Source organism: Cheilinus undulatus, linkage group 4, assembly GCF_018320785.1.
Source record: "Cheilinus undulatus linkage group 4, ASM1832078v1, whole genome shotgun sequence".
In the NCBI taxonomy this organism is placed as follows: domain Eukaryota; kingdom Metazoa; phylum Chordata; class Actinopteri; order Labriformes; family Labridae; genus Cheilinus; species Cheilinus undulatus.
In genome coordinates this window covers 21956847-22028262 of record NC_054868.1, presented here as the reverse complement: position 1 = coordinate 22028262, position 71416 = coordinate 21956847, and the positions used below count along the sequence as shown (strand labels likewise).

General features: G+C 38.4%; 4 protein-coding genes and 1 long non-coding RNA gene across 6 annotated transcripts; 3 read left to right on the top strand and 2 right to left on the bottom strand.

Annotated features, from left to right (window-relative positions):
• The first annotated feature begins 3340 nt into the window (after nucleotides 1-3340).
• Nucleotides 3341-26223, top strand: slc24a2 (solute carrier family 24 member 2). Its single transcript, XM_041785934.1, has 10 exons — nucleotides 3341-4270; nucleotides 16313-16345; nucleotides 18630-18741; nucleotides 19406-19489; nucleotides 20327-20365; nucleotides 20485-20564; nucleotides 20644-20781; nucleotides 23488-23577; nucleotides 25704-25870; nucleotides 25974-26223. The coding sequence occupies exons 1-10, from the start codon at nucleotides 3341-3343 to the stop codon at nucleotides 26221-26223; spliced, it is 1923 nt and encodes a 640-aa protein (XP_041641868.1).
• Nucleotides 26224-35208: 8985 nt separating this feature from the next.
• xpa (xeroderma pigmentosum, complementation group A) lies at nucleotides 35209-40273 on the top strand. 2 transcript variants are annotated; one of them, XM_041784330.1, is made up of 5 exons: nucleotides 35209-35596; nucleotides 35675-35780; nucleotides 38155-38320; nucleotides 39160-39277; nucleotides 39386-40273. In XM_041784330.1, exons 1-5 carry the CDS (start codon nucleotides 35314-35316, stop codon nucleotides 39538-39540), a joined length of 828 nt encoding a protein of 275 aa, XP_041640264.1. In that variant the 5' UTR covers nucleotides 35209-35313; the 3' UTR covers nucleotides 39541-40273. The 2 variants fall into 2 exon arrangements, with proteins under 2 accessions (XP_041640264.1, XP_041640265.1); XM_041784331.1 differs by having other exon boundaries at nucleotides 39147-39277; nucleotides 39386-39526.
• A 746-nt stretch (nucleotides 40274-41019) lies between these two features.
• Nucleotides 41020-47309, bottom strand: LOC121508603 (NAD(P)(+)--arginine ADP-ribosyltransferase 2-like). The gene is made up of 3 exons (XM_041785560.1): nucleotides 47259-47309; nucleotides 45538-45623; nucleotides 41020-42419 (listed from the first exon to the last, which is right to left on the bottom strand). The coding sequence occupies exons 2-3, from the start codon at nucleotides 45616-45618 to the stop codon at nucleotides 41580-41582; spliced, it is 921 nt and encodes a 306-aa protein (XP_041641494.1). The 5' UTR covers nucleotides 45619-45623; nucleotides 47259-47309; the 3' UTR covers nucleotides 41020-41579.
• Nucleotides 47310-48086: 777 nt separating this feature from the next.
• On the bottom strand, nucleotides 48087-55157 carry kpna7 (karyopherin alpha 7 (importin alpha 8)). The gene is made up of 12 exons (XM_041785559.1): nucleotides 54997-55157; nucleotides 54773-54916; nucleotides 54618-54703; nucleotides 54044-54212; nucleotides 52910-53009; nucleotides 52560-52642; nucleotides 51360-51446; nucleotides 51096-51272; nucleotides 49785-50018; nucleotides 48627-48809; nucleotides 48351-48497; nucleotides 48087-48225 (listed from the first exon to the last, which is right to left on the bottom strand). The coding sequence occupies exons 1-12, from the start codon at nucleotides 55060-55062 to the stop codon at nucleotides 48139-48141; spliced, it is 1563 nt and encodes a 520-aa protein (XP_041641493.1). The 5' UTR covers nucleotides 55063-55157; the 3' UTR covers nucleotides 48087-48138.
• Nucleotides 55158-55294: 137 nt separating this feature from the next.
• LOC121508604 lies at nucleotides 55295-69581 on the top strand. The gene is made up of 4 exons (XR_005991807.1): nucleotides 55295-55509; nucleotides 55928-56051; nucleotides 69271-69401; nucleotides 69555-69581. It is a non-coding gene; the product is annotated as an uncharacterized LOC121508604 (long non-coding RNA).
• Nucleotides 69582-71416: the final 1835 nt, after the last annotated feature.

Here is a 71416-nt window from a genome sequence, read left to right as displayed (position 1 = left end):
AAAGTCTGAGTAAAATTACCCGCAATTGGACCAAATTTGTCAGAATGAAAACGTGCAAGACAAAAGAAGATTTTCAAAAAGTGTATTTTTCTGCAGTTTCTGTTATCTGCTTTTGCATATTATGTTCCAAGTTCTTTATTACTGCAAAAATCATGCAGACTATGCTCTAACCTGTGCTACTGTATGTTACATCACAGTGTAATAGGGATACTTTTCAAGAGCTTTAAGGGCAGCACTATGATCTGATGGCACAGCAGGTGTCAGCCCATCAACCTGTAAGCTCCTTGTGTAAGGACCAGAGAAATAATATAAGTTCATGGGGGAGGGGAATCAGGAGTGAAGGTGGTGGGAGAAGGGTCATCAGGGAAGGACGCTGACCAGAGATAGACAGTGCTGATCCTTATTCTTGGACATAAAAAGAGAAGACAAGGAGGGGAAAGGTGGAGGGGATGAAACTTTGAGACAAGGAGGCATACAGTGTCAAAAGGGGGAGGAGGCTTGGGGAAGAGGGAGGAGCCCTCTGTTCTCGGCTCCTGTCCTGCTGTCTTGGATCTCCACTTTGGCTGAGGGAGGAAAATCTCACTGAGGATTTACTGTTGGGACCTTTAGTCTGCCGGACCCTTCCTATTGTGGATTCAATTTACTGGAATATTCGCTCCGAGACTCTGGACCTGTTGCCTGCTGGAGTCCTTCCTGCTGAGGGGGAGATTTCCAAGTGTGGTATGAGGATCTCAATTTATTAGTGTGCTTTTTGTGTAGCCATAGTGTGTCTTTAACATCCTAGTATAGTTCTGTTAACTTTTGATTTCTCAAGACAGTTGTGTTTTTTGAATTGCAATGAGAACAATTTGCATTCGAACCATTAAGATGTGTTGTTTTATAGCAGGTTTCAAAAAGATTAAAATTGCTAAGGACTGGTAACATGTTTCAAGACTGCAGATAAACCTTGTAAAGCACTGAAATTAATGATGATGCTTTATCTTTTTTTTCATGTTTGTTTCTTTAATTCACTTCTTATTTGGGTTGGTGTCTACTTTTTGACTTTGTGCAGTGGCATCAGTGTGCAGGGCCCAAGGCTTATCTAAGTATATCTTCTCAGGGATTAAATAGCTTCCTAATGAGCTTTCACTAATGTCTTAGCTTCACTTAAAGGAGAGATGTCACTGCAGGTTCTCAGCACAATGTCAAGAAGGCTAGCCTTTTCACTGATTGGTATTTATAGATTTACACTGGACATGTACAAAAGTAAGGTTTTGCACCTAAATACTGTCTGCACTGGCTCTTAAACTAGTCTCTTGATCTTAATGTGGAGGGAATAAATCTCAGGGTTATGAAATATGCATGAAGAAATTCAAGAAAAAGATATGTTAGGACACCAAATAAAAGAGTTTGAACTGTTTTTGGAAGGTGTTGGGTATAAATTACAATGGATAGGTTAACAGTTAATTCTTCAACCTATAAATAGATTTCTCCTCGATGAAATGTGAGACAAAGCCACAGTGGTGAATTCAAGATGCTTGGGGTCAGGTGCCAAAATGACTAAAAAAAAGGGCTCCTGCTGTGTGTGGTGGGGCACAGAAACTGGTTAAGATTAAACACTTTTTTGTTATGTGATAAAAATGACAATGTCACTGTAGTTAAACAGGTGAGGAATTATCTACTAATTAATCTTTTTTTTTTTTTTTTTTTTTTTTTACAATCGGGAATGTCAGTAGAAATGAACTGAAGGAGCTTATGAAACTTTACTGCATTTTCTCTGCTACTGGACATGTGCTGAAGATAGTGGAATTTTGTCCATTTAGAGGACATCAGAGAAGACACAGTGTCTAATTTTCATAATTTAAATGGCATCAAAGAAAGTACTGTGTTTCATTTTTTCAATTTAGAGAGCATTATATTGAGGATTTTGTCAAATTTTGTCCATTTAGTGCGCACCAAGGGGGGGGCAACTTGGTCTACTTGCAATACCCAAGAGGACATCTCATTATAGTTAATCTACCGTAATGGCATCGAAAAGGGCACTTTCCCTGTTTTTCATCAAACATTAGTGTGACAAAGGGGACTATCACCTCTCCTACCCCCCTCTAGGTCCACCAATGCAAAGCTATGTGACAAGATGATAAGGTTAGGTGAAGATATCAGGGCTGCCAAACTGTTAAAATTTTCACTCACAGTTGATCTAAAGAATTCTGTAGTTAATTTCAATTAATCTCCTCCTATTAAAGTTTCACTATTTTGCACTTAACAATTTTTGTTTCTTTTTTTTTCTCAAACTGAGGGTAAATGACTTCCCGTCTCATACAGGGCTGCTTTTATTTTGAAAGAAAATAAGGAACTCTGAGTATATAAAAGATCACGACATGAACTTAACCACAGAGAAAGGAACTTGTCATGGATTGAAAAGGAAATAAGGGAATGGTAAATAAGTTAAATGATTGGTAACACAAGGTACAGGTGACTTTTGACTTGTCCTCTGAGCTGTCTGTGAGATTTTTTCAAAGTAAAAGTGCACTGATAGCAGTGACAGTCTTGTTTTTCAAATATATAGCAATAGGGACATGTAGTGGCTTAACCAAGGTCTGCTGAAAAAGCTTATAAAGTATGCAATTAACTGTGATTAAAACAATAAATGCACTAAATATAAACCTGAATTAACTGTGATTAATGCATTAATGCTGCCAGTCCAAGTTGAAAAATAAAAATAAAGGTCTTAAAGTGATTTGAAATCATATTCAATAATGTGCTAGGAGCAATCACAGACAGTAGCAGTTACAGTTTAATGTAGATTTTAAAATTTCTGGAAGACAAATTGTCCCAAGTCAATTATCATATTATTATAAGTTTGGAAAAGCCTAAGAGCTAGTAACTCAAATTTTCTCAGGGATAATTAACTATTATAGTTCAGGTTACATACATACACTGGACCAAAGTTCAGTTTAGAAGGCAACAGGACATGGCAATACTTGACTTATCAATCCATCCATTTGTTTGCCCAATGTATTTTTTTTTTCATCAAACCTACTCATTGATATTGTCTGCTGCCAACCATGCCTTGGAGTGATATTTCAGCTGAGTTAGAGAAGCTTTGCCAACATGTATGGCCTCTTCCATTAAAAATGACTTGGCTTTTTCTTCTCTGTCTTCCAGGGAGTAATATGAGGAAGCCTTTGAATGGGCTAGATCCTGGAATCAGACCGGGGGGCTTCCAATATGTTTAGATCGGGGAACAGCATGCAAAAAAAACGGTGAACAAAAACCCCCGTCCTTGTAGCCAACAGAACCACCAACCCGAATTTGGGGGGGATTCTTCCTCTCTGCCTGAAAACCTGCGCCAAACACCATGGATTTCATGCTACCCATAAGAAGTCTAGGCGAGATGGCTCCCTTCAGCTCTGAACCTCTTCTGGGCCATCACAGAGGCTGCACCAGACAAAACTACCCGGCCATCAAAAGAAAGCTGCGGCCTGGACGGATTCTGGGGTTTGTTGTCAGCTTGGTGGTGGCCTGCACAGTCTGCTCATGGAGTGCCTTGTCGCTGGTCACAACGGTGGCCACACAGCTGGAAATGGCTGATGAGGGCTCAGCAGAGGTAGCAGAGGTAGCAGTGCCCCAAAGAACACTTCTTCAGCTCCACAATATTACAAACACAACACAGGACACACCAGTAGCCATGCACTCATCTGATATAGAGATGAATCATGGCGACTACCCAACGGACTTCTTCAGTGTGGAGGAGAGACGCCAGGGCTATGTGGTGCTTCATATGTTTGGCATGATATACATGTTCATAGCCTTAGCTATTGTCTGCGATGAGTTCTTTGTTCCTGCTCTCACAGTCATCACAGAGAAGCTGGAGATCTCTGATGATGTAGCAGGAGCCACCTTCATGGCTGCAGGTGGCTCGGCCCCTGAACTCTTCACTTCTGTCATAGGAGTTTTCATCTCCCACAGTAACGTAGGTATTGGTACCATTGTGGGCTCTGCCGTCTTCAACATCCTGTTTGTGATTGGGATGTGCGCTCTTTTCTCCAAAGAGGTGTTGAACCTCACCTGGTGGCCTCTGTTCAGAGATGTCTCCTTCTATATCATTGGCTTACTCATGCTCATTTATTTCTTTCTGGATAATGAAATCTCGTTGGGAGAAAGTATTGGCCTGCTGATGTGCTACACCTGCTATGTGACATTCATGAAGTTCAATGCCAAAGTAGAACTTGTCATCAAGAGGCTGCTGGGAAGCAACCAGGTGGATGAGCTGGAAACTGCACCAAGGGTGAGCTTGATTGTGTCCATCCATCCATTAATCCATACTTCAGTCCATCCAATAAATCCAGCTATCCATTTGTTTATTCATTTATCCACCAACCCATAACTCCATCCACTGATCTATCCACCAGTCCAGTCATCCATTCACCTGTCCATCTATTTGTCTTAAGCTTCCTATCCATCTATTGATGCACCAGTTAGTTTATCAGTCAACCAATCCATGCATTTATTGTTCTATCAGCCCACCCATCTATCAGTCTATTTGTCCATTCACCTGTCCACCAATCCATTAAAACAACTGTCCATAACTCCACTCAGCCAACTTTATCCACATACCCATCAATTCTTAACTCCATCCCAATGATCTATCCATCCACCAACTGGTCTATCCACCTGTCCAACCATTAGTTTCTCCTTTAGCTCGCCCATCTATCAATGCACCTGTTAGATTATTAATCAGTCAACCAATTTTTGTATTTATTGTTCCTTTAATCCACCCATCCATCTGTCCATCCAGCCATCTGTTACTTCTCATTTAATTCCCACTATACTCCAGGCACTTCTTTATTACCAGAAGAGGATCTTTACATTTATCCATCCCAGTATATTTCCAAAAGATCCAGTGTTTCCCATTAGAAAATCCATCCAAAGGTTGCCTATGCTTTGAGAGGTTCTGCAGCATGCCAGATAGCTGGAAATATAAGGGAATAAGACCATTTATGACTCTTAGCATGCGCTTCTGTGGTGGATGGAATAACTCTTTTGTTCCAGCTTGGTAAAACCCAATAAATACCATCATAAGCTGAACCTGTCATTGTTTCTGACTCTGACAATAGCTGTGCCCCTGTCTGGGTTCTGAAAGGTGAGACACAGATAGGGTGTTAAAACAGTGCTGAACAGACAGACCTCTGACAGGCAGCCAAACCCTGCCAAATTCTCCTCTGGAAGGATATAGAGATTTGTCTTAATTTGCCACCTGCGTTGCTTGGACAGTGCCAGACACAGAGCAAGACTGTGGCGTCCTGGTGCTGACTAAGTCTGGGGACAGGCCTTGTCTTTGGTCCTTCCTTTTAGTTACCACACCAGGATCTGGCGAGGCTCACAGACAGGAAGTATTTCACAGTTTCCAAACTGCTTATAAGTCAGTCAGAGCACTAGAGCTACAAATGAAAAAAAGATATCAAAATAGTCTTCAAAAGCATTCTTTTAGCAGTGTTCAGATGGCATTCAGCACATCCTGAGGTTTCTTGAACAAAAATGATAAACAGTGCCTCATTAGCCAGCTTCTAAGTGCCTCTTGTCTTTGACATGACAGTGGGAAAAGTGGCCTCTTGACTGGTTGAGGCCTCTTGAGTCAGATGATTGTTCATCCAAAGTGTTTTTCCTCTATTTCAACTGACTTTTATGGTTGTTCATTCTTACATTGACATATTTTTACCCTAAGAACATCCAGTCAAATATTAGACAGCCTTTGTCATTCTTGTCATTTTATTCACAGTGTTTTTCTGACAACTAATAGGATGCTAATGACAGCACTCTATCAAATGAAAAATCACCACACCAATTTATAATTACATTGAGAAAAGATTAAAGGAACTTTCCAGATTGGCTTGGAGAGCTCATTGTGCTGCTCTGGCTGCTTTTATGAATATCCCACATACAACATGATGCTGCGCAGAGACATGGCATCCAGTGTACATGGTTCAACAAACACATCCACACCAAGAAGGAAGTTTGTTTTTCAAATTTGTCCCTCTGTTTCTCTCATGTCCTGTCTGTGTGTGCAGTTGGAGTCAGATGTGTTGCTCTCTGATGTTGTAATCACATACGGCTCTCAGGTGACCAATGCTAAAACAACTATAGGCTGATCTTAGAGCAGCTTGCCCGTAGCCTAGAGTGACATCACCCATTACCAGGTCTTCAGGGGCGTATACAGTGCTTTTATAGAAACATTACTGAAACATAATGATTTAAAGAGTTCTTGTAGCGTTTACTGAACAGATTCTTTTGGTCTGGTAGTATCTATTTTACAGCTGATTGTGACTCAGGCCAGTTGAGGTTCTCACGTTTGGTCAGTAACAGATGAGCTCATAATCAGTGGCCTTAAAAGTGGTTGTAAAGCTCCATCCCTTAAAGGCATAGATATCAAATAGTCTCCTTCAAAACTGTATTTCTACTCTATCTAAATATGTTAAATAATCCTTTACTGACACCACACCCAAACTGAAATGTATTGCTGTCCAAAATCATGTCTGCTTTTGATTAGAAGCACACAGTATGTCTGAGCGCAGAACACTTTCAGTGTTTTTGCAGGTCTGTTGACATAGCTGCCCTTCTGGGAATCAGCTATATATCAGGCTGCCTCATCTCAACCCAGGAACAGCTTTTCTCTTTCTCCCGTCCAGCACTTGATGTCCAACTGCCTTGCCCTCATGTGTCGGTAGCTGCCAAATAATCCCTAGGGTTAATGCTCTCCAATCCCATTAGAGACACTAATAATAGTCAGATGCTCTCTGGGGGAGCAGGAATCAGCAGATCACCTGGAGAAAAAGACTGCATCCTTCCTCAGCCTGCGGTCCTGCTTGTGACAAGGTGCAGCTTTCCCTTTGTGTGTTTTTGGGGATGTTTGGGATGTTTGCACAGCCCATTTGGTGCACGGAGTATTCATGTAAAAAGAGAGAAATCTTTTGGTTTGCTTGCTGATGGTGCTAAAGACGACAATCCTCTCTGATCCCCTTATCAACTGCTTACCTGCAGTGACGACAGCAAACATACAGCCAAGCACACTGTCACCCAGTCTCTGCAGAGCTCTTACAAAATGACTAAATTCTCCTTGCAGCCATTAATATCAAGCCTGGATTACAATGCAGCAGTTACATGCAACTGCGACCTCATGAGTTATTTAACTCTTGTCTCTTCTCTTTAGCATCCTGCTAAAGAAAAAGGGTTTAGTATTTGCATGTCATATGTTAGAAATGAGACTTCTGCTGTTGCCCATTAATGATCTTCATGAACCAGAGTGCAGGTTTTCATTGCTTTTGGGATGCATTTTTCAGACTGAGTACACTAAATGTGATTAAACCTCTCCAATCAAAGGGACACTTTTCCTGATACTGTTCCTGGATTTGTCTATTGTAGGATCAGCTCTTGTCTTATATTACAAACTTTCGAGCCAAAGCTAGCCTTTTTTCAGCTTATTTGAAGCCCCTCCTTGTTTTACATATCAGTGCAATCATGATATAAGTTTGCAGCTTAAAAATGCTGCACCTGTTAATGAATCAAACCCAGTGTACCATTGAGAGTCCTCTGTAGTAATATGCTTGTATTAAGCAGTTAAATAAGCATAAATAAGGCTGATTGATACTTGCAGATGAGTAAATGATGGGCATCATGGTGACCTGTAAAGGTTGCTGTAGGACTTCACACGCAGGCTTGAACATCACCAGTCTAAAAGTGGTGATCTCTGCTGATTAATCCTGGCTAAGTCCCACAGCTCGGATAGTCAGGTGGACACTGCAGAGAGATGCACACACAGAAAGGTGATGTGACTGTACCTTAGTGGTGGTTATTATTGAGATGAAGGGAAAGTTTGGTGTAAATAAAATATTTCATGATTTGGGAGTTTTCCCATGCGTCCTTGGCCTGAAAGGGGGAAGAGAAGCCAGTAAAGTGGAGCAGCAGACCAGTTAGAAATGGTCAAATCTGTCTGTGGAGCTTCTCCAAAACAGATCAGATTAAGGTGTCTATAGTCTGTTCTATAAGTCTTTTCCCAAGAAACTCCTGAGCTCCCACAAAATAATTATACTACTCATCACCATCCAAGTTAAATGTCCAGTTTGAAAGAGATTTCTTTTATTGTAGAAAGAATCTTATTTTGAATTCTGTGTCTTACTTTAGATATTGTAATCATGATAACGGCATAAAAAGGCCTGAATAGTGATGTGCTTTTTCACAGAATGATTGGATAATGGAATTTTTCAGTTAAAACTCTGACTAAAAATGTAGTTGACTACCTTCTTCCATGAGGAAGATTAGACCAAGACTGGCTATAAATAGATCTTTGGTGATGAAGACTCTTACTAAAAGTAAATTTAGCTTTCACTACAGAGAGAGAAAAATGTTAGTGTTGGATTATTGGAAATTAAAAATCATATTTCTCCACTGTGCATACAAGGAGTGTCATTATATTCATCAATTCATTTTTAAATTGATCTAAGTACCAACTGTGTATTAATACGAGTGTTTTACATTTCAGTTAATTTAACATTTTAGCAAACCAAATTAGCTCAAAGAAAATGACTAAACCAAACTAAGACCATAAAAGTTAAAATGACTAAAATGTTACTAAAACTGAAAACATTTTTAAGATTAAGATTAGATTTAAAGTAGCTGCAGAAATCATCTCTGTTTCCAAAATCTATTTCTATTTAGCATTTTAAGTATTTAAAGTTTTACAGATGGTTTTTGTGTAACACATGTGAAAGTAAGCCTCATATTTGCTTTAGTGTAACAAGCATTTAAATTAAATGTGACTTCAGAAATGATTTTAAGTGTTACTCTATGAGTAAAAAAACATGCATTCATCCTCTAATGATTTTTCTGTTTTCAATTCTTATTATAAATATGAAAGCAAAAAAAAAACACCTAACATCCTAAGGATGTATCTTAGATAATATTGTGCTCCATAGAAGTAAATGACAAACTTGATTCTTATGAAGCTTATTACTGAAACGTCAGACTAGTATTGGTTTATTTTTGTAGTTGTAGGATGTAAAAAAAAAAAGATGTCCTGTCTTTTATGTTGATATAAAAGATTGGACTGGCTGGAACTGATTGTTCCAGCCAAATGATTTGTGCTGATTGGTGAGAGGATGCAGCTCCGACAGCGGACTGACAGAACCTCACACGTGCGGCAGAGCGGAGGTGAGCGCTGAGTGAAATAAGGGCAAAGATTAGTAGTGTTTCGTAGTTAGTCATGGTGATGTCATGCAGCCACGAGCATGTTACAAAACTCAGCTTTATCCGTGTACATCGTGGAAAAAGGCTCAGGTTTGTAGCAGGAAAACAGGTATTTGTAAACTGTTTTAGAGGGTTTCATAAGTGTAGAAGGCTAAAGGCCTTTCTTAGATTTGTTGGCAGAACTGATTGGAAGTTGGTTTTTGACACACAGGATGCAGTCACTGGTATCCAGTCTCCAGTCTTGGTTGATTGATCAGCAGGTTAAAGGTGTCCTTAGTGGGGCCATGTGAGCATTAACCAACATGAACTAATGCCAAGTTGGCCTCTGCTATTAGAAGCCATGCTGTTCAGCCATCACATGGATGCTACAGTTCATGCAGGTGACCCTGCTTCCTCATTGTCATTACTCATACACTCTAAACTAAAAATAAATTCTCTTTCATTTTTATCAAATGAGATGGAATTTAGTTTAAATAGCAGCATGAAGCACCACCTTCCCCAAGAGAAAATAGAGCTTTTTTTAAATGATATCCTGCTCATTATCCTATTTTGATCAATCAATGTTAATGTAGATGACAAACAACCATAAGTATCTGATAGACACATAACTCATCTGTGGAAATGAGACCTATTTATAAACAAAAACAAAAAGCCAAGCTTTAGCCTTCTCTAGCTGCCACAAAGCAGCAACAGGTGTCTTGTCAGATGCATGCTAAAGGGATTATCTGCTAAAACTCTAAGGCCTTCATCATGAAAACGTGTCAACAACAAACCCTCCACCCAACTCTGAGTTTTTGTCAATATGATGTTCTGTTGCTGTCTTTTTGGGAAGTTTCTACCCACAGAAAGAAACGTTCTGCATGTCTTTGCTGATAATCTGATCATCTGTTCAATAACTTTAATATGACCCAGGGATTGCACTCATCAGTTAATCGTGTGAATACAAGGTTATCACTTTGTTCCCAGGGATATGAGTCACACTATGCAAAGGATAGTCTTTGTGTGTTTTGATTGATCTATTTCAATAATACAGAATACTGATTCTGATCATTAGACAACTGTTCAGTAGATCAGATGTAACTGTTTTCACCCCTTTTTTTAAGTTAATGCATGAAAGATTTTTTTTTAACGCACCTTACAGGACACCCTCTGTTTGTCCCTAAATCTCATCTTTTGACTTAGACTGATCATGCCTTTGCTTTTTGGGCCAAAAAAGCATTGAACTCCTCAGGGTTCCATTGAACTCTGAGGTAAAAGCCTTCTTTTACCTCAGAGTCTCCTCTGAACCATCGGGTTTTTTTGTTCAATCTTATACAGTTCATTCATATTTTTCAGTAGTGCTATTTCTTTATATCTCGTCTTTTTAACATTTTGTGAATATCTCTGCATTTATTCTCCCTATATTAACTTATAACTCTGGTTTTGAAAGGCACATTATAAATAATCTTTGAGTTATAATGTGCTAGATACTTATCAGTGTCTGAAATTAGTTTGTATAACTTGAAGGGCCCAGTAAGCCTCAACCACCAATTTACACGACACAATAAGAAGAAAGCCCTAAACGACAGTGATGAGGGAAATAAACACTGATTTATTTGATCTATTTGGAAATTATGATGATTCAACTGGAAGTAGCTGAAGTAGACGGACACAATAAAAGGGGACACCAGCTAGTCTGTCACTATACACACCCTGCCAAGTTGTATTGATTTTTGGAACACATGCATCATGTATTAACTTACAAATATGCTAGCATACATCAGGTTTTTGGCTAATGCATGCTAAGCCTAACCTCACACAGCAGATAGACTGTTTCTTATCCATTGCATGGCTATATTTCACGTACTTCTAGGAAACATCCAGTACTAAGCGTTTGGAAATGACTTTTTAAAAAAATTGTTGGAAAGTGATTGGACAAATGTTCTGTCAGTCTCATTCATACCAGGCCAATCAGAGGGAAGAGACACAATGCGGTAGCAGGCATGTGCTGCGACGATAGTAACCTGAGCTCGACAGACATGTGCTGCTTATTCTGAAGCAGTCTGAGAGAAGATTAAAGACATCTTTTCTGCCATGAAAAGTTTGCAGTGCTGTTTCTTGCTTTTTATTTCATAAAGAAATGCAGTCCAGTTCTGATAACGCTGTCACTATATAAGAGCTACATCCAAGCTAACTGCTACACAGCCGCTGAGACTCTCTCCCAGTAAAAGTAAACCCTACCCATAGCTGCCGCCTCGTTCTCCTCAAATGATGCTGACTGATCTGGTCCGTTTTTAGACCAGGCACAATCGATTCAGACTAAAGCTTTGCGGGATGGATCAGCCTGATGACAGACATGGAATCTGGCCAATCCTTATGCTCTGCAAGTGTCACATAAGTAGATCTAAAATATCTTACCTAACCACAACCTAGAGCACAGTGTTCATTTTGGCACCTGTTTTAAATTTAATCTTATTAGTATTTTTTAGGAGAATCCTTTTTAGTTTCAGTGACATTTTAGTCATTTGCACTCGTGAAAGTTTTTGTTTAGATTAAGTCAATGAAAACTCAAAATATATTTTTGTCAAGTTTTATTGAATGAAAAAGTACCCAGTCATTACTTTAAACTAGTTTAATCAGCCAATAGCCAAAACTAATACAAATGGAAACACTCATACTAATACACTATCAATACTTCAATTACCCGGAAATACTGACAAACCCTGAATGCTCTCATTTCATCTGTTTGTGTCTGGACAGATTAAACACACAGTGAAAAAATATCATGGATTCTGAACTTCCAAAAGTCCAGCACTGACATTTTGGTCTCATTTTAGGCTCCTTGATTAACCCTTCAAAGCCTGATACCCAAAATAGCCAGAAAATTCTGATTTATTTAAACAGATATGTTTATTAACCCTTCTACTGAAATCTTTTACAAAGAAAATGCCATAAATTTCACATAAATGTGTTATGTATCACATTTGATGTATTAGGCATTTCTGACAATTGATAATCCACTGGAGGGCTTTTTAATCGTTTATAAGATTGTTTTCAAAAGATTTTTGAGGACGTTATTGCTCATGTTGTTTGGACAAAGGTCCCATAAAACCATATATGAAGTATGATACAATAGGCTTTGAAGGGTTAAAGATAAACTTCCTTTTCGACAGAGTTTTTTAATCACCAAAGATGAATTTTTAGCTATCCTCAGTCTAATCTTCCTCATGGAGAAAAAAAAGTGGATGTATATTTTTTGGTCGACAAAATAAAAAGTGCTGGAGTGAAGCTGACTAGTCACTGAGTCACTGTATTTACCTGAGTTGTTAACACAATCAACCTTATTACTGGAACAGTATGGGATTGAAATGAGTCTTCCAGGTAATAGTCAAACCCTCAGGTGTAAATAGGAGAGGAGTAAAGTGGAAGCAAAAGTCCACACTTGTATTGTGTGGAAATGTTTCTGCTTAGATTCCTGAGAAGGAACCCTCTTGTGGTGTGCTTTAAGGATATCTGTCACTCTCATGAAAACAGTGTTTTCCTGCATTCTTGTACAGTCTGAGCAAGATCAATTTTCAGTGTGATTCAGTGAAGGAGGGATGAGCACTGTAGACTGGCAGATTGTTGATTTTTTTTCCCTCCCCACTTAATCTTTCTTCAGTTCTTACAGAAGTTTTCCTGAACACTTTATCATGCCTAAAACCTTGGAACAGTAGCTGAATCAAAAGTGATGGATGTCAAATTATCCACCAGATTATCGACTGGATACTTAATTAGTCCAGGGGAAATTCAAGCATCCAGGAGCATCTTCCAAGACACATGACATAAACATCAGGTTCAAATATCTACAACCCTACATGGTCATATTTATTCACACAGAAACTCTTGCAAGAATTGAAATTAGACAAACATTTGAACAAGACATGTGCAGAAACAAAATGATAATTTATCTACAATTTAAATCAACTAGAATAATTTGAACTGTGTATCATTTAGAGGCAGAGTACTGCAGTGACTGTATGGAGGTAGAGCAGATTCAGCATTAGCCCACCCAGTCTTTTATTTTATTTGTCCAAAATTTGTCCAGCAGTGATTTGTTAAAGTTTCAAAAGACTAAACACTGTACTTGAAACAGCTTGCTTTTGTCCAGGATAATGACTATGTGTCAACCCTAACCCTATAACACAGAGGTGCAGTAAAGCCAAGGTGTAATACAAGTGTGAGGGACAAAACAGCGTCTTAGTCTGACTGTGATTCACTGTTTGGAAAATGAAAAGTTGTAAACTTACATTACATGATTCTTAACCTTTTAGACTTTCAACTGGACTTACTTGCAGAAAAACATTAGAGCAAATTTGAATTCGGTTTCAAGTCAGGTTTTTTTCAAAGTGGGAGACCCATTGTGGCTCAGTAAGTGGAGTAAATGGTCTCTCACCTTGAAGGTCTTGGCTTTGATCCTCAGTTGCTACAGTCACATATGAGTTCTTGGGCAACCCAATTTCCTCCCTCTGCCACTTCAGTGCCATATGAATGTGGATGGATGCAGATGAATGGAGTATTTAATACTGATGACTGCTCACATCAACCTTCGCCATCAGTTTGTTAATGGGTGTAAATGGTTTAGAGTGACCTGCAGTTTAAAAGCACTTTGAGTGACCGGATGACTAAAAAAGTGCTGCACAAGCAAATAAACCAACACATATATTAGGTTAGTCAAACAATGACAATTAACCTCAGAATTTCTGTTGTTGATCACAATTAAGACACCTTTTTGTCATGTTTTGAAATTCCACAATTTTGCATTTTAAGAGTCTTGTTTCATTTTGGATTTTTGTACTGTCCCAAACTGAGGGAAATAACTTCCTGTACAGACCTGCTTTTATTTTGAAAGACGATGATGAACATCAGATGGATCTGGGATTTGAGATGAATTATTAAACCACAGAAAAAGGAATTTGTAATGGAATGAAATAGAAAAAACAGGAACAGTAAAAGGTAAATGTTTGATTTCACAGGCAGCAGATAACTTTTGACACGTCCACTTTGCTGTCTGGCAATTTTTGTTTCATTATGGCTTTTCTTTGTAACATCTTAAACTAAGGGTAAATGACTTCCTCCTTCCAGGATTAAAAACAAGTAATGCATTATTTAAGGACCTTCATTATCACAAGTAATGCATCGATGCTGACATCAGTAATATATCTACATTTATTGTACCTGAGGGATTTCATTTAAAATAACTCAAAGCACACGTTTCATCACATCTTCATAGTCATTTTAGGAACTGTACCAAAACTAATGTGAAAAAGTGGCCCCACTTTTGAAATACCATTCAGTTAATCCTAGAAAATGTTTCAACTCTGATTGACTAGAACATTCATTGTACATTCAGTATGTCTTTTCAGATGTAACAGATCACTGCTTATTGATAAACTTCTTTTTTTCAGTGTATGAAAAAATTTCAGTTAAAACAAGAAACTGCTGAATGTAGTGATGGGACAACAAAAGAAAAGGACAAAACTTCTAAAAGACTGCTTGCCAAAAAAGAATAAATAGAATAAACAGATTGAAAAAGAAGATTTTTAAGTGCTAATAAAACGAGGACACATTTTTCTGAGTTGTTTTATGTGATTTGGTCATAGGCATCTGAGTGATTATCTCATGCTTTTTTTCCTCTTTCAGCACACTTTAGTTAAGCCACTGCAGCGTCTCCTAAAAGACATTGTGATGTAGAATAAGTCCACCACTGCTCCTTAATGTCTCATTTCACTTTAACCCCTTAAAGCCTGAAAACACAAATAATAGCCAGAAAATTCTAATTTATTGGAAGTGAAATGTTCATTTAACTTTCTACTGTAATTTTAAAAAATCCCAATTTTTATAAAATTTAACAATTATATTTTTAGTATCTCATTTTATTCATTAGATGTTTTTGGTAACTGATAATCCACTTGAGGGCATTTTTATCATTTATCAGATTGTATTCAGAAGGGTTTTTTTGAGTAATTTGTTGAGCATATTGGTGTGCATATTGGTGACAACAGGTGTTAAGGGGTTAAAAACAAAACTCATAGACAGCTCAGTGGACAAGTCATAGTTCATCTCCTGTCAGCACCCTGTGAAAACAAATGTTAATTCCTTTTCAATCAATTTCAAGTTCCTTCTCCACAGTTTAATTGATGTCACAATCCTCACTTGGCTTGAAGTTCCTCGTTTTCTTTTTTCTTTGCTTCTTTTTCCTTTCAAAATAAAAGGTCTGTATCCAAACAGGAAGTCAGTACCCTTAGTTTAAGACAGAATCCAAGATGAAAACAAACTATTTTAAATGCAACATAGTGGAATTTAACATTTTATCAAACAAGGGTATTAATCAGGATTCCCCATATAATTGCTGCGATTACTCAGGATTTATATAGTTAATTATTTGACTGCCCTAATAAATTATTGGTACTTGTGAATGTATGAGGGTAGAAATTATTTTAAAGAGGTGGGTCCCAATCAGAGGTTTAAGTGATATGGGGGTCCTACAGAGAGTAATTAAAAATAGCCTCCTTGCTGCATTTTGCCCCTTTAGAAAAACGTGAATGAGCAAAGCTTCACAGGGCCATCACTTTCATCCTGATTAAAGCCACGGTAACTTGGATGTATCAACAAAACTCAATAGAAAAAGGCATTTTTTTTTCAAATACCTTCTTCCCACCCCAAACCTCCCCCTTCACTGACATGTAGCTCCTGTGTATCTACACAGACCACCACCACACTCTCTACCTGTCCCAGATGCTGGGTGCTGCGTGTTTGTGTGCATTTGTCTTCGTGGTGACACTGCTGTGCTGTATATGTCCTCTGAGGAAATGGCCGGGTTTTAGGTTTGTCATCCCTGTGTGTGTGTGTAGGATCCTAGTCTTCATGTTGGAACAAGACCAAGGAGCTTTTGAAGAGGAAAAGAAGGAAACAGGAAAGGGACAGAGTCTGTGAATAACGTTTTTTATATGCAGTGTTTAGACTGCAGGTCTACTGATAGAGCATGTGTTTGTGTTAATCTGTCCTCTATGTATGATGAGAAAAACAATTATAAATGTAATTTTTGCCTTCTCTCTTTTTTGTCATGAAGGTAAACGCTCCTGATGATGAGAACAAGCTAACGGTGAGTTTGTATGTTGTTCTTTTTCATATCCTTGTTAGGAACATGATTTTAGAACAAAAACAACTTTAAAATAACAGTAGACAATATACACCTGAAGAACACTGACGCTCACATTTAATACAAAGCAAACAATACCTGTTCATAAAGGTATGTGATGACTTTTACACTGCTATAATACCACAACACAAATCTACCCAATGTCAACATAACAGAAAAAGACATTAACATGTTAAAGACACAATATGTAGATTTTTTTGCATTGAAATATCTATATTTATTTTAAACCTGACCATTTCTTTCTATACAGTGCAGACCCCCTTTACTTTTTAATTTATAATGTTTCAGCCTGATGCTACAGTTAAAAAAAAAAACATTTTAGTCTCATTAGTCTACACTCAGTACCACATCATGTCAAAGTGAAAACAGAATTTGAGAAATGTTTGCAAATCTATTTACATAAAATCATGAAATGTCACATTAACATAAGTAATCAGACCCTTTGACATGATTTGCAAAGGCACACACCTCTTTTTAGAAGGCCTCACAGCTGATAACACAGAGCAAAAAACAAGTCATGAGAGACAGGGTTGTTGCACAGATCTGGGAAGGCTACAAAAACAATCTGCTGCTCCATAATCTTTAACTGGAAGACATTTGGCACAAGCAGGACTCTTCAGAGAGCTGGTTGTCTGAGCAATCTGGAGTAGGGCCTTAGTAAGAGAGGTGGCCAAGAACATGATGGTCACTCTGAATGAGCTCCAGAGATTCTGTATGGAGATGGGACAAAGTAACAGAAGGACAACCCTCACTGCATCCCTCCACTGATCTCGGCTTGATGTGGCTAGATTGAAGCCTCTACTCAGTGCAAAACACATGAAAGCCTGCTTGGCTCTCACATGGAGTGTTTTGCAAACTCCACGCGGGCATTTCCTTTCACCTCATGGCTTGGTTTATGCTCTGATATGCATTGTCAGCTGTGAGACCTTCTATAGAGAGATGTGTGCCTTTCAAAATCCCATTCAATCAATTTAATTTACCACAGGTGGACTCCAGTCAAGGTGTAGAAACATCTCAGCAATGACTGAGAGAAATAAGAAGCACCAAATCTTCATTTCAAGTGTTGTTTCAAAGGGTCTGAATCTTTATGTCAATGTGATATTTCAGTTTTCAATTTTGGAGAAATCTGCAAAAGTCTCAAATTATGTTTTTATTTTGTCATGCTGGGGTAATGAGTGTAGATTAATGAGAATATTTTTATTTTTTTTTTTTACTGTAGCATCCGGCTACATCATAAGAAAATGCAGAAAATAGTTGAAGGGGGTCTGAATACTTTCTGAATTCACTGTAGCTTGCCTTGCAGTTTGCAGCAGGTTGATAAGCCTGAACTATCTTTATATCTTAAAACATTTGTAAAATGTGAGTTAAACAGACTGTAATTTAACATCCTCTATCAGGGATCATCACCATCACTTGAAGAAATCTGCCTGTAAATAACACGTTTGTCTATATGCTTTATGGTGGAGTTTGTTTTGCTATGTTTTCTCCTTCACTATATAAAAGTCTGTTAAATTACCTACGTTAAGTTTGTGATTGGACATGTGGCCACCAGCTTATAGAGGAGTGAGAGACGTGATGCGATAAAAGGAGGAAAGTTGAGACAGCGTGGAGGGAGTGAAATGAGGAACAACGTAATGATCAACATCATCTGCGTGTGTATATGTACTTTTTTAACACCGTATTCCTCTCACTGTGACTTCGTACAGGTATTAAGCAGCAGAAGATTAATAACGCAGCATGATGATTTATTTTCTTTAGTTGGTGGGTAACGTGTGGCTTGAACCATCTCCAGTGTGTGGAGCGGGGTTGTCAGCAGTGATTCAAACAGGTCATGGAGTATCAGCTGTGCTCCGTTTTTTACATCTGCCACACAAACGATCTTAAAGTGTCAGAGCACTTTCCACTTCAACTGGACTACTTCATAGCAGCTGCTGCAGTCTATTTCTCTCACAGGCATTTTTCACCTCAATGAGAAACCTTGTGACGTTTTAGTCTCGCGAGATCTCGTAACAGCCCTACTTTTGTCTGACGTAAAGGAATCAAATTCTGCATTCACAAAAGAAACAGAAGCAGTAGATGACGTGATCTGATCTGTCTGCATAGATTTGGTATTCATCAGGGTGTTTTTTCCTTCCACTCTTCTACTTGCAGTATTTTAGTGTTTTCACTTATGTATAAAAAGGTTAAGCACGCAAACATTTTACTTAACTGTGTATGTGTTTTTTAGGCCAAACCCAGGTTGCAGAGGGAAGGCAGCTGTGCATCTCTTCACAACTCACTAATGAGAAACAGCATCTTCCAGCTCATGATACACACACTTGACCCTCTCAGCGATGAAGGTATGAGAGAGAAAACGCACAACAGTCAAATGTAAGCTCTCTTCTGCAAACATGGTAAAAAAATGTTCAAAATCCTGTTCACCAAAGTGCTAGTGCTGCCTCAGTTTGTAGAACATGCGCCAAGATTTACTGGTTTTTGTGGAAAGGCCTTGACTCTCTGCTGGTTGGTCCTAATCCAGATGATGTTTGGAGCTCGCCATCCCACCCTCTCTCCCCTCATTTCCTGCTCCTCTACACAATTTATCTGGAAAAGGGAAATCCCCCAAAAAGATCATAAAAACCTGTTTTAAATGACAATTTCTTCTTTAAATATGTATACTTTTTCACACATTGGCAAAGTCTCCCTTAAGAAAACTGCACCAGACATTGGTTTAGCTCAGTTGGCAAAGCAAGTGTCCATTTACAGAGGCAAGAGCCTTCAAAACGCAGTATCAATACCCGATCCCAGTGCAGATTGGTGGATACCTTACCCAACTCTTACTCTCCATATCTTCTGTCTCTCCTCTGATGTTTTTACAAAAAAAAAAAAGAGAGAGCATCCATGTCTTTTGACTATAGCTTTTTTTCTCCTGTGAGTGGTCTTGATTTTTCAGGGTAAGGATTTTATACTACCATGTGATAATGGGTTACGTTGTCATAGCTTCCTGTCCTCCATTTTCTGCAGGGCGTTTTAAAGAAAAGGCATCCATCCTCCACAAAATGGCCAAGCAGAAATGTAAAGATGAGGCTGCTAATGCCAACGGTGTAGGTGAGTAACACAGATGTGCTAGACTATGGAAGTCCATTCATCCCATCCCAATTTAAAGATGAAATGGTAAAAAAGTGATCAAAAATGCTCCTTTAAAAATGTAACAAGGATAGAATAAAATAGAGATTTATAATACAATGACACATTTGAAGAAACTTCAGTTACTCCTTAATAGTAGATAAGAAATTGTTTTGTGATTTTAAAAGTTCCCCTATATTTAACAGTTTTTATCACTTCTTATGCCATCACAGAGTATCAGATTTTTGTCAATCGATTACTTTTGGATTATTTGTGAAGCAGCTGTGAATTAAGGTGTCTTTTTTATTTGTTCAGTGTATTTCCCCAGCTGTGACGCTTTTGTACTGGCAGCTCCCACAACCTTCACTACTCAGCAGCATTTAAAATTGACTTCTGCTTTTCTCTGTAGTATCCATAACATCATTTCTAAATAGCTGCAAATAAATATTTTCATTTTTAAAGGAAAAAAGGTGTCATAGTTCCCCCCCCCCTTCTTGATTTTGATTAACATTAATGAGCATAATGCCGCTTGAAATTTTCAACTATGCAAAAACAGCTGATGCCACATGCTTTTCCCACCCAGTGCGCTGAGTGCTAAACCAGCTGGACTATATTTGCTTTGTATTGAAAATGTGTGCTGCCAGTGCAGATAGACAGCAGCTGTCACCTCAGACCCTTTGAGTTTTATCGAACACTATTCGTCACTCCAACCATCATTTGATCAGTTCCTCATGAGAGGGCACTCAGGGACTTCCATATGGTTCTCTCTCACATCTGTCTGATGGATAAATAACAAACATATTTTGTGTCTCAACATAGGAGCCCCTTCGCAGACACAACTTTCAAGAAAAGCAAACTGTACTAAGTTTCAGTCTTCTATCAATGTCATTAGACCAGAACCTTTCAATACAAATGGACAACCAACCTTTGTTTCTGTATTTAGTCTCTCTCTTTTTTCTTTTTTGTCTCTCCTGCAGCTGATAAAAACATCCCAAACAGTTCAAATGTCGCTGTGGAAGTCACGCCGCCCATGAACGGTGTAGTAGGAGGAGATGGGGTATGCACTCTCCAGGCTTTATAAACAACAGTATTTGTTGGTGTGGGTGTATAGTTAATGTGAAGTAACTCCTCTTTAGGGTGGTGATGAAGAAGAAGACGAAGACCAGCCTCTGAGCCTGGCCTGGCCCGACACCTGGAGAAAACGGATAACCTACCTCATCATCCTGCCCATCGTCTTCCCTCTGTGGCTGTCATTGCCTGATGTCAGGAGAGAGGTGACGAAACAAACACAGACAGCAGAATCAGATACTGTCGAGGTGGTTTCACATAAAAAAGAGTATCAAAGTGAAGCTGATGCTTCTACTGTCAGGGGACTTACAGTAACTATATCTAGATTTTTTCAGTATTTGGTAAAAATATGGGATTGGCATCGTACTCAATCGTATTATGATTGCGTTCATGATATAAGACATAAATGGTATCACGAGTCTACTTGCTTGGTTATCAGGAAAATAATAATGATAGTTTTGAAGCGTGTATTCCTCAACTCAAAACATACAAGTGCTGAGTAGCATGAAAGTATAAAACCTTAAGTTTCTGCAGTACTGCTTTCAAAATAACTAACAGAAAGGTTTATTATGCTCCTTTTGTAAACCCAGGTTCTTCCATACAGTCGATAGTGGTATTGTTGTAAACCGGGAGTGCAACTTTGAACTGCTTTTCTCACTCTTTGTGGGAAAGAAATGAAACAGTGCTTTACTGTTAAGTAAATTATGGAGTGCATGTTATCTTTGTTCAAAATGAGAAGTAAGCAGCAGAGACAGTCGCCGCATGTTTTGATGCAAAGGGGCAGGTTTCAGTTAAAGGCCAAACAATTTAAACATACTCAAAACATGTGCCAAACCTGATTGAATCAAAGTTTTTAAGTAGCGGGAATATATATTTGAGTAGACTCATGTTAAAATGTATAATTACGCTGCCCTCCTGATGAGTAAATAGAACTCATGAGAGGGTAACTGCTTACATAAAAATTATAAGTAACTGAAAAAACTGCATTTGTTTGGTAGCAGGTACTTAGCCATTTTGAGTTATATCAACCCAGTTTTACTCGTACATTTATGGTGGGTTAACATTTTTCAGTTAAACTACACTGTGGATATTTTCCTACAATAAACATTATGTTTAAATTCAACTCAAAACAATTTTTTATGGAGCTTTATGTTCATCACTTATAATTTTGCCTTAGTCCTATCATATACTTTAATCTTGGACATCTATGGACTAGGAAGCAGTGTACACCTTTGCAAGTGTGCAAATCACGTTCAGTACATGATGGAACAGTTCATGTTATTGTGATTGCTCCCCACAGTTAAGACTTCTCTGACTGAGTCAGTAACTTCACTCATGCTGGTGCAAAAGTGTTGAGTGCCTAAGGGATTCTGGGAAAATTCTGCAGATTAAGGAATGATTGTTGAATTATTCAAATGCAGTTGCAAAAAAAAAAAAATACTTTAAGTAATTGAGTACTGTCCATTTAAAACTAAAAATTCACCATATAATTTCAGAAAAATAGGACTGGATTAGTTGTTTTGGATTTTTTTAAACATCCTCTAAATGTTCAGTCTTACAGTGAGAGACTGACAGGTAAGCTTTGCCCAGAACGCTTCAGTTATTTTTTCTTGTCATGTTGAGGATGATCGCCACAGTCAGGACTTCCCTAACTGAGTCAATAACTTCACACATGATGCAAAAGTGTCAGAAGCCCAAAGGCATTCTGGGAAAACTATGCAGATTAATGGATGATTGTCAAAAAGTTTGAGTACAATGAAAAAATTCTTTGAATGATAGAAGGCTGTTTAACTAAAACTAAAATGTGTTTAGTTAATTTGGAAAAACAGAGCTGAAAAAGCTTTATTAGATTTTTAAGTTTTCACACCTCCTTTTTAATAAACAACCTTCTACTGTTCAGTCTTACAGTGCAGTTCGCTGAAACGAATAAAGTAAAGAGTACAAGCAGTAGGATGCTCACTTTTTCTGACTTTAGACATGGATATAAATGTTGCAATCATGGATTAAAACTTTTTTGGCTTAGACAAACAGAATGTTTAAACCACTGAAGACATTCTGATGTGTTTACACAGCTACATACAGCACTCAGCATTTATTGACAATACAGCAGCTTAGCATTGATGAACTTAGTAATTGGATTTTTTTGTCAATATCCTAATTTTGTTAAATATTTTTTCTAGTGTATATCTGTAATTGTATAGTCTTTTCCATCTTTGTCGTACATTAGTTTAGTTTAATAGTGATTAAGTCCCATCTCATATTGATGCCTGTCCCAAATAAAGAAAGGGTCATTTTGAGAGATTTTAGTGAATGAAAGCCTTGGCTATGAATTGAAGTAAATAGAGAAGTTCAATCTGCACTCATAAGTCTAATAACTTACACAAATAAAACTTGAATGTTTACAGTTGTCACATTCCTAATTGTGAGCTTTTATTATTTAGTATTGAAAGATTCTGAATAAAAATGCAGTAACTTAGAAAAGAGACAAGATGTTTGGTTCTGGATCTGCAGAGAGCAATAAGGCATTACTCATTTGGCTGTTTTTAATATTAGCAACCATCTAATGCCAATTTAAGCATTTTTTGGACAGCATTAAAAATCAAACATTGAACTTAAACAAACCAGCCTGCACAGGACAAGTGTTCAATGAGAACGATTGTAATGAATGCTGAAATAAAAAGAATGATAGATATGTGTTTATGTAAAAGAAAGATAGTTACATCAATATCATTAACACTTGTCATTAGAAGCTCTATTTTTGAGTGTCAATGGGAGAAAGGACCAAAGACTGAAAATGTAGAATAACTATTTCGAGGAGCTGAGGTCTGTAGTCAAGTTTAGCTGATTTTGCCTGAAAGTGATCTATGAGCTTCTTGTTCATCCTTTACTTTTTGTTTCTTTTGTGTTTTCAGTCCTCAGCAAAGTTCTTCCCCATCACTTTCCTCGGCGCCATATGCTGGATTGCTTTCTTCTCCTACCTGATGGTGTGGTGGGCTCACCAGGTAAACAAACCTCTCTGGCTCCCTCTCTACCTTGCTGTCCATTCTCTTCTATTTCTGGGGCCTTTCTTATGAGGTTGCAGCAGTCAGGGTGTTGAATGTGTGACCACAGCAGCTAATCCCGACTAATCTGCCCTGATCCACGGCCAGATCAACCTGTAAAGCTCTTGTTTTAGCAGTGCAAATAAAGCAAGAGGTCATGTTTGCAAGGACGGTGGGGAGGGGCGCCTTGCTTTTTTGGTTCCCATAGGTGCTGAGCACTGCACGCTGAAGTGGGAGAATGCCTGTGTGTAGTCAAGAGTGTGTTGTTAATAAACATGATACAAAAAATAAATCTGAACAATTAATCTGACTGGGACAGAGTTATCCAGTGAGGACTGATTAACTTTTTAACATCACTAAGACTTTGGATTTATTTTATTAACTATCAACAAACCTTAAAGTTTGTTTCATAATCATTAAGATTGCAGCACATGGACTTTGTTTTTAGTGATCAGGCATCCAGCGTTGATTAACATAGGCAACCAAATCAATAAACAGATTCTCATTTCAGTCATGATAAAAGGCTTTTTTTTTCGATATCTCCTACTTATTTGAGATGAGAAGACCAGTTAAGTAAAATTGCTTAACATTGTAGCTCAACAACAAGTTTTTCAAATAGATTGATGTAAAGTCACTTATGAGGACAGTGGGTCTATTTTACAGTATACACAGTAAGACAACATTGTGTTACACAATATTGGCAATTCAACCAAAGTGGTGCAAAAACAGGGGTGGAAATTTCCTGTGAAAATAAGGTTATTTTAACCCTATTTTTTATTTTATTGTTTTTGTAAATTCTCATTTCTAGCAATCAAGGTACACAATTCAACAACTTTTCCACTTAAACTTTGCTTTCTATTTTCATAGTTTCTTGATATTTTTTGTCTTCCAAATTTTTCACTACTGACAAAATGTTTTAATGAGGAAAAAAATCTTAAAAAGGTTTTTAGATTATGTTTCAATCTACATACAAAATATATATATTGAAAAAATATTTTCAGATTTTGCCATATTTTCATTTAATATTTTTATTTTGTTTTTTTTACATTCTTGTATTTGTAAAAATATTTTTTGTTGTACAACACATACATTTATTTAACAAAAAATATTTTAAACACTGCTTTATCATGTATCGTATACACAAGACCTCTCCATTCATTGCACATGACAACATGTTATCATTGGTCTTATTGATGTGGTTTATCTCCGACTCTTTTACCAACAGCCTAGCAACATAACTCAAAAAGTCATCGATGGATTTTGACGAAATTTTCAGGAAATGAGGAAGGAAGGAAGAATTAATTAGGTTTTGTGAGTGATCTGGATCACCGTCTGGATCCATGAACTTTTTAAAGGATTCCTTACTATTGGGAGATAGGGCTAATGGTGGAGTCTGTGCTCTCCGAGTGCTTTTCTAGTTAATTTAGGAATACACTCTATTTTTTTTTATTATCTTTTTATTATATATATATATATATATATATATATATATATATATATATATATATATATAGTGAAACATCTGATTGGATATATTTCAGCTGAATTATTTTTTAGTCGAATGTAATGTCAGATTTGACACTTTGCTAAAGGATTTAAATTCAATTCATGGTAAAAGTGAAAAAATAAAACTCTTTTAAAACAAAGTATGTTGAACGTAAGTTTATGATGTAACTTTGTTTGGCACACAAGTGTACTTGTTAAAGTGAAAAAAGAATAAATAACAAAGCCTGATTTTTTTTAATGTAGGCCTAAGCAAAAGGGATGTCTTATGTCGTTGCTCACTAAATATTAACCCCTCATAACCCCAGATTTGCAGAAAATCATAAAAATAAAAAATTGTTTTAAATCAACACATGAAGAATTATTGGTTATATGGTTATCAGGAAAAAGTAATTTTTTTATCGACTCCCCAAAAAAACGTATCATGCATCACTTATTATTATCTTTACAATATCAAAAGCTTGGGCTTAACTGCTTCCTGTTGATTATTTTACGTGTAAAATGACAAACTTACAGGCTACAGCAGTCCTTTAAAAACCAACAATAACGATAAAAGCATTTAAGCACCATTTTCTTCCTTCCAGGTTGGAGAAACTTTCTGGATCACAGAGGAGATCATGGGTCTCACCATTCTAGCTGCCGGCACCTCCATCCCTGACCTGATCACCAGTGTGATTGTGGCTCGGAAAGGCCTGGGTGACATGGCTGTGTCCAGCTCAGTGGGCTCCAACATCTTTGACATCACTGTGGGGTGAGACCAGCACACAACAATGAACACACAAAAAATTCAAATGTTGACCTTTCAACAGTTGGTAATAATCAGACTCCTAACCTGACCCTTCATCTATCTGTAGCCTGCCATTCCCCTGGCTCATCTACAACATCATCAACGACTTCAAACCAGTGGAGGTGAGCAGCAACGGCCTGTTCTGCGCCATCGTTCTCCTCTTCCTTATGCTCCTCTTCGTCATCATGTCCATCGCTGCATGCAAGTGGAGAATGAGCAAGTTTCTGGGCTTTCTCATGTTTCTGCTCTACTTCGTCTTCCTTGTGGTCAGTGTCATGCTGGAAGATAAAATCATCGTCTGTCCGGTCAGCGTCTGAGAGCGAGCTCTGCTTGTTGATATCCAGACAGCAGAAACAAAGCAGAAACACGCCCACATGTACCATGGTTATCTATAGGAGAGGACAAATATGCTGCACAGACACAAACTGTCGCTTACCTGTCTCACATACACTCACACAAGAACCCCCACCCTTATTACCAGATAAAGGAGAAAACTGCACACTCATATGCACGCATATGCAAGGTGTGAATTCCAGTTAGACCGAGGCACAACACGGGTGACTTCAATCACTGCTGTGCATTCAGACCAGTGACTCAGCAGTGTTGTGCAGCAGAGGCTTTCAAGCCTGTATATCAATAACAGACTCCACGCCACCCAACTGGAAGGACTCCTCAATCTGTGTACCATGTGATGACACTCAGCAGACTCTCTTGTTTAAAAAGTGCTGTAAGCAACTGATGGACAGGTCATGGTATTGCCACCAGAGAGGAACATTTTAACAGAAAATCACCAGAGATTGTTTTGTTTTGTTTTGTTTTTTTCAGTCAAAGGACTGTGTGGCAGTATACAATGAACCTCCACTATTCATGCAGAGGTTTTTGGAGGCACAAAAAGACTTTATTTTTTTGTTTTAAGAGGAATCCCATATTTTATGGGGACAAAAGTGCAAGGGAAAGGGCAACACATGAGTTTGATAGCTGTTTTATATACATTTAAATTCGAACTGCTTTAATTCCACCATCTCTGCATTTAGAGACACAATCTGCAGGCAAGGGACGTGATTATTTTTTGATGTCAGAGCCATTCTGGTTTTTGTCTCTAGTCTGATAAATACTGACCACCATAGTCTCTGCAGGCTGTAGGAAAAAAAGGGCAAAACAGGTGCTATCACCAGTCATCTTGGACTAATAAACTACAACATGGAAAAGGAAATCTTGGCCTGTTGTCCTTTACCGTACCTAGAGGTACATCAGAAGCCCCAGAAAGCTGCCCGGCACTCACAGAGGCTATACCGTGGTCAGGCTATAGCAAATGGGTTCTCCCCAAAGAAGATAACACAAGAGATTCAACACAATGAATTTGGGAACACATTTGGAAGTGAAGCTTAGTTTATATCCCTCCCTCACATATCTTTGTTAGAATAAAATGCTAAATAGTTCAAGTAGAGTGCTCAGAGATAGAATGAACCAAAAGTGAACTGGCAAAGCTTGTGCATATATCTCAAGTAGATCCTCATATACCAAGCCTGTGAGCATGACTTTTTCTGATGTGTTTGCCTTTAAATGCACCATTTTACACAGAGATTGCATAGATATCATGACTCAAACTTGGGTGATTTGTGTACTTTGAAATGATAGTCATTCATGCTGGACAACACATGGTGGACTTGGGACTAGTCATCTTCATTGTGTTTCACTTTTTTTTTCTTTTCCTAATTTATTAAAAGGAGTGCTCAATATCAACAACTTCTGTAATGTTTTGATGTTATACACACCATATGCAGTATGATACGCTAGAAACATAGACCAAATTCAGACTACAGGATTGTTTAAACGCCTCTCCTGAACTGTCTCAGAGATAGAAGTCTTTGAAGTACTGGTATTATCAAATAAACCACATGCTGCTCTTCACTGTCTTGAAAATATATCAGTGAATAACATGCTTAATGATTACTGTATATTTGGAGTAAAGCTAACTGGAGCAAAATCCCATGTTGTGCAAGCATCCTTGGCCAATAAAGCCGATTCTGAATCTGAAAACATTATCATATTTAAAACAGGACTGCATCAGCCAGAGAGCTGGAGTTTACAACAAGACAGCATTGTTGAATGTTTTTGCGCTGGTCCTTACTTATCATATCACTTTAATGCTTCATATTCTATCATCTCCATGGCTGTGTTTGTTGTGCTTCCTCCTTCAGTCAGCTTGCTGCCTGGTTGGCTATTGCTCCATTAGATGTAACATTTCTGCTCCGTTGTCGTCAGTGTTCCCCCCACCCAACAGGATTTCTGACCATATATAATGAACATGTTTAATATTTATGTTGACTTACAGATGGCATTTGAGTAGAGATGCCCTCTCGAGGATTCTAGAGCTTCACAGGATCCCATGTGCGCTCATCCGGGTGATGTCAGCCCTATATTCTGGAACAGAGAGCACTGCAAAGTGTGGTGCTCCATCAGTTGATTCTGGGGTGAGGCAGGGATGCGTCTTAGCTCCTATGCTCTTCAGTATGGACTGGATAATTGGGGGGGTAACGGGTGCATTTGGTAATGTCCAGATTACTGATCTGGACTTGCAATTGCAGACGTGCATATGTGGCGACAGGTTCACTGAGTAAGACAGAGTGGCGTTCTCCGTATCTGAGCATGCAGAGGAAAGTCAGAGTCTTTTGGTTCTTTGTCGTTGCGGACTTACTCTACTCTTGTGAGGCCTGAACATGATTGACAGCCAGAGGCCCCAACTGGACTATTTTGTGACAACTTCTCTTCAGTGCATCTTTGGGTGTCGTTGGTGAGACTGTGTGTCTTAGGAGAGCGAGATGTGAAAGGTCAGCGGCTTGACACTGTTCCTGGGCCTGATCCAGCTCACTGCATACTGGGACCCAGGACTCTGTGGGCTCGTCTGCATGTGTCATGGAGGGGGCAGCTGGGAGGATACCAGGAGGGATGGGGCATGGGCCTTGCGCAGGCTTGGACAATAATGATCAGGAGATCAGAGCAGTACAGGACCAAGGTTGATGCGGCAAAGTGCCAAACTGGCATATGCTCCCATACCTGACCTTAATATTTACGTCTTGAGTCAGAACAGCTCTGATCGTCTTCTGAACAGATTGAAGAGAGAAAAGTGGGAATCAGACCAAAAATCTGTGCTATTGTATTGTGTGTGCTCAGCTTATTGCATGTGGAAACCAGATTTCAAGCCTCCTGTAGTCTGAGCCAGTCTTAAGGGTAGCAACTTAGGATGACACCTTACAAAGTTGTCCCATATTCTTATCCTTAAAAAGTAACTGAACTGCACAGTTTCAGCTGAGGTGCATCTATCTTGGAATTTTAAAAAAAATGCCTTCAGAAGTTCATGAACAGGAAAGAGAGGGAAGCTGGATAAGACCACCCCCTCAACCCCAGAATTTAAATGGTCAAAATGTTGAGGCGTGGACCCTAACGGATAAGCTGTACCACTTGATACCCATATATGTAGATTTAACTGGAGCTAATATTTAAAGAAATTCTTTATCTATTCATTTTCTAGCACCCTGTTGTAGATTTTTTCTTTCCAAATTTCGTATCATTTTTAATGCTTGTAAAGGTGTGTTTTCATCAACTCATTCACGCAAATAAATTGATGGATTTAAAGGGACTATAGTAGAAAGAATAAGACAGTAAAGAAGCCCGTCACTGATAAAATGGTACGTTTCTATACTGTAACTGCATTTTCACTCTGCTTTTGCAAAATTAGGCTTTTTTTTATGTAAAGGTGCTTTCACTTTTTTTATGAGCAAATTCAATCTGTAATCAAAATAAGGCAGAAAGAAATATTTTAGGTACAAGACAGATGTTTTAGTGTCTCATGTAGGTCTGCATGGTCCAACCAACTACTAAAGTTTAATGTTGTCCTGCTGGTTTTCATCATATAAACACCCTGATATATGACCACATGCATGTCATATAAGCTACAGCGCACAAACTCATCTCTTGGTTATTTTCCAAATGTTAACATCTCTTTTTGTCTAGTGGGATTTAACATTTTCTCAACAATGGAGACATCACTGTTTTTTACTTAATGTTGCAACTTTTTTAAGCGTTACACAAAAACCTTGTGGCAACAGAAAAAGAAACGGGCTTATGTTTATTCATGTGGGCTTCACATGCAATATTTGCTTCGCAACCACCTATTCTTACTTAGGTATGATTTAATTTATTTTTTCTGTCTGGAAATACTCCTTTTATAACAAACTGATCAGATTTTCCTGTTAAAATGGTAATATCTGTACAAAACCCATCAAAGGGTTACAAATCCTACTTTTGCTTGAGCAAATTTTCTCACATCCAGTTTTAAAATATCAATGTCAACATTTTATGTCCTAAATAAAATACTAAGGATGATCTTGTTTGAATTATTATGATCCACCCAAACCATTTCCCCATCTTGCAATGTTTGAAACAATTGTTTTATTTTGCTTTTTTTTTGGGTAAAAAGATTTGTACTGTATATAAACTCTGTTATGTAATCAAATTCAACACATACAGTAGATTACAAGCCACAATGTTTCTTCAGACTCCAGTGTAGCCTGTCTATGCAGTGTCATTTCTAAATCTGTCTCTCTGTGATGGATCCTCTGAGTGTGAGAAATGTGTGCATGAGTGAGTGCATTTAGAAATATTTATCAAAATCCATCCTTGATCCGTTTGAATACCAAGACTGATGGTAAAATGCTTTTTGTATTTCCCTTGTATGTTATGCAAGTATGGAATCATATTCATGTGCTACTTGAATTGTGTATTATACTGTAAAAACATGTATTATTCAACTCTGTATAAAATGGTTATATGATCAAATAATTAAAAAATGAAATTTTCCCTCTTGAGTTTTGATGGTCTTAGGCAGACGGACTCCAACACGTCAAAACCCACCCCTACTGGGCAGCAGGGAGGGAAATTAGCCCCCACCACCAGCCACATGTGGGGATTTTTTGAACAGTGTCAGGTGTTTTTGCTCAATCTATCAGCCACCAGGACAGATAAATAAAAGCAGCAAAATCGATTAATAATTTGATCTGGAACAAACTGATTATGGAATCAAAATAACATTTTTGCTTTAACAAAGTTGGATAAACAAGATCATTTTATAATAATCTAAGTTTATTTTGAGTTTATTTATAAAAGAGACTTAACCCTGGCCTTCTGTGCTAAAACTCTGAAATTATGTTTCAGAAAGGTTTCATCACACATATGCCCAGGTGTCTTACTTTGACAATTAGTTGGGAAATGAGTTTTTACTGGTACATGTTGGTTCTTCTATACTTGTAACTTCCTTGGCATTATTCATCCTGAAAACATTAACAACTAAATATCAAATTTACCCAATAAGCACGAATTAAAACAAGTGCGGTTAATCGATTGAAAAAATTAATCAAGTTAATCACATCACTATGCTGTGATTAATCATGATTAATTACAGCATATTTATCTATAGTTTAAGTTTATTTTATGATTTCAGATTTTTAAAGGTTGTTACTGTCAATTGTTTTATTTTCATTGTTTAAATTCTATTTACCACAAATTGAAAGTTTTTTATGAAAAAAAAATTATTATTTATAAATCACACATTTAAAATATCACCATTTACTTGCATTTTTGTCTGAGATAGAAAAAAGTAAAAGTATGGTATTTAAAAAAAGAAACAAAAACTATAGTTTTTGAATTTTATTTAACATCTCAGCTTTGTTGTTATGGTTTGTAAATTATGACGTCTTAATTCTCTGAGCAGTAATATTTATAAACTGTAAACAAGCCCAGCAGACAAACACATCAGGTATAAAATACTTTATACTGTAAAGTGAATAATCAGGTGTGCTGTTACCTCAAGGTAGCTGTGGTTGCTGACTGATGCCCAGTCGTCTCCTGTCAGTATAATACATGTAGCTTAGGCCAGCTGCTCCACTTTTGTTGCCTTTTTGCTGCCATACAGTTCGTGAATTCTTGTGATTCTACAGAAGCAGTCCAAGGATGCTGATGTGCCCTAGCGTCACTTCCAGCACACAGGCGATCATGAGACTGCTTTCAGTGCAAACCCAGAAGTTCTGTTTGGTAAATACGTCTTTTGACTGCCATTTTTATGAACATCGTCCTCAATTTAAACCACGACGTACGCAGACAGTGAAGATGGGCAACACAGGTCTGTACTAGTCACGTTGTGTTATTGTTTTGGTTGAGAGCTCCCAGTGGTGGAATTCTACACACTGTGCATTTAAGTCACGGTCAGGCTATAGTTTCAATGACCTTGAAATTCGATGGATTGGCCATATTCTTCTATCATCAGGTCCATCTTTCACAGCTTTGATTTAAAACATTTGTCCCCTGTCAGAGAATGAACAGACCAATCAGCATCATTCAAGGAGAACAAGGCAGTAGTTATGGGCATGGTTTATTTGTACTGCAAACCTGTTAACAATGGCAACTGGTTAAGAGGTTAGCTCAGATGTGGCTACAGTGGTAGTTTTTTATAAGAACTCAGATGAGATCTTCACAAGAGATAAATAAAAACTAAAAAACATTTTTCAAACATTGAAAAGTGGAATTAAAAGTGAAACAAAATACTGATGGTGTTGAACTTTGCTTTTTTAGGAACAAAATATCTTATACAGTTAGAGTGGCTGCATCATGTTGAAAGTTAAATTTGAATTTGTTACAACTATTACAAAAGTACTTATGTAGTTTTGATATGTAATTTGTAAGAAACACAGCTTTCACAATCCAACAATCGACTTAAGAAGTCAGCCCCCCTCACCTCTTGGGCTGGAACACAGCACCAATCAGATTTGCAGTGTCATGTATCAGGACATGATCTGCTTTACTTCAACACAAGCCTCTTAGATAAGCAGCATGCATGGCACGCTGCCACGATCAGTGTGATGCAACAGGTATTCACAGGATGCCAGGGGTATTAAATGACGTGCTCACCTGTCTCACCTTCAGTACACATTTCTTCTATATATACAGACACCTCCAGGTTCTGGATCACTTCACTTCAGCACAGTATAGTGCACTATTCCACACTTCACAAAACTACACAAAACTACACTAGCACACTGAACTTCTCTACAGTCCAGTACTATACATTTCAAAGCAGTGCAGTATACACCACAGAGTCTACATTAATCTTCACTCTTTATTGTACATGCACTGTCATGATGTAAAAATGTAGATGTAGAGTATGTAGAATATTAATCAATCCCATTCAAATGCATTCATACACATCTAAATGTCACTGACTCAGACTTGTATAAGGTACTTGGCAATAGTAGTGCCATTAGCCTCTAGTGATTTAAGTGTGCATATTTGCTTTTTAAAGATGGCACTGCATCATTATTGCCCAACAATGTATTCTTTAGTTGGTGTTACAAAACTAGATATGTATTCAAGATTGCTCCAAAATAGTGCATATAGCCGTGCTGAGTAAAACCTTACTGGGGAAGCATACCCCAGGACCTTCCTTATTTTGGTTTAGCCCCTGATATCAAATGCGTCTTGTTCCGCCCCTTAAACACAGCCAGTCAAAACTGAAAACACTTGTCTCTTATACTGGGGAACCAGCTTAGCCTTAACCTGACACGTCAGATGGACTTGTTTCACACATCCATCTGGAAAATCTTCGATATACAGCATTTGGGAAAGGGCAGATCCTTTGCAAAAAAACTCGGAGGGTGATTGGATGAACGCATTGTCTGTCACATCTTTATGGGCCAATCAGAGCAACAAAACGTGACCTCATCACAGCTACTGAGGAATAAACTCCATATAGAACTGCATAACATGAACCATGGCGACTGTAGACATGTCAGTACATGACTTGTTGTTTTTGAAAAGAAAACAACTCAGTACTGAAAAAATGTCAAGTTCTGATAAAACTGGCGCTTTGGCAGCACCCACACTAATGTCTTCCGCCATAACAGCACTGGCCTCTTGTTGCTAATTGCCTACGTCACAACTCCACCGCTCCCAAACATACTGCCCCTTGTCACTGATTGGTCCTGTCACTTTCTAATCAGGCCCAAATGGTTCAGACGGGAGCTGTGCAAGATGGATTCGCCAGTGAGAAACAAGGAAATGGGCAGATCCATCTGCTTTGCAAGGTTAGTTTAGACTAGTTCAGAGAGCAAAAGAGAGCTAAATTTGATGCCAAAGATGGATGGGGACAATCAGAGAGTCTGAGGAGGAGAATGTGAGAGGACTTTGAGCAGGAGGAAGAGAGGGACGATCAGCAAATAGTACATAAAGTGTTTTTCTTTATTTATCATTCTTTACACTTTACAAAGTGCATTTTAAGGACTAAAATTTGTTCATTTGTGTGCACTAAGGACTGACGTTTTAGATCTGAACACACTGGTATTGATATCGGTAGTAGCTATAATAACATTGTGAATCTGGGGTGCAAATGGCCTAGTGGTTTAAGGTGCACCCCATGCATGTGGCCTGGGTTTGAATCCAGCCATTCTCCCTTTTTTATTCTGCATGTCTTTCCCCAATTCTCTCATCCCTGTTTTTTATTCTCTTCACTGTCCTCATATCAGTCAAGGCAAAAAAACAAATAAATCTTTCAGAAATAACATTTTTGTAATTATTAGCATATTGGATATCGGCAAAATCCAATATTGTGCATCCCTAGACATTTCAGATGAGATTTTAAGTAGTTCTGAAAGATGACATTTTTTTCTCATAGAATGACTGGATGAAAAACGTCCACTGCTATGAAAACTGTAATCTTTGACTGGCTTATAAAAATCTATTTTGTTTGATTTTGACTAGAATCAGAGATAATGAGAAAATGGATTTAAAACTGGGATTTGTGTTTAGTGTTTCAAAAAAGGGGAGAAAGAGTTTGAGAAGTGTGTCTTTCTCAAAGCCAAATTAGAAGAGTTTTAAAAAATCCCCCACCATACAGTGTGTGCCCGTGAAGATATTAACCATTTTATTTTGACCTCCCCCTTTTTCAAACAAGACTGTAAAAATGTTAATTCTGCAGTAAAATTTTAACATGGGGTGCTATTACTTCAGGTGCTTCTCCAGCCAGCCTCAATTGGACACTCGAGGAACTGCAGTTTTTCACTCTTCTTAATTTCTGAACCATGGAGGTTGCAGCGAAGATGTGAAAAGTATAATGATTTTAATTACCTTTGAAACCGGGGGTAAAGTTTCTTTGCTTTCCTACAGTCGGGTAAAGCCACTGTTACTTCCGAGACAGCAGGTGGCAGCATTGTAGCTTAAAGTTTAAACACAGTAGAAGAAGAAACAACCGGAAGAATGTAACTGTTTTATAATAGCGGTGCTTCGCTGCACGTCGGATGAAACAGTCAAAGAGTAATTTCATCTTTCTGTATGTAGTGATCACTAGTTGAGACAGCAGCATGGATCCATCAGAGTCAGAGGTACTAGGTCCTGCTGGTCCCGGCCCTGATCAAAGACCAAAGCCCGAGCTGTCTGCAGCGATGCGGGCTAAGATCGAGAGAAACCGGCAGAGAGCGTTGATGCTCCGGCAAGCCCGACTTGCGAGTCGTCCTTTGTCCGCTGTAGATGGAGCAACCTCGGCCAAAGTGTCCAAGACCATCGACTCCGGCGCCGGCTTCTTCATCGAGGAGGAGGAGGGCGGAGAGGAGGAGCAGAGGACCAGGAAGGTTGTTCATCAGCCAGGTGAGTCTGTGTTTGTAGGTGTGTGTCATGACTATAGAGCACATATATGATCGCTTATTTACATTCATATGTTTCCAGCTCCAGTCATCGAGCCTGACTACCTCGTATGTGATGACTGTGAAAAACCCTTCATGGACTCATATCTCAGCAACAGCTTTGACCTGTGTGTCTGCGACAAGTGCAGGTAAACACAAGCACCTGCACACAGGATCTACCCTTATTGGTATCTTTTGGTTTCGATGTAATCAATTGGATACGTTTTAAGCAAGATTTGAACTATAACTATATTTTTTTGTTATAGTGTGTTGGACACTGGTGGTATCAGAGTGAGGAGAGGGGGGCAGTCACCTCCTCTAGTGCACTTATGTTGGAAAAAATCTTCATGAGTGCCTTAGAAGTGGACACAATTTGACAAAATATATTCTAGTGTGCCCTCTTAGTGGTCAAAACATGAGAAGTGCCGTGCTGGATGCACTCTTAGTCGACCAAACCTGGCATGTGGTCTTTAGGGGAAAAATACAACAAACTGCCATAAGTTCACAGATTGTTAAACCAAAGTAGTCGAAATGCACTATAACCTTTGCACAGACACAGGGGAACGTTCAGGATTGTTTGATTTTCTGAAGACATGCTTCTTTCAGCCCGCTGCACTCCTCTCTCTACTCCACCCTTTGTCTCAGCCTCTGTCCTCGCTGATTGTTTAATTTGCCACTCAGTGAATATATTTTATTAAGTCTCTTTAGCATCCTTTAACAGTGCACTTGTTAATGTTAGTGTCTGTTAAGGCCAGCTCAGCCTACACAAATTCAGCCTGATTTTAGCCTGACTGCATTGTTGGAGCTTATCATCAAATGTCAGGAACAACGAACGCTCTTATATTGTGACATAATCAACGTCCAAACACTCCATGACCATGATTCAACAAGACTACCCTACCACTAAGACAACATTTGCTCTTCATCTTTGCATCATCATTTACCAGATTGAGTCCCCTCTTTTTATCCCTCCAGGGATCTTTTGTGTTCAAACAGTAAAACTGTAAGCATTTGCTAGGCTAACTAGATTTTATTTGCTTTATATAATCCCATTCATACCTCAAGCTCTATCTGAACAGTAGCCAGTCCATATTATCCTCCTCTTGGTACATCAGGACGAGTTCATAGATGTTATAATCGTACTGTGTTTTCTTCTTTTCCAAGCAAAAGACAGCTTACATCACAAAGAGTACTTCTGTCGTAGCTGATTGACAGTCTTTGACCCGACAGCCTGTGAACTTTCACACAGTTGCGGGGGCAGTGGTGGCGTAAGCATACAATGAGCGGTCGGGATCACACTTGTAGTGTGGTCAGGCTGTCAGCCAAGACGGGACAAGATTTATGTTGCGTGGTCTGTCATGGTGCCATTGTCAAAGGCCAAAAAAATTTCTTGTAGTCTGAGCTGCACTTTACAGACAGTTAAAAAGCAGAGGAGAGAGGCAGCGATGTCTCCTGGTCCCTAAAAGTTTTCCTTTACATCCCAGCCTTTGAACTGATGACAGCCTCACAGCCCTAGACAAACACTGACATCCTTGAAATAAACCAAACCACAAAAAAAGAAATCACAGTGTGCAGAATCACTGCAGTCCTTACCTCCAAGTTATTAATGATTATTCAAAGGAAATATTTGATTTTAGGCAGGCCCTATAAATTACTTTCTTTATGATTCTTCTTATTACTATAAACAGTGTGTCAAATTTTTGAATGATGTGGGTTTACTGTGTAATGAACCTTTCGTATGTGCAGGTTGGAAATTTAGAAAATTAGATAAAAAATTAAGGCAGTTTTTGGTGTCTGGGAGAGCATTTTTGCTGCAGTGGTATCTAAACAAGTATCGATGTTTAATTGTAATTAGTATCCTATCTAAATTCAAAATTCTGGTTTTGTGGCACCTCAAGTCAAAATGAATCTTACATTTTTATTTGCAGCCATCAGTTATCAATATATATATTGATGACAATGTCACAATTTTAAACAGTAAGTGTGGTTTTGCAAAATAAAGGTCATGGTGGGGTTAAGTCCCGCTGTCGTCTTGTGGTCCGGTGTCTGTTAATCATATGAAAATATTTGTTTGTTTTTTCTTTATTAGATGCGAGTCTAATGAGGTCTGACTGATTTTTAAAAAATGTTTCTGATGATGTTTTTTCTGCCTTTTAAAATAGAAACACTTAAAATGTTTGGTATGCCTCTTGTACCTAACAGAACTTCTACCCTAAGTCATGAAAGACACTTGCTGCCTAGATCTGTTGATCTTAAAATGCTTTAACTGGATCAGGATGATTTGAAAAACCTTCACAAAACAAAGAGCAATGATGTTATCCTAAGTGGGAAAATATATAAGTTCCAAATTCACACCATTTTGATCAAAACTAAACTTTTTAAGATGAAAACCTGGCCTTGCAAATTCTGAGCTCTCACAGTTTTCTATTTCTTACTTTAACATTCATTTTTTCTTTAATTTGGTTTTCAATTTACTGTAAATTAATTTGATGGATTAACAGTGCAAACCTCATTGTTCTCCAGAGACAATGAGGAGAAACACAAGCTGATCACCAGATCAGAGGCCAAGCAAAACTACCTGCTGAAGGACTGTGACCTGGACAAGAGAGAGCCTCCACTCCGGTTTGTTCTAAAGAAAAACCCTCACAACCCACGCTGGGGAGACATGAAGCTCTACCTCAAACTACAGGTATCTCTTGCTTAATATGAGAGGTTATGAAAATATGTGTATTTATGTGGGATTTATGTATTAATGCGCTGTTAGTATCCAAATAATTGTGATGAATGAGATCCAGAGTTTTTCATTTTAAACCATGCATCATATTGGCTTGGTTATAAAAACACATGTAAAGAACCATACTGTTTAAGAAAACAATAAGCACAATTGATTTTAATTAGCTTTGCTGGCCTAAAACCTCATACCTCCATTTTCATCATTTTATTTTTTTTCATGAATCAGATCAGTGCTATTGGTCACCCTTACATCTGTCAGTGGGTTTTAAACATTTTAAACCAATTAAAAAAGTGTCAAAAAGAAGCTGACTGTCGACATTCAGTGTTGTTTTAATTCACTGAAAAGGGGTGATTTTGGAGATAAGAGGTTTTGGCACGATGGCAGGAATCCTGTGGTTGAAGCTTCTCTGGTGTAAGATTTTGCTGCTGTATTTTTGTCAATTTGACGTTTCAAGTTGTTTATCTAATAAAGCCTTTGAAATACTTCTAAAAAGTGCAATAGTGGGACTGCTGTAAACTTTGAAGGACTTTCTTCAGGCATTTTTGTAATCCTTTGAAGTACTTCTGAATACAAAAATAATTCTAGCCTTTAATGAGAACTGCAAAGCCTGTCATCATGATTGCGATTGTGATTAGATTAATTATGCAGCATCCTAGCGTAGCCCTAGATGCAACAGTATTTGGGAAATTTTAGTTATATTTTTATTTTTTTACATTTTGTGATACATTAATACACAATCATACAATAGAAGATTGAAAATGGAAAGATTGAACATTAAAAGTCCATTTACGCAGGTGGAGAAAAGGTGCATGGAGGTGTGGGGTTCAGAGGAGGCTCTCGAGGAGGCCAGAGAGACGAGGGAGGAGAACCGGGAGGTGCAGAAACAAAAACGATTCAATAAGAAGGTCAAAGGTTGGTTTCTTGTCTGAGTTTAAAGAAAACCATTAAAACCAGTTTAGTCATATTTTTTGACATTGAGGTGGACGGTTATAATTAGTCCAAATGTTTCATGTATCTCAGAGCTGCGCAGGGCTGTGAGGAGCAGCATGTGGACCAAAGACACCAGCGTACACCAGCATCAGTATGGACCAGAGGAGGTAGTGGATCCAGAGGAGGACCTGTACAAGAAAACCTGCACCACCTGTGGACATGAACTCACTTATGAGAAGATGTAAACTCCCCTGCACTGACTGTTCAGTGTATAAGGAGCAGGTTTTTGGTGCTGTAACTGGAACAAAAACCTTCACAAACTTCTTTCAACTACAGTCTAGTTCAGTGGTTCTCAATTGGTGGGTCAGGATCTAAAAGTGGGTCGCAAGGCAGTTTTCAGTGGGTCGCGACTACATGTCTGAAAATAAAAATGGTGGCTAAAGTCCTGTAGTCCTTATTGGACATGCATCAGTACCTTTTATTACCTTATTTGATCAATATTTCAACTTATTTATCTCCCATTCTTGCAATAAATGGCTACTTTTCCCATGATAATGAAGTTCTTTCACAAGTTCTTTGGAAATTTGGCAAAAGTTGACACATAATGATGGGGAAAGAGGATATAAAATGTGTCAGTTTTGCCTCTTTTCTTTTTTTATATCAGGTTTTTTTGGTCCAATCATGTTCCAAACTGTGACATACTCAATTAACTAAACATGTGTTGTTGAACATTTTTTGGAAACTGGGGTCGCAATCTGTCCTAAGACAGACCAGTGGGTCCTGAGGCCGGACCAGTTGAGAACCACTGGTCTAGTCCATGTTTTTTTATTTTTATAAGTATTTTTCTTGCATTTTTTTCCAATTCATTTGTCGATCACTCCACCTTTTCACACACAAGGGGCCAAAATCGCTCTGCTGAGATGCTCATGTTTCTCCTTCATCGTTAGTATTATTAAAAACAACTCTTTGCTCTCTTTATTTTTAGCATCTACTTAGCCAGCCTTTATGGTCCACTGCTTATTGCTACACTTCCTGTTTTCTGTCGAATCCCTCTGTCAATAGGCAAATCAGGAAAAGCACAGTGTTAATGCTTGAAAATACTGCCATGGATAGAAAGTAATGTATAATGTAGGAACCTCTTTATGTCTGGGCATTATGACTAATACTGCTGCTTTTAAGAAACAAGGATCCATTTCATGTACTGGGACACAATTTTGAATCCAGGTGTTCGTCTGCATCATGATGTGTTTACTGTCACTGTGTTTAGTGGAAGAGTTAACCTCTCATGACTTCGGTGGCCTTATTCAACTCAATATCACGGGTAAAAAGTCCTATCTCATTCATACACAGGGCCATCAAGTTAGAAACATGTTACCCTTTGTTACAGTAAGATTATCTCATCAGTCTCATTAACAAATGACCGTTTAACATTTACACTGTCAGGTGTGATCATGTTGTCCATTTCAGTAAGTTTCTGTGAGTTCAGTGATACAATTTGAGATCTAGGCTGTGAGGAAATGACTTCACTGTCCACTGTCTTAACTTGCTGATAGTTAAGTACTTAGTTTGATCGCACCTGAAAGGTTGTAGTGACATTGAAAATGTGTAAAACATATTTAAATATTTGCAAAATGAATTTCTAGATTATTGAAAAATTAAAAGGCTCTTCATAATAGCTTCTGGCTTTTTTATTGTTTCTGAGTCACAAATTTGTCTACAAATTAACACGATTTACAGTAAGGATCTGTGAGAAACTTATGAATTAAATATTTCAGTGTATTTACATGATGCCTGTTTAAGGGAATACTTAAAGAAAAGACATATTACACATTAACATAAGATATTGAGATATATATATATAGCTTTGAATGCCTTCCTATGCATAATCATTGCATGTCCAGTCTGAAGGTTGTGCACAACCTGGGTGCTCACACAAACAGCATTGCAAGCAACCACAGCCAGCTGCTAAATAGGAAGGTAATTTGCCCTGGATTTTCTACTTGGCAAATTACAGACATGATTGATTCACACAGGATTAAAAACACACATCCTGTGTTATAACAAACTTGCAGATGTCTCTAGGTAATAGTAATCTTTTGCAAAAGACTTTGGACAACTATTGAAGATTGTTCTGCTAAACTCACAGGTCCAAGGTCAAGAATAAACCTTTAATTCGCTCTAAAAGTGTGTCATTGTTTAAATATTTTTTCATCACGATAAAGGTAACAAATGAGGTTTCACATTCTTATTTATTAAATTATATTTTAAAACTGAACACTGATTTTTAAGGCAAGTCCACAGCCTGACAGTTGAGACTGCTGTAAACTCCAGCAGTTTCCAGCCTGAACAAAACATCACAGTTTAAGTCATTCTCTCCTGACATGTCCACAGACACTATAGTGAACATCTCATACGGAGGAATCAGCACTTCGTCCTCATCTGAGTCAAAGTCAGAGTATGACTTCAGGTAGGCACCAAAACAAGTGTGGATCTCAAAGCAGGTCCTTCGTCCAAACTGCCGCAGGTCCTTGTTGAGGGAGCTGGAGGCGAACGATCCGAAGCGTACAGTTTGTCCAGATTCACCGCTGAAGAGCAGTTTGCTTCTTCTGTAGCTCGTATAGCAGCTTCTCTGGTTGAGTTTTAGGAGTCTGATGGCATCTGAAAGTAGAAAGTGAAGGGCGTGGAACTCAAAGGAGGTCTTGTAGGAGGCCTTTCCTCTGCGGACTGCTCGGTTTAAGTTGTCATATGAGCCGGCTGTGTAGGCACACAGGGCCCTAAAGTGATTCCAGGACAGCCGGTCATAGAAGTCCTTAGTCTTCATGGCTTTCAGAGCACAGAGTTTGGTGTAAGTAGAGTCCAGGCCCTCTCTGGTGCTCAGTGGGAGGTAGTGACGCTTCACTTTGATCAGCATCCTGTGGGAGCAGCCGTAGTACATGTCGTCTACAGAGTCAGGGGACAAGCTAAGAGGGATCCTGATGAGCCAGGACAGGGCTGATGGGACTTGCAGTGAGACACCAGAGACATCTAAAGAAGTATTGGAAGATTTCTCTGTGGCAGCATGGATGGAAATGTTGTGGCGCCCAACAGGATGTTCAGATGCTGAACGTGGGTTCTCTTTGTCCCCCTGTAAAGAAGACAGCACATGGGCAGAGTTTTTTAGAAGGGGCTTTTCTGCTTTCCATTAGCCAAATCTTAAAGCCTGTCTTGTGAGATGTGTAGAAATAATCATGAAAAAGATTGAAGTACTCATAATACTCTTTCTAAGCTATAAGAGCAAGCAAGACCAGTTGATAAATTACTATTTTCTATATTGTTATTGTTTAAACTTCTTAAATAGCTGCCAAAATAAAGGCTTTTCTACCCCATTTCGGGGGCAGGCAGAATTTTTGAATTCTTGTCTTCTTTTTGCTTTCCAACACATGACACTTTGTAACCCTGAAGATGTTGGCTGGGGAGAAAAAGGGTAAATGGCAAACAAATTTATGGGGACTGGCCCAAAACATATTTTTTCTGGTAAACTTTGGGTGATTGGGACAGGAGCAGTTAATCACTGGTTGAAGCTATTGTGCAGTTTTTATTCTGTTAGTCGACAAACTTCTTTCCTTGAGGAAGACTAGACTACAAGCTAAAAAAAATTTGGTGATAAAAACTGACAAAAAATAAAGTTACAGTTTTTGTCAGGAAGACTAAAACAAGACTAGAATATTAGTGCAGGACTGGTAGACATAAAGCCCATGATATTTTTTTATTTATTTTATTTGAATTTATTCAACCAGGAAAGAAAATATTAAGATTAAAAAACTCATTTACAAGAATGTCCTGGCCATGACAGGCATTATTATCATCTTTATTAGCAGACACAGAAGTTTATTTTTATATTGTTTGATTTATATTGTTTTTTTTTTTGTTTGTTTGTTTGTTTGTTTGTTTGTTTTTGCAATCAACGAATGAACAAAATTACTCCCAAATTATTAGACATCTATACCAGTGTCTCCACAGGGATGACTGGTATCGTACACCACTATAACTGGGATAAGTCGGCAGTATAATAATAGAGTTCTGAAAGTTCTTCAGTCTGCAGATTACTTTGTTCTTTAGAGAACCTGGAAATGTAAATTTCTGCTTTACAAAATCTCACTTGCTCAAAAGATTTTTTTCAATCTTCATAGCCACATTGTCTGACCTGACAAGCCAGATGGATTTGTTTTACACATCCATCTGGTAAACCACTCATAGGCAGTGTTTGGGAAAGGACAGAGCCTTTGAAGAAAAACTCAGAATGTGATTGGATGAACGTTGTGTCTGTCACCTCTTTACGGGCCAATTAGAGCAACAAAACACGTGCTGTAGCCGCTTCTGATTTGCGCCCCCACTGAAGGGACGCAAAACATGGCATCTGTAGACATGTCAGTACACGACTTGTCGTTTTTGAAAAGAAAACAACTCAATGCTGTTCTTTGTTCTTTTAACAAAGAAATATTGTCAAGTGATAAAACTGATAAAACTGGTACTTTAGCAAGATCCACGCTAATGTCTTCCGCCATTATTGCACAGGCCTCCTGTTGCTGCATACTTCACAACTCTGCCGCGCCTGAAAGTACCGCCCCTTGACGCTGATTGGTCCTGTCACTTTCAAACCGGGCACAAACAGTTCAGATGGGAGCTTTGCTAAATGGATTCGCCAGTGAGAAACACGGAAACGGGCGGATCCATCTGCTTTGAAAGGTTAGTCATTGTAAGCTTGTGAAGCTTGTGTAGAGTTGCCTTTTTATGCTCCACGAGGGAGCAGTATAAAGAACAGTTCAATAAGCTTTAAACTTAACATTTTCAGATCACACAGAATCTATATTTCTGCACAGTACATATTTGTCATTATTTTAATAATTATATTCAAAATGACAATACTGTATTACTAATAATGCATTAATATGAATGTTTTACATTCATATTAATTTTACAATATTGCTGATTAAATTAGTTCAAAGAAAATAAGTGTCTTGACTAAAAGTAAAGTAAAATGAGAGGACTCAAGATAAAAATGAGCTGAACTTTTGGTCATTTTCCTCACTTCATCAATGACAGGGTCACCCTCCTGTTACGTGCTTGTCCTGCCTACTTACATGATGTCAAATCTATAAGGTTGTGCAAATTTTTTTTATGTGGCATCCCAGCAAGGGCTCAGAAAAAATGTTTAATTCACTGGGTGAGATATTAAGCATTTTTGTTTCAGTACCCCACTCAACCAGAATTCACCCATTTGTTTGTTGAACTGGTTATGTTATATTCATGTACGGGTCAAAATCAACGATTAAAATACTGCTTTGCCCACAGGAGGTGCCAAATCATTGCAGATGTTCCTCACAGATTTAGCAAGAATAAAACCGGTCACATTGGCTCAAGTGGTTGTGTATGTACAAAATTTCATCTGAAAGCAAATGTTGGTAATCACAATGACATTTCATCTAAATTAGGATAAAGGGTTAAAATACGCAATCCCCACCAGAATCCAGATGATGTAAAGTTGACTTTTTTATTGCAGGCGGTGTGTTTGCTTAACACCTATTAGTTTAATTTTTGTGTTTCATGTATTTCAACAAATTCAGATTCTACAAATTCCCAGTAAACACAATAAAAAAGGGGTTGGAATGATACCTCATATTACAATGAAAGATTGATTAAAAAATAGATAAATAGGGACAATAAAAAACAATGACACAAAATCAGATTTCGAGGTATTTGTATTGATAACTGGAAAAAAAAAGTATGCTTACATTTTTGAAGCCAGAAAATTTAAATAAATTCTGATTTTGACTTCAAATGTCTCCAAGTTTAGAAAATCACAGAAAACCATGATGAAATCATCTGTGAACCAGGTTTCATGACACCCATCATGTTGGAGTTAATTATTGCATTCCTCATAAAAGCTTTAGTGTATTAATGTGATATAGGGATTCTATCTGTACTTGTATGAAAGAGGGAATAAAAACTTAAAGGTACTGGAGCTACTCCAACTTTTCTCGAAAGCTTTCAAAGTTCCAGATGCTGTTACCTAAATCAGCCAGTATTTTTGTCCAGACCCATGTACTGTTTTTTAACCTCCAGTTTAATCAATTTAACACTGCCATTTTAAATATCTAAGCCCAAGTCATGTTTTAACTGTACATTTTTAGAACTACAGCGCACATAGTCTTAAGAAGCTGGTCAGTGCTTCACATAAACATCCATCTGTATTCTGTTCTTACCAGATTTGCATTTAGAGGGGTTATCCTGACACAGAGGCAGCAGAGGACAACAAACACCAACATACTTCTGACGTTCAGCATGTTACCTGGAGAAAAAAAAAGGACACAAATATTTAAAAATCACTTCTTTGGGTCACAAAACTAAGTGAAAAAAAAAGTACAACTCAGCAGCTGCTGTATCTGCACACGTATCAGATCTTTGCTGTGTAAGATGCTGCTCCTCTTTTAAGTCATAGCTAGAGGGGGGGGTTGTCCTGAATCAGGGTGGAGTAGAGCTGTAAAAAAAAAAAGCCTGTCCACTAAAACCCACCCATGTAGTTTCCACAGATTTCTCAGAATAATTTTAAGGCAGCAAGAGATAGTTTGGTTCACTTTAGTTCAAGGAAGATGCAACTCAAGTTTCAAAAGTTAGTTTTCTAATGTTACATAAAAACTACTCTACATAAACATGGGCAGAACTTTTTTTCTGTATTTTCCAGTTATAAAGGTCCATCTCAAAAAATTACAAAATCATGAAAAAGGTTCATTTTTTTTTTAACTGTTAATTTAATTTCAAGTAAAATTCCCTCATATCCCAGGTTCATCACACACAACATAAAATATAGATCTTGAGTACAGCTTACAGGTAATTAAAAATCCACTCTAAAAATATTAGATTACAAACCAATTTAAAAACAGATTTGATACAGGAATGTCAGCCTTCTTGAAAATTATGTTCATTTATGCACTCAGTTCTTGGTTGTTGGTTTCTGCTGGAAAAGGAAATCAGTATCTGCAGAAAGCTTCTCTGCAGATTGACGGATGAAGCGGTCAAATCTCCTGGTAGAAAGCTGACAGCGTGACTCTGGACTTCAAACGAAGCAAACTGAAAATACTGGACTTCAGGCACTAAAGGGTTCTGTTCCTCCCCGATCTCCCTCCAGACTCTGGGACCTTGACTTCCATCTGAAAACAGGACTTTGGACCACTGAGCAACAGTCAAGTTCTTTTGCTCCTTAGCCCTGGTGAGAAGCGTGCGACTTCTGTGGGTCAGGATTGGCTCCAAACTAGGAACAGGACACTTGAAGACTATCTCCGTCTGTGTGCGGTGGCTCTTGATACACTGACTCCAGCCTCAGTCCTCTTCTTGTGAAGCTCCTTTATGTTCTTGAATCTGCTTTGACAATTCTCTGAATGTTGTGCTCATCCCTGTTGCTTTTTCACCTTTGACCACACTTTTCTCTTCCAGTCAACTTTCCATGAATATGCATCGATATTCCCTCTGAGAACAGCACGGCCTTTCAGTGAATAGCTCCTGTGGCTTACCCTCCTTGTTAAAGAAGTGCATGATTGTCTTCTGTACAACTGTCAGTCTTCCCATGACTGTGGTTGTGTGGACTGAACCACGGTAAGAACAAAAGGCTCAGGAAACCTTTGCAGGTGTTGAGTTGGAGCCTTTTAATAAACTGAACAGACACTAAGTAAGAGTTTCACACAATATTCTAATATTTAAAGATACGGTTTTATGAGTGGTAAGCCATTATAATCAAGATGTTCAAAAAAAAATTGAAATATTTTACTGTGCGATACACTTGGGATATTTGCAAGTGTGTTCACATCAAATGTAGTGCTTTTTTCAGTAAGGGTGTTTATTTGAAATTCGTTTTAATGCTGCAACCATAAAAAATCTCATTTACTCATCGTACTGAAGCAGACAGCTCAGTTTCTTTGTTTTAATCTACCTTGTGCTGGCAATGCTCAACGATATTGGAATAACCATTTACAGATGACCAGTCAGGATGTCGTATGACTGAATAGTCTTTGCTTTTGTTTGATACATAAAATAGCACACACCCAAGGTCTAAGATTAGCTCATGACAGCAGAAAGAAGTTTGTGATACTCATGTGTAAGCATATATTAGGCATGAATTCCCCCTTACTTATCAGTGGAGAAGTGATGTTTATTTTAAGCTGGGAAAAACTGAACTAATCCAAGTTTGCTGAAATCACCACACTGGTGAAATGTGTGTCAAACCAAACCCTTCTTAGGAAAGCCCATTTTAATGCAGACACAAACTTTCCCAAAACAGATCACTAGACTAAAGAGGATGTTAAAGAGCTAGTTTCTAAATTGGTGCACCTATTCCACCTAGAATTTATACATTTTAAGAAAATGCCTTTTTCCAATGCATGTTCTCAGTCTTCAGTGACTAGATAACTGAGGAAGTTAAATTTCCTGTCACTCATGACCCAGTTAAAGCCAAGTCAGTTTGATTCAAGTAGACAGCAAAATTTAATATTTCTTTTAGGATTGTCCAGGCTGTGAAACAAAACAATTGATCAGTTTGTTTTTTGTTTCTCAGTGTTTGAGCCAGCACCGATATTCCTGCATTTTGTTGAGTTGTGCTTGCCTTCTTCGGCCAAATTGTCGAGGCTGTACCTATATCTACACTTAGCAATAGGCATGATCTGACAGTAAAATTATAATGAAACTGTAGGCCCTGAAAGCAGTTGGTCTTGCTGAATGTTTTCACCATTACCCATTAACCACACCACAAGGGACACTGAAATTTATTGTATGAAAGATATATTTATTTTAAACGTTAATTCAAGGAGAACTGCTTAAAAATCAAAGGTTCTTCGAACATCAGGGGTTTTAAATTCAAATGTGTCAGCTGTTGAGTCGACCTTCACTTCCTCAACCTCACTCTGAAAAAGACAAGAAAAAAAATTTACTCCTGAGAAGCCTTCCTACACCCACAGTTGCTCAATGTAGTAGTCAGCACATGAACCAGGCAGTTATCTTCACAGTAAATGTGTGTAATATTACTCACATCACAGAAGTACTTCTCTATGAGGGTATGAGCAGCCTGGTACACCATTTCATTATCGTGGTTCTGCAGCATCTCGATGCGATCCAGTCCTCCCAATTCCTCAACCAGCAGGCTCAGTTTGTCCGTTTCACCGAGCTTCTCTGCAGCCTGGAAAGTTTGGCAGGGTTAGGGTTATTATCAGAAGGTTTCATTTAGTACACAGTTTCAAACATTTGCTCAAACTATAAACAGTTTAACAAAGCAGATATAAAAGTGGATTTCTATGTCTTTGCTCACCATGAAGATGTTGTTAATAGCATCCAGTATGACCAGAATGACTTTAGCATCTTTGACCTGAAGCAGGTTGATGATGGCCTCCAGAGCACCACTCTGTACTAGAGCGACCACCTGCTCCACAGTGCCCCCACTGGTGAAGTTTGTCACTGCCCACACTGCCTCCCTCTGAGTTTTGAAGTCTCCCTGAGAAGAATGATTACAGCATTGAGCAGACTCTTTAAATAATCTGTTCTTCAAAAGTTATGACTCTAAATTCTGGTTTTCATTTCCAGTAGAGTTAAGGGTGAACAGATCTGGTTCCCCTTAGGCTGGAGACACTTTTACATGAACACAAGGCAAAGAGTGCTCCAAGTTTCTCCAAAATGTTCCTCTGTATGTACATAATGCTCCTAATGAATCCATGGAATCGGTGACTGTAAAGTGGTGACCGTCAGACAGTGTTCGTAGATTTCCTCATTACAGCAGCTAAGAGAAGGCGTCCTTGTAAATGAATTTTTCATGTCAAATACCTACAGCAGATGTAACCAATTAAAAATTAGCTGAACTATGACCAGACATCCAGCACTTGACAACTACAATTGCAGTTTACAGTGGTCACTCTGAACTTTAACACTATTCTTAAACATATCTAAAACAGATAGTCTGATATGCACAGAAGACTCATTAAACAGGCAATGGGGATGCATGGCAGCCATGATGCATCCCTGTAGTACATCACTGGCCTTAAGGGCAAACACACCTGACTAGAAAAAATACAATTTCCTTAATTGGGCAAATCAATCCAAATTTTGAAGTCAAAATTAACACATTTTCACCAGAGAGATCTGGTTAATCACAACTGATGACAGACTCAGAATTCAAAGCTATAAGTTTTTAAACTCAGAGTTACTTGTGTTGTAACATTTAATATCCCTCCTAACATATTAGACTAATGTGAAGGTGGCTAAGAGGCATCTTAAAACATTAAAGTACTCATTAAAAATGTTCAGTAGCTTCATTAAAATTAGACGTTAAACTTCAGTTTTTCAAAGTATCCCAAGCATCACAACAAAATGCAGATATGAAAATAAAATCATGTAATGACCCTGATAACAAGCATCCCAGTAAATCACAGAAGCCATATTTTACCATCACTTTAACCTTTAGTGACATACTTACATTTCTGAGCTGTTCCACCAAAGGAGGGAGGAGGCCGCAGGTTATGAGCTGTTGGATTTGCTTACAGGGTCCAGCAGCAATGTTTGACAGCGCCCATGCTGCCTCCTTCTGCACACTGGCCTTTGGGTGCCTCATCAGTTTAGGTAGGACATCTAAAACCCCAGCGTCAACTGCCATTTGAGTCTGCACGTCTGAACCACTCACAATGTTCCCAATGGACCGCAGAGCTGGGGTCTGCACGGGGGGTTGGGGGGCAGGTAGTTATTTTAATTAGATGTTAGTCCTTCAGTTTCTCACGATTCAGAATCAATTTTATATTCAAATGAATTCACATCACGATTCCCATTTGGTTAAGGTGATTTCATCATCTGCTGTGCACTAAGTGGCTGAAAACTAAAATTTCAAGTAAAAAATTTAAGATAATCATTTATAGCCCATTTGTAGTGCGTTGTCCAATTACAAAAATGTAGATGCACAGAAGAGTGGCTATCAAAGAAAAATATGCCTAAAAATTGCAAAATAGTTTGAATAAAATGTGTGGTCTTCACCAGGAAGAGTATTTCAACAACTTGTCAGTGAAAAGGAAATTTCAAAGCTTCCACTGAGTTTAACTGGTGACGTTTCCACTATACGTGGAAGTGATTGTCAGTTAATGATACAATACTTCATTATGTCTAAGATATGCCTCGCAAATATCAATTTTATGACAAACAAAAGGGGCTTCAAGTTTTTTACATCAGTTAAGTCACCAGTTAACATTGTCACCTGTTAAACCTCAAGACCAGTCTTTGATGTGAGAATGGACAATAGAGGCTGTTATTTTTATTGTCTGTGCCGGTCAGCAAATGTTCAGCTTCTTTTTAAGCCTGATTAGAATGTGTATGCATCATGTGAAGTAGGCTACGTCACTTTAGCCCATATGCTAGGCTTCCTCTTATTCAGTGGATGTAGAATCCCTCGGCGCAATTTTGTTTTGGGAAAAAACAATAGGCTGAATGTCTCTGGGCTCCATAGACAGTGTAGGCAGAATGTCAGTATTTCAGACAGCAATATAAACATTAGACACAAAGCTAGCCCTGCTAATGCCAAAATTGCAGCTTACAAGCCACATCTGCATCTGTGGACCAGGGAGGGTAGAGACTGGGCATTGAGTAAAACAGCAAGTCTGCTGTGCTCAGACTGTCTGCTGTTTAAATTAGAAAATATTAAATATAAAGTGTTTAGAATCGATTCAGAATGGTATAAATTAGTATGTGATTTGTCATTTTCCAGAACCTTGGACTACTCAGAGTGTTTAATTACACACATTACCATCACACTAAGCTCCAAGTGATCCATGAGCTCCACCAGGCGAGGAACAATACCAGTTTTCACCACCACATCAATACGTTCATTTTCCCCATCTGACAAGTAGGAGATTGCCCAGCATGCATCAGATAGGATGTCTTTATCACTGAAATGGAGCAGCTGGATCAGCGAGGGGAGCATCTGAAGAAAAAGCAGCAGCACTTCAGTCTTTCTGCAAGCATTATAGCACCCTTAGACAGTTCATTATGGCTCTATATCCCAACTCACCTGCTGGACTGCTGACAGGGGTGGGAAGGGGTTCTTATTTCGACACAAGTTTGATAATGTCCACGTGAGGTTACGCAGGTAACCAACCTGGAGCGAGAGAGTATCTCATAATACAGCAACACAAGTTTGCAAATAGACTGCAGCTGAGGAAATTGACTGTGCTCCATTCATTGGGGAACTCCAATTTTACACACAAAAGTGTGCTTAAAGGTCATGGGGAAAGTGCTTCCAGATTTTGTAGCGCCTGAAGCATTTACATTTTTTAAATAACTGAAAATTGTCTCAGGAAACACCTTTCTAAAATATTAATGTTACAAATATGCACTTGAATCTATAGCAACTTCAGGCTACATGGAATAAACAAAACCCCACCAAAGCAACTACTTCGTATTCAAGGTGGATGGTGCCAGATTTTTATTTTAATGATCTTTGTAATTTACAAATCAGGTCTACAGGGTTCTTTTTTTTAGAAGAGTTTCTATTCATGAAGAGCAATAACACTGCAGAAGAGTGATTCACATCCAGTACAGTTGTTTAACTTCACCACAGACATTTTTTAAGTAGTTTGAGATAAACCTGAATACCCAGACTAAGACTTGAGCTTAGTTTGGCTGTTAGCAATTTAACTGAATTGTAAGTTTATTTTAACCTTACAAAGCCAATGGATTGGCCTGATCCTATGTCAGTAATTAGGCAGATCCATATTTTAAATCTTCATTCTGAAACATTTGTGCCCACTCTAAAAATTGGTAGTTACACACCCTTGTTCCCCTCAAAATGACACCAGTTGGTCAGCATTTTATTTGTGCTACAAGCCAGTAAACAGCCGTCTCTAGTGAAGCGACTAGCTCTGATGTAGCAGTTTAATCAGTACTGGACAGCATTCATTTCATTTTTCCTGGATTGCTTTGGTGAGCCAATAATGAATGCAACAGAGTGCTTTTCCAGTCACCCACAGATTCTGTCCTTCCCAAACCTGGACTATGAACCGTTTCTGATCGATGTGTAATATTTCCCATGCCATTGATATGTTAGTCTCTGGCATGTCAGGTTAGGTCTATTTAAGCTAGTTTAATACATTTCTCCAGATGCACAAACTGTATAATTTAAGAAATGTCAAAGGACTCAGTTGACCAACTGACAAAAAAACAAACAATCTTGGGTGTGTAGTTTGACCCAGTCTTGAATGGTTTGACTTACTGGTGTGTCTGGAGAGATGCGGGCCAGTAAGGCTGGGATAACATTACAATCAATAAGTATATCTCGCGAAGCTGAACCATCACCTGCAGAGTGAATAAATTTTATGATGTTAAACCCGTGAGCAAGATTAAGATTACATGTGTGCCATCTGGGCTATGAGATATGGCAAATATTTGTGTAAAAACATTGCTCAGTGTTGCTGTAATGATAATGAGATGTTATATAGCTCATAATGTTTAACTTTACATGGTACCTGTGTTTTCAAGCTGTACCTCCCAAATGTAAAACAAAATTATACCGTGAGGAAAAATTCCTTTTTAACCATTAAGGCATAATGACAAACATTGTACCTGCAATGTTTCCAAGAGCCCAGACAGCCTGTTCACTTATGTGCAACATCGGTGAGGCCAGCAAAGAAATAAAAGCTGGTACAGCCCCGCTTTCCACCACCTAAGAGAAATGCACCGTAAAGCCTTCAAAGAAATGTACAGTCTCTAGATTGATGGTCATCACAAGAATTTTAGACGACCTGGACAGACTTTGCAAAGCTTTACTTCAATGTCAAAGGTCGCTCTAACATTATGCTTAAGCCTCTGGTGAGGTAGGACCCAAAGCATGGGTCGGTGGTTCATCGATGCTGCTCTTGGGTTAAAAAAAAAATTTATCAAGGAGACTATACCATGCTTTTAGTTTAAAGGGCACATTGTCTACAATGCTCTGTATATGTGTGCAGTATTTTATCATCACTCCTGTGGTATGTGGCAGAAATTAGAGCTGCACAATTAATCACAATATCATGCTGTGCAATTACATCATTTAAAAGGCTGCAATTATTATTGTACAAGGCCTTTAAGTTTAAATAGTGCCACTATTTCACTTTGTAAAAGTACCCTATTTTCAAAAAAGGAAATTTTGTCATTTTGAAAGCAGTACTGTGAAAACTTCAGGTACTCTTTTTGATAATATTTGTATGTTTTGAGTTGAGAAATACACTTATACTATTCTTTGCATTTGTCTTGATGACTTTGCATGCAAACTTGTATTTATGCATTTTTACCTTAATTGCAATATTGTCCAGTTTAATCAATCTCACTGTGAGATAGTGCCGCACTGGCAGACCTTATAGCCAGTAGTCAAAGCTATTTAGAGGAAAAAGTATAAAACTTGCAGACAGTTTCACGAGGTAAAGTGCAAAGACGACACTAAATGTGGCTACACTGGGAACCAGAGGGAGACAAGAACTTCAGTGTTTCAGTAACATGAAGCAACCAAAATGAAACAGCATTAGCCTAAATAAAACTTGCTTCTAAAGACAAACTTTTCTAACTTGTGATTTCAGAAATGTTCTGCAATCTAGAATCTGACAGTTAAATGTCATTAGTATTCCCAATTTTAAACACCATATCTTTAACAGTTGAAAATGTACAGATTTAGGTCATGATGTGTCAAACTGTGCTAGATCTGGTGAGGTGTTGTGCTCCCACCTGTTGAGTGTGCCAGGATGTTCCAGAGGCAATGTTTGTCAGAGCCCAGGCAGCTTCAAACTGCAGTGTGGGCTCGTCATCCATACCCAGGAAGGACACAAAGCGGGACAGCAGACCAGCATCTATGATCTCTTTCAGAGGAGGGTTACGCTCCTGAGACAGCAGCTTCCTGAGGGACAGGCAGAGAAAATTCATAATTTTAGTTTTACTCCCATGTTATCAACTTTGAATTATGGCAATACATCACTGAACAAAATTTTACAATTGTTAAACAATTTTGAGAAAACCCCAGATGTTTAATTCATGACAAGGCAGAATAGTACACTAAAAACATAACCTTGCAAAAATAAAATTACAAACTTCGGTGCAGATAATGTGTATAATTAGGAATTGTGCAAAGTGTCTGAAACATCTTATTTGGCAACAGGCCTTCATGAAACAAAACTAAAAAAAGATGCAAAGTTTGCTTAATACAAGACCAAAAAGGGTAGATGGTTTACTTTATCTACTGTTTTATTGGCATTTTTCATTCACTCCTGTCCAAAATGATTGAAAAGGAAATGTGCTAACTCACCTGGCTGCCTGACTGCCTCGGATTTGGGCCTCCATGTCGACGCTGTTTACGTCTTTAATAATGTCCTCAATGGAGAAAACTGCGACCTTTAAAGACAGACGTGATGTAAGCATCCTAATTTGGAACCCAAATCTTCAAAGGTGCTGAGAACAAACCGTGTTGTTTGAGTAGTAGTCCGGGGAGAGAGCCTCCTCGTCCGGCAGAGAGGACAGAGTCACATTTCTTCTCTTCATAAAACTCTCATTTTTGTGAGCTTTACGCAGCTCAACGCACTCAGAGATCCTTTTCTCTCGAAGTTTCTGCAAGAGGTCAACATAAAGAGTCAGTAACAGTTCATTTTATTCAACGTGCAAGACCCTAACATTGAGGATAAACCTACCACTGGATCTTTTCCTTTGTTTTTGAACTTGCCGAATCGCTCCTCTGTGACATTTTTGGTCGGCATGGTGGACTCGGTCTTGCTGCTCCGCTGAGACGAAGAAAACTTCAACTAACAATCAACTGAAAGGTTTAAAGGGTGGAGAGCTGCGACAGGTGAATCTAATTAGCCGCTTTTGATGTAATTATAACTTGCAGCTGTGCTCATGTTGTTTTAATCACCTAGCATAGGCTATGCCCACATAATATTGGGCGAAGGTTTTTTTTTTTTTTTTTTTTTTTTTACTTCTTTTGTTAGCGGAGTAAGTGATAAAGACTTCAATTCACCATCAACTTTTCAGTATAGCCAACTTTACAACAGGATAGCCAAGTCTACTGTTATGTGGGCCTAGATTTTGTCAGAATGATTTTCAGATGCAGGCTCAGACCTTCTTGGAAAGCAAAGCCACATAACAAAACGTGTTGCATCACCTGATTGGAAGTGCACCAGTTATAAACAGAGCGAAGAAATGTGGTAGGAAATGACGTGCTTTATTATAAAATTAATATAAGAGTCTGCATTTTAAATGCATATTTTATTGTTGATAACAATTATTTAAAAGCATGGTGTGATAGTGTACAAAAATAAACACATTTTGATTTAAAAGTGGGGTATATTTAAGAAAAGGCCCTTGTCTTGGTTTCCCAAATGGCTTAATAGGGTTTGGTAAATTGGGACAGTCCTAAATAATTTGGGATGTTGTTAAGATGCAACTAACATTATATGTAACACAAGTGTATTCATATATCCTAGCTAATAAAAGGAAACTAGCATCTATCTGAGCACAAACCCAAGGCGATGCAGACTAAAGCGTACTTTAAGGCACATTTTAAAAATAAGAAAAATAAGAGCAGACTTAACAGTGTTGCACAAATGTGTGGTAAAACTGCAGGGGCACATTTTGAAGAGCTCTCCCTCCTTCGAAAAGCCAGAGCCATCAGGAAGCCAAAGCCTACCCTTGCTGATCAGAGTCACCCCTTTTCTTGAGAATACAGGCTGCTGCCATCTGGTTGCAGGTAAGACAATTTATGAATTCATTTATTCTGTCCCAGTGGCTTACACCTGCTTGTTTGGTAACCTGTGTATGTCGTGGATTCTGTGTATGGATTGCTGTGTGTTTTAATTTATTCTATGATGGCTGTAAAACAAATTGCCCCTTGGCAATAATAAAGTTTACCATAACCTTATTTAATTGATTATCTTAAATGATTTATTTACAGACTTCAAATTAAAACTATATCTTCCAAATTACTTGTAATAGTAGACCCTACAGTTTAGTTTAATCAGCCCTTCCATTATTTGTTTATTGAAAATGGCAAACAGTAAAGTTTAATCAAAATGTGACGTGTTATATTAGTAGAATCACAATATGGTCAAACCTAGCAGTAATGCTGAAGACAGTCAGTGCAGGTTTTGCATGTAGATCTTTGAAACATTTAGTCTAGTCCATGGTTTAATCATTATGGATAATTGCTTTAATGCCTATTGCAGAATAGATTGGCTCTTTAAAAAAACAGACACATCAATGGACAGAGTACAAGGAGAGTGGAAAAACAGAGACAAACTGTAGAAAGAATCAAGGCCATCCATAAGGGGGATAAAGGGGAGAGCTTTCCAGGGCCCAACCAACCTGGCAGTCCACAGAAATCAGCAAATTCAGGGTCTTTTGTTAAATTAGGTTGTGCTTTATTTCCACCTGAATAATAATCACTCTACAATACAGCCTTTTTTGAAATGCGATACCCTTTTCTTAACACAGAATTACCTTTTTTTTTTTTCCTTTGGTAAAGTTGTCTGTGTGGAAGTGCATGTTGAACTAACTCATGATATTTGCTAACATCAGGATGCCAGAAAAAAAGACACTGAGATACCTTTAATATAAAGTAAGTAAATAATCACAACAAGAGCCAAAAAAAGGCAAAGTGACAAAAATCGGTTGGAAGTGCCATAAAAAGTTGAAAAGTGTCCAAAAGAGCAAAAAGCGGCAAGAATGGGTGGAAAAAAAATGAGGTAATAGTAGCATAAAGTTGCAAGACTGGGTTGAGAGTGGCCACAAAGAATTGGCACTAATGGGTTAAAAGTGACACAAAAAAGTGGCAAAAAGCAGAAAAAATGTATGTGCAAAAATTCCTCTAAAGTTGCAAAAAGTGTCAAATGAGCCAAACAGCAGCAAAAAAATGGTTAAAAGTGGAAAAAAGGGCAACAAGCAGGAAGAAAGAGCAGTAAGTTGATTAAAAACAGTTAAAAAGTGGCAAATTGAAGTGGCAAAAATTGTTTAAAAGCGTCCAAATGGGTCAAAAGTCTCAAAGAGAGGTGGCACACGTGGGTAAAAAGTGGCAAAAATAGGAACAAGTGGCAAACACTGGTTAAAAGTGGAAAGGAACTGGCAAAAAAACAGAATTGGCACACATGGGTAAAAAAATGGCAAAAAACATTGCCCAAAAGGCTGTAAAGCAGCAAATTGGGTTAAAAAAAAAATGTCAAAAATGGTTGGAAAATGTGGTGAAAAGGGGTTAAAAAGAACCATGAGTAATGAATCCAACATCAGAACCCAGTAATAATTTGACACCCTTTTTGGCTTCAAAAAGAAATAACCAATGCACCAGAGCGACTGACCCAACACACAAGCATGTACATCATCAGTAAATCACAACTGGGGGGGCCATTCTCTGGGTTTATCAGGGGCCCAGCCAGTTCTGACTGAAAGGAGCATTGAGAAATATTTGACATTGATTGTTAAGCTGATGAATGAATTATAAAATAATTAGTTCTACAAAATATCAAAAATAAATTTTAATTTGAAAGCATTATGACTGCATAAAGCTTCAATAAAAAGATCATATGTGCCTTAATACAGAGCAAAAGGCAAAGTTGTCATTTCAAGTCTTGGACAGTAGGTGGCAGCAGAACACAACCTCATCAAACACTACAGGGGCAAATGTAATGAGGGAAATCTGATTAAATCAAATGTTTCAAAGTCATTACAGTGATCATATGAACAAATGCTGTCTACCAAAGAATGACAAAGGCTGCACTGTTTTCAATCAATGTAGAAATAAAAGTGAAAGAAGGGTATAGTTTAAAATAAAAGATGGATTTAATGATGAAGAAGAAAGAGGGTGTGAAGTAAATGAGGTAATGATGAAGTCAGGTTGTTCCTACAACCAGGAAGTGCTGAACAATGGCAGCTCCATTTTTTTCCCCCTGAGAAAGTTATAACAGCTTCCTCTTTATAATGTATGCACACACTCTCATACACATTTAATTGCGAGTATAAACACACTCTGTCTGCAGCCTCTGCCTGTGTGAAGGTTATGACTCTCATCATGGTTGTTTCCTCTAGTGGGGCACCTTAAATCATCTATCTCACCCTGTGCTTTGTACAGTCGCACTCACACTTGCACACCGCCCAATAGTTTCGAGACCACCAGCATCTGAGGCAAGTGAATTTCAACTGTAAATGCAGAAAAAATGAGCTATTTGTTATACATTAGAGGTATATCTGTCAACTTCACAGGTTTTACAGCCTAAAAGTCCACAAGCAGAGGGGTTTGCTTTGCTTCTGAGAGTAACTTCTATAAATAAAATAATATTCAATGGTTAGATATTGATGTATGCTGTGTAGAGATGCAGGATATCATCAGCAGGATATTGGTATCAGCAGATATTGACTTTAGAGGTTAAATATCAGATTGACATATATGAACATTTCTGCTGATATTTACAGACTATATATAAGCCTTTCACATTGGCAAAATTATATATATATACAGTTGCAAGAAAAAGTATGTGAACCATTTGGGATTTCTTGGATTTCTGCATAAATTGGTCATAAAATGTGTTCTGATCTTCATCTAAGTCACAACAATAGACAAACACAGTCTGCTTAAACTAATACCACACAAAAACTGATATGCATTCATGTTTTTATTGAACAAAACATGTAAACATTCACAGTGCAGGGTGGAAAAAGTATGTGAGCCTTTGGATTTAATAACTGGTTGACCCTCCTTTGGCAGCAATAACCACAACCAAACGTTTCCTGTAGTTGCAGATCAGACCTGCACAACAGTCAGGAGGAATTTTGGACCATTCCTCTTTACAAAGCTGTTTCAGTTCAGCAATATTCTTGGGATGTCTGGTGTGAATCGCTCTCTTGAGGTCATGCCACAGCATCTCAATCGAGTTGAGGTCAGGACTCTGACTGGGCCACTCCAGAAGGTGTATTTTCTTCTGTTGAAGCCATTCTGTTGTTGATTTACTTCTATGCTTTGGGTCGTTGTCCTGTTGCATCACCCATCCTCTGTTGAGCTCCAGCTGGCGGACAGATGGTGTTAGGTTTTCCTGCAAAATGTCTTGAAAAACTTGGGAATTCATTTTTCTGTCAATGACAGCAATCCGTCCAGCCCCAAACCATGGTGGCCCCTCCACCATATTTCACAGTTGGGATGAGCTTTTGATGTTGGTGTGCTGTGCCTTTTTTCTCCACACATAGCGTTGTGTATTCCCTCCAAACAACTCAATTTTGCTTTCATCTGTCCACAGAACATTTTGCCAGTAGTGCTGTGGAACATCCAGGTGCTCTTTTGCAAACTTAAAATGTGCAGCAATGATTTTTTTTGGACAGCAGAGGCTTCCTCCGTGGTGTCCTCTCATGAACTCCATTCTTGTTTAGTGTTTTACTTATTGTAGATTTGTCAACACAAATGTTAGCATGTGCCAGAGATTTCTGTAAGTCTTTAGCTGACACTCTAGGATTCTTCTTCATCTCATTGAACATTCTGCGCTGTGCTCTTGCTTTACAGGACGATCACACCTAGGGAGAGTAGCAACAGTGCTGAACTTTCTCCGTTTGTAGACAGTCTTACCATGGACACATGAACATCAAGGCTTTTAGAGATACTTTTGTAACCCTTTCCAGCTTCATGCAAGTCAACAATTCTTGATCAAAGGTCTTCTGAGAGCTCTTTGTGCGAGGCATGGTTCACATCAGGCAATGCTTCTTGAGAACAGCAAACTCAAAACTGGTGTGTGTTTTTTATAGGGTAGGGCAGCTTTAACCAACATATCCAGTCTCATCACATTGATTGGATTCCAGGTTGGCTAACTCCTGGCTCCAATTAGCTCTTGGAGAAGTCATTAGCCTAACTGTGTCTGTCTAATGTTGTGACTTAGATGAAGATCAGAACACATTTTATGACCAATTTATGCAGAAATCCAAGAAATCCCAAAGGGTCCACATACTTTTTCTTGCAACTGTATATAGACAACTGTATCATCCATTTAGGTGGTTGTCAGGGGCAGTGGCTCTCAGCCTGGGTTTGGGACCCCCTTGTTGCAACAATGAGAGGAGGTTGCCGGATACCTTCCAAAAAAATATAATATTTACTAATTATTTCAATTGATAAATTTTCCCTTTTTTTCCTAAAAAATATGCAAATGTAAAATAAGAACATGGTCATTTGTTGAGATTTACACTTTAATAAAAGTGATGTTTAAAAAAAATCCTGAAAATGTAAGTCTGCACTTAACTATTCTTGAATGTGCATGGCCATGTTCAACGCATTGCTTCTCCTACCCTCAGGTACAGTGAGGGTCCCTGGTCTCTGGCACCTCTATTTTGAGGGTCGTGAGCTGAAAAGGTTGAGTACCCCTGGCCTAAGGTGTCGCCAAGCACTCAAAAGAGGGCCCACCGTGAGCCCTATGGAGCCCCAAATGTAAAACAACTACCAGACTCTGCTCCTGTCTGAGCTCCACTTCACCTGAAGTCTCTTTGCACACAAGACACTTGGTGGTTTTTGCAACATAAAAAGGTGTGAATAGGCCTGATGTCCAAAAAATGATACGGCAATTTATCATGCGCACCTTGCTGGTACCAGATGGATACAGTTTTTACAGAATTGATACAGTTTTAACTGCTGGCAACAGTTTTAAAATATATATCCTCCATTGTGTAGTTGGTGCAAATGCCAGCAGATGGCAGCAGTCGTAAAGCTGCATGATGCAGTGCTCTTCTCACTCAACCAAAACTTGAGTTGTTGGACCATATCTGAAGCCAGCCAGCTAAAAGAAAAGATACTGAATTATTTCGAGTTTCCTCAAACATTAGAAAGTCAGGAACTGGATATGTGTTATACAAGCTGTGAGAAGGTAAAACACTGCAGAAACACCAGTCTGCATAGTCACATGACACCAGACTTACTAGCAGTAAGCAACAACAGCAAGGCTCACTGGGCTAATCTGCGTCGTCCCATTGTTGTATGTTATAAATAGGGGTGCACCGATTGCAATTTTCTGGCCAATCACCGATATTTAAAAAGCCTGACCTGCCGATTCCGATTTTGGCCAATACCATTTTTTTTTTTTTTTTTTTTTTAAATAACTGACAGCATACACCTTTAATGTTCCAATCTTTTTTTAATTTAAAAACATTGAACAATACCCGTGAAACAATACAAACTTGTTGTTTTAACTGCACATGAGGTAGTTCTCTCAAATATAAATGAAAAGTTTAGAGCATTGCTGTCCAAACTACTGAATTATATTAGTTCCTTTAGTCTTTCATTTTTCACATTTTGGTAGGTAGAGGTGACCTACATATGAAACCGATCTTATCCACCGATCTTATCTAAGTATCGGCCAATCACCGATCCCCCAAAATTAAGGAAATCGGCACAGATTCCGATTTTGGCTGATCAATTGGTGCACCCCTAGTTATAAATCATTAGTTATTTCATTACAGAAACTGTAGTGCCATTTTATGCAGATGTTAAGAAAAGTGATATCAGAACTTTATATGAAATGTATGAAAACAACAGCACGAGAGATAACAGAAAGGGCCATTTTGAATTTAAAAAGTTTAATATAACTGTATTTGCATTTATAAGTAGTTAAATGATTATAACTAGACTGCTATTTACTTGGATCTCTAAGGATCTGAATGTAAGTATTGTAAAGTGTAAGAATCTTTAAACTATACATCTCCTGCTATCCTCTACAATAAAGAATATCTGCTGTAGTGAAATTAGGGCATGTTTATTACTTCATGATTATCACACCAAATCGTCATGTATTGCATACTTAACATGTCATGAGGCTGCCCAGCCCTAGTGAATCTATATCTGTATCATTTTCAGCCAAAATGAGTTTGAAAATATCGCCTTCTTGGACATTTGCAAAGATCCAATATTATGTGCCCCTAGTGCTGTGTTTGTTATGGTAATGTTACTCTGTCCTCCAGTTTAAATGGAAATAATGTGTTCCAGATGAATTAAAAATAGTTAAATAAAAGTGTTAAATTCATAAAATGCAGTTAATAGAATTTAAAAAAAATATATGTAATTGTGTCATTATTAGTCTAGCACATTTGAGTTCTGATAGCAGACCTAATCATCTTTCCTGACATATCAGCACTCAAACATCATGAGTGCTTTTGAGTAAGATTTTGTTCTTTGCTAAGAATAAGTCACAGATAAGAAATAAATGGTGAATTGCAAAATCATCTTTAAAACTGTGTAAGGTTTAACAACAAATTTCTTCCTCAGAACAGTTGGTGAATGAGGCCCAATGTTTTCCCAACATATGACCAATATTTTGGGTATTTCTAAGAATTTTATGGTTTATCTTGTGGAAGGTGTTCTCCATAATGCTAATTTCTTCCAGTGTAAGTCCCCTCACATATGAAAAGTCAAATCAGTGAACAATAAAAGGAAGTTTAATTTCTCTCATCTTTAATCTTCTGGACACTTTCCCCACGGTGATTCTGTTTCCCTCTTTTAGGCGTGAGAAAACAGATGGAGATGAATGATTGCATCTGTTCCCATGCTTTCTACCAGGGGTCATAATGTCCTTTACACAGAGACGGTGCACACAGAAAAACTGGCAACATACACTGTCAGTAAATACAGGTGTACCTAGCTCCCTCCTATTCACTTGAATAATACAAAACACATTTCCTTGATGTGATTTTCTTGATAATGATCTGTTAATACAAAGTGATCTGTTGTCTGTCATCTGTGTGTGAGAGAGAGCTTTCTGTGAGATCATCAGGTTGTCCTTTCAACCTGGAAGCTCTTATGGTTCCTCAGAGACGCCCAGCAGGGTGTGGACTCTTTCTGTCTGCCTGCTGTCTGTGACTCCTTGTTAGTGCGAACAATGTGAGGTGATGGAGGAAATTCCTCTGCAGGTTCAAGTTTTCTTAAATACACACACAGGCACACTCACAGAAACAAGCGTCCTGGTACAGAAACCAGATTATCCACGGATAATTAGCTGTTTATTTATGAATTCTATTTCTGCAACAAGGTTGGATTAAAATAGAAACAATGAGCAGAAAAAGTTGGCCCCCTTTTTGTAGCTACAACAGCTTCGACTGTCCTTGGAAAGCTTTCCACAAGATTTTGGAGTATTTTTGTGGGAATTTGTGACCATTCATTATGTAGAATATTTATGAAGTTACTCAGCCTCTCTGGTAAAGTCTCCTCTAGGGTGCTGGACAGGAGGCCCTGGACAATTGTCGAACCTTGGACTTAGGAGGAACAATGGGGACAGGACCAGCTCTGTACACTTAAAGGACTTCTTGAGGGAGCATGTGTTTTGTGGACTTGGAAAAGGCTTACAATCGAGTGCGACGAGGGTCCACAACAGCGAGCCATTAGGTCCCTGTAAGACCAAAGTGAGAGTTGTGTCCGCATACTCAGCACAAAGTCAGACACGTTCCTGGTGCATGTTGGCCTCTGCCAGAGCTGCCCATTGTCCCTGATCCTGTTTATGATTTTCATGGACAGGATCTCAAGGCGCAGCCAGGGGAGGAAGGTTTCTAGTTTGAGGACCTCAGAATTCTAGATTTGCTTTTTGCAGGTGATATGGTTCTGTTGGCTTCCTCACATTGAGTTTTTGCAAACTCCAAGCAGGCTTTCTTTTTCCCCTGAGGAGAGGCTTCCATCTGACCAGTCCTTGGTCAAGGACTGCAGTGATGGTTGTCCTTCTGGAACTTTGTCCCATCTCTACTCAAGATCTCTGGAGCTCAGTCAGAGTGACCACTGGTCACCTCTCTTACTAAGGCCCTTCTCTCCTGATTGCTCAGTTTGGTCAGGTGAAAAGCTCTTGGAAGAGTGGTTGTGCCACACTTCTTCATGATTAAAAAATTACGTGCTCTTGGGAACCCTCAGTGTAACAGAAAATGTTTGTAGCCTTCCCCAGATCTGTGCCTTGCAACAATACTCCCTCTGAGCTCTACAGGCAGTTTCTTTGACCTCATGGCTTGGTTTTGGCTCCGATATGCTTTCTGCTGTGAGGCCTTCTATAGATGGGTGTTTACCTTTCCAAATTATTGCTAATCAATTTAATTAACCATAGGTGGGCTCTGACCAAGGTATAGAAACATCTCAGCAAAGATAATAGAAATGGGAGGAACCTGAGCAAAAGTTCAAGTGGTTTGCAAATAGCCTGAATGATTATGTCAATGTGATATTTCAGTTTTTATTTTTAATAAATTTGCAAACATTTCTAAAATTCTGTTTTCACTTTGTTATGATGGGGTATTGGGCATAGATTAATGAGAATAAAAATGTTTTTTTTTTTTTTTTTTTTTTTTTTTTTGCTGTAGCATCAGGCTGCAACATGAAAAACTGAAAAAATGAAGGGGGTCTTAATACTTTCTGAATGTACTGTGTTTTAAAGGTTAACAGGCCCCAGTGACATTATCATCACTTGTAATCACATTCAGAGCAGGGATTTGAAGTGCTGATGAGCAGCACACCATAAAAATTAGCACATCAGTCCACCTGCAGTCCTGTGTGTTTTTTTTTACTGTAATGATGGGTTTATTAGGCAGTGCAAGTGCTTGAGTGCTGAACGACAGGAATATTTCATCCCTTATTGCTATAACTTCACTTTCCTTAATCTCCTTGTATTCCCCTGTCTGTGGGCTGCTGTCTTCCTCCTTCAGTCCCTGTTTGTCTCTTTTGACTCCCCTCCCTCCATCGTCCTCGGTTCCCAGATCAACTTGAGGTGTCTATGGGAAATCGTTAGTATGGATTGCTCTGCAGTGCTGCGTCAATACACACATGCACACGCACGCGCACACACCCAAAACAGAAAAAACTTGCTCACAATAAGGCATCCCTGCATCATACTAGAGAAGTGTTTCAACCCTCTCTGCTAAAAGTGTTATCTTGAGGACAAATCCTTGGCATAAGAGTCTTTGTTCTATCATTACTGTCAGGAGAACCTCGGATGTGCTCAAACCCACAAAAAAAGATGACAAAAATGATGACAAACACTCGTGCAGGGTGGCAAAGACAAAGGTGTGCTTTGTCCGTCCACGTACGTCGGCAGCTCTCAGATATCAAAGCTGTGGGGAGGAAAAGAACCACAACAGGATGTGGGTACGAGTGACAGAACGAAGAGCCAGAGATGTTTTGAGTGTGTATGTGCACATACTGTAAGATGCATCAAAGATGAAGGGAATTTCCATTGAGAAACAAAATAATGGGATGATACTGATATCAGACATATTTCAAATACTCAGACTCATATATGAATGCTTTCTATTTTCCCTCTCTGCTGTGTGCAGGAAGGCGTCACATACGGCTACTGCCACACATCTGTAACATTTCGAACATCTCTCACTCTTTCTGTTTGCCCTTCTCGTTCTCCATCACATTGGCCCACTCTATTAATATTTTATGCTCCAGCTGCAGTATCTACCTATCAATAACTGAGACAAGACCCACCTCAGGCCCAATCCATCATACTCACAGCTGACCAGGCAGCAGTGTGTGTGTGCTGATAGATCATTTGTTTCTGCTGACAAAGCTCTGGTTATTGGTTTGTTTAAACAGGGCTGAGGACTGTACAGCTGACAGATTGAAATAAACCATTTATCATTTACCACCAACATTAGCATTAACACATCACGTGCATATACACGTGTTTCATCACCTGCGTAACAGGGAAAAATCTCCCAAGTGTTTCCCTGATAGGTTATAGAATGAAAAGTTTTTAGAGAAAGCAAGAAGATTAAATGAATGTATTATAAATGAACTTGTTAGCAATGAGATGAATGAGATTCACAAAATTTATCATAATTTGGAGTCTATTTTCGTACCCAGGAGACCACATTTCCTCTATCTAGTTGAAGGAGAGAGTTGCAAAATCTTGGTTTGCTTTAGGCTTTTTAACCAAATATTGGCCCCTTTTTTAAATGCGTTGTTGAATATGCTAATATTATGTCTCTTTAAAACAAAAGGTTACCTTTGTTACCTAAAATTACACATTTTAAATTGTAATCATAAAAATTCTAGAGTTGATGGCAATATATCTGTCTTAAACTAGGGATGGTTGACTTCATTTAAATACGGACCTGCTTTTATATTAAAAGAAACCAAGGAACTTTTGACAGATCATAGGTTATGTCATATATTTAACTACAGAAAAAGGAACTTGTTATGGGTTGAAAATGAAATAAATGAACTGCATAAAGGTAGATGTTGACTAAATGATAACACAAGGTTTATGTGATTTTTGACTGTCCACTAAGCTGTCTGAGTTTTTTTATTTATTATAATTAGTATTTTTTTAATCTGAAAGGAGACATTGAGAAGCAGTGGTGGACTAATTTTACTTTACTATGGCTGCAGGGAGATGCTACAGTGGCTTAAGTGTGCTGAAAGGGGACTTTTAAGTATGCAATTAATGTAATTTTAAAAAGTTACTGTACTATTAATGGACCTTAACTGCAATGCGACAATTGCTAGTGACTAATGCTGACAGTCCTACACTTTTAGTCCCTAAATATAAAGTCCCTGTAAAGTGAAATCCAAGTTTTGCATCTTAACACACTAGATATGTTAGAATAAGGCTGTTGTATAGTGAAAACACTGAGATCTGACTGAAATTTTTATTTACACCATGTTCACCGCTTTCCTGGCTTGGTTTTATTTGGGCGGGGCAAATATTGGAGCCCATGACATCACCCATCTTGATGGAGAATTACCATTACCCCACCCCCCTTACAGTATAATGGTTTAAAATCACTGAGCAGTTCATCTCAGAACACTCTGATTTAATCCAATGTTACTGCCTTAATATAAAGTTAACAGCCAGCTCCCTACTGTGTTTTTGTTCATTGTGAGCTAAATTTCCCAAATCTATCAGTCACAGTGGCCTAGGGGTCATTAAAAGCATCATAACAGAGAGATTTGTGCCAGAAAACTGTCAATATAATCCCCAACTTCAGTCTCTCTGCTCTGGTACAGAGGCAGCTGCGCTCTGATCAGAAGTAAGTTTTATGATCTGAGAGGATGGTATTTCCTTTGAGTGGGCGTGGCTTCAGCTCATTCAACCAACATTCTCCCACCATCCTAGAGCAGATTTTACTGCCTCTTTTTTCCTGATTTTAAACCTCGATTTTATATACTTAGAGATGTTTTTCATGAATGAAATTTGGCCTGGTGGTTCATAACACAGTGACCTGTCATACAGCAAACCTAAAAAATAATGATTTTTTTTTATCACTTTAGGTACTTTAATGTGGGCTGAGTTTTACAGAAATCTGTCAGCCATTGTTAGCAGACGTTCAGCCTCTCTTAAAAAGAGCATCTCCCCACTGCCGTGGTTGTAAACTGAATTTGATTCTCCTACCAGAGCCTGGTTACACACTTAAGACATCCATTAATGTATGCACACTTGCACATCCATGATCTACAGCCCCGCTGAAAATGTCCAAGTGGCAATCTGATGGAGTGTCACTCATTTTTACTGCCTGAGAATCAGAACCAAAGACCTTTTGAGCTGTCTGTGAGCTTTATAAACTGTGGTGGATTCATTTTACTTTACTGTGGCTGCAAGTAGATGTTGCAGTGGCTCAAAAGTGCTTTTAGGGACAAGAAAGCATGTGTTTAATCCTGATTATCAAAACTAGTGCACTAATCATGGACCTTATTTCATCACAATTATTGAATCACTGCTGAAATTCTTGATCTTTATTATTCTTTTGTTTTTCAAAATACAATTCCCATTAAATCAGACAGCAACTTTTAAGTGCACCTAAGAAGTGGACATGCATGAAAAATATTTCGTGACAGGAAAAAAATATTTTCTATAATACCTCGATAAATAAAAATACTCCATCTGCTGAGAACGATCATGATTGTACCTTGAAAAGGTCTACAACTGCCTCTAAACTCCATTTGTAGTTTCTTTGATTTCTTTTAATTCTTCATTAATATCACATGTGCATTTCTCCTTATAGGTGTAGGTATTTCTAGGTACAGTAATTCTCTCAATTTGTTGAATCTACACTGCAGTGCTTGAAGTATAAGTGTTTAACCCCACTAGAGAGACTAACCGAAGACTGATGCATGATGGGAAGCTCCTGTGATTGTTACGACTGTTTGTGAATGCTGTAAAACGCAATGAAATGGTTTCCTGTATTGCCCTTAAGCCAGCCCTGTCAAACTATCGTCAACATGCAAATTTTTGCCTGTTTTTTATCCAGCTGGGTGCCTTCAAAGCAAGAGTGCAATTCCAGCACGTTGGTGACATGCAGTAAAAAGTGAGAGCAGTAGACCATTTGTAGAGGCAGCACACCAGCGAGGCAGAATAAAGTTACCATTCCCTTCATGAAAAGGCAATATTATATTATCTGTGCAGTACCTTCTATGCAAAGATGTATTCCAGTGTTTAATCAACCCCCCAATATTGTATTTTACCTTCGGCCCTGTTTTTAATGCTTAGGATTGAAAATGATTTGTAGGTTTAAACTTTAACCTTCGTCTTTTGCTCCAGCCAGCGGCTTTCAAAGGCAAGTTTATGCTATAATGTAATCCTTTGGTGCAATTATACAAAGGCAAAATCATTTGACAATAGTGCTTAGTTTTTGCCCATGATAGGTACAAATTGTTATTCTGACACACTGCAAAAAAATCCACTGACATAATTAGTCATAAGTTATTGACATAATAATGTACGTAAGCCCAGCAAACCAAGCCACTTTTTTGTTTCAGAAGACTTTACTGAGTTATTTAAACTTATTAACCTGACACGCCTGACACTTTTTTTTACTTTTTTTGTGTGCCTTGTCCCAAAGTGTTTGAAAAAATAAGTTGAAGCTCACATGTTTAAATGCAAAAATAATCAAAGGAAGTCTTCACAAGATTAAAAACACAACTTCTCAGTTTTCTCTGTACCTGAATCATGCATGAAGATTTTTTTTTTCCCTGGGACCTGCAGCCGAGAAGAGACTGAGTGGCATTATCTGCAGATCAGCCAACTCCCTGTAACAAGAAAGAGAATCAAAGCAGCAGAAGAGAGACAGGGAGGGGCACTGGGGCCGCCGAGGTGCATGGTGGAGAACTTCAAAGGTGAGCACAGAGTTCACACAGATATGAGGCTCAGACAGCAGAGCCACACAAAAAAAAAGAGCCGAGAACATACTCATAACACACACTCAGTGGGGGGCAAAGCTGCCAATACCATCAACAATAACATCCTTCATCCTTGTTGTTTGAGTGAAGGAGCAGCTGGCAGACACACAAGAGGAGGAGGAGGAGTTGGGGGGGCTTCGGGGGTCCAGTGGGGACTTTGGAGAGTTGGTGTTGTTGTGGGGGTGTAAGCCAGGTATCAGGTGTATCTGGTTCTGAGAGGCCCCTCGCATGGACATCCTATTCACCTGCTGCATTGGCCCTGGACAAAAGCTGGGGCTCTACGGGGCCGCAGACATACCAGGTAACACTAGAAGCTCTTAATGGTTCCAAGGTTAAGGGTGTACGAGGGTAAGAAGAAGATTACAACATGGGAAAATGTTGAGTTAAAAACAAGCTGTATGATCTGCAACTCCAACCACAACTCTGCTTTTAGGTTTTTCCCATGCAGATAGGAACGGCTGGTTCTAAAGGCTGTTTTATCTAAATCACGTTCAGGCTGATGTGTAACAGCTAGAAGTGCTAGAAAATTAATCACATTAATCGCCATCAACTAAGATCTACAATTAGTGCACTAATTTTTAAAATTGTAATATACTTTATTGCCCCATTCAGCACACTTTGGTTTAACTACTGCAGCGTCTCCCTGCAGCTGTAAAATATGTCTATGACTGCTCCTTAGAGTTTCAGTTCACTGTAAAATAAACTTATTTGGACAAGTCAAAAATCATCTGCACCTAACATTTTTGTTTCATTTTCGATTATTAAGTTCCTTTTTCTGTGGTTAAGTTCATATCATAATTCTCAATCTTCCCATAAACATAGGTCTGTATCTGAACATGAAGTCGTTTACCCTTTGATTTAGATGGCAGAAAAATCCAAAAAGGCAAAAACCATTTTAAATGTGCAATAGTGGAATTTTAAAAATGTGACTAAAGGATGAAATTAGGAAATTTCACCATTAACCACGATTAAAAATGTGAAATGTTTTACAGCCATGACAGCGCTCCCTGTCATCTGATATAACTTGAAAAGGGCAATTAAAACTTTTAGTGCTGACACTGAGCAGCCGGTTATTGGCTGTAATAAGTAATATAAAGAGAATTTACTTGATTTTACTCAAACAGATTTTAAACCTTTATAAATTACAAATGAATAAAGTCAACATGATCTATCCTAGTTGAGAGTGAATGACAGGTGTTCCTGTAATGTTTGTGTGGTCAGCAGATATAATTAAAGAAGAGCTTTTTTACTAAACGCAGCATTTACCTGGTGCAGATGGCGTAGCGGTTAGGTGGTGCTCCATGTTTGCAGGCAGCCCAGGTTCAAGTCCGGCTGCAGCAAGCTCTCTCATCCTTGTTGACCTCAATTTAAGCCACAGCCTTGCTCTTTGGCTCATCATGGACTTCAGACAAGAGTGAACTATACTGATGACTGGACCCAGACTGAGCTGTTGTCTGTCACATATTACTTTGCTACACTGAAAATGGCATTGGGTATACCTCCTGTGTGTGCTATAACAGGTGCATTTAACTTGGTGATGACGGTGCTGCATAAATCAATTCTATGTTTGAAATGTTACTGGTGATGGTACCAGTTTACTACCTACCACCACTGAGCCATGGGGACTGTGGCTCAGTTGGTATTGGGTTGTTTGCAATTGGAATGTTGTGAGTTTGATCCCCAGCTGCTGAAGTCATGTGTCAATATGTCCTTGGGGGAAGCACTGCATGAATGAGATTAGATAATACCGATGTCCAATCTTAATATGAATGGACAGGTGCGACCTGTGGTGTAAAAAGTGTTATATAAGCTCTGGTCCATTTACCAGATTACATAACCCCATTTTAGGTAAATTAGGTCAATTCCATGCGCTATATTCATTTTAATTTCAGTCTATTCATCCCAGTTTTACTTAGTTTCATTACATAAGAGGTACTTAGTGGTTTAAGTTA

Excerpts from the sequence above, each read along its gene's own strand:
- slc24a2 (XM_041785934.1), top strand. The coding sequence starts at position 3,341 with ATGGATTTCATGCTACCCATAAGAAGTCTAGGCGAGATGGCTCCCTTC. Across the intron at positions 20,366-20,484 it reads ACTTTCAAGAAAAGCAAACT|CTGATAAAAACATCCCAAAC; the intron begins GTACTAAGTTTC and ends TCTCTCCTGCAG. Across the intron at positions 20,782-23,487 it reads TGCCTGATGTCAGGAGAGAG|TCCTCAGCAAAGTTCTTCCC; the intron begins GTGACGAAACAA and ends TTGTGTTTTCAG.
- kpna7 (XM_041785559.1), bottom strand. The coding sequence starts at position 55,062 with ATGCCGACCAAAAATGTCACAGAGGAGCGATTCGGCAAGTTCAAAAAC. Across the intron at positions 54,704-54,772 it reads ACTACTACTCAAACAACACG|GTCGCAGTTTTCTCCATTGA; the intron begins GTTTGTTCTCAG and ends CTGTCTTTAAAG. Across the intron at positions 52,643-52,909 it reads GGCTCTTGGAAACATTGCAG|GTGATGGTTCAGCTTCGCGA; the intron begins GTACAATGTTTG and ends TTCACTCTGCAG.
- xpa (XM_041784330.1), top strand. The coding sequence starts at position 35,314 with ATGGATCCATCAGAGTCAGAGGTACTAGGTCCTGCTGGTCCCGGCCCT. Across the intron at positions 35,597-35,674 it reads GAAGGTTGTTCATCAGCCAG|CTCCAGTCATCGAGCCTGAC; the intron begins GTGAGTCTGTGT and ends ATATGTTTCCAG. Across the intron at positions 38,321-39,159 it reads AGCTCTACCTCAAACTACAG|GTGGAGAAAAGGTGCATGGA; the intron begins GTATCTCTTGCT and ends CCATTTACGCAG.
- LOC121508603 (XM_041785560.1), bottom strand. The coding sequence starts at position 45,618 with ATGCTGAACGTCAGAAGTATGTTGGTGTTTGTTGTCCTCTGCTGCCTC. Across the intron at positions 42,420-45,537 it reads CCCCTCTAAATGCAAATCTG|GGGGACAAAGAGAACCCACG; the intron begins GTAAGAACAGAA and ends TCTTCTTTACAG.